The sequence below is a fragment of the Mercenaria mercenaria genome, chromosome 14, assembly GCF_021730395.1.
Source record: "Mercenaria mercenaria strain notata chromosome 14, MADL_Memer_1, whole genome shotgun sequence".
Taxonomy (NCBI): Eukaryota; Metazoa; Mollusca; class Bivalvia; order Venerida; family Veneridae; genus Mercenaria; species Mercenaria mercenaria.
Genome location: NC_069374.1, coordinates 52,204,394 through 52,257,853, shown reverse-complemented (window position 1 = coordinate 52,257,853; position 53,460 = coordinate 52,204,394). Strand labels below are relative to the sequence as shown.

General features: G+C 35.0%; 1 protein-coding gene across 2 annotated transcripts; it reads right to left on the bottom strand.

The window, feature by feature from the left end:
• Positions 1–2,749: 2,749 nt before the first annotated feature.
• On the bottom strand, positions 2,750–50,930 carry LOC123527596 (neprilysin-1-like). 2 transcript variants are annotated; one of them, XM_053523489.1, is made up of 22 exons: positions 50,197–50,930; positions 45,624–45,760; positions 39,397–39,429; positions 38,401–38,562; positions 23,412–23,492; positions 22,330–22,556; positions 20,488–20,658; positions 17,818–17,904; positions 15,939–16,072; positions 15,168–15,261; positions 13,892–14,020; positions 13,281–13,379; positions 12,399–12,476; positions 11,718–11,818; positions 11,337–11,395; positions 10,510–10,561; positions 8,665–8,732; positions 7,702–7,832; positions 7,041–7,106; positions 4,903–5,004; positions 4,320–4,396; positions 2,750–4,073 (listed from the first exon to the last, which is right to left on the bottom strand). In XM_053523489.1, exons 1-22 carry the CDS (start codon positions 50,217–50,219, stop codon positions 3,971–3,973), a joined length of 2,214 nt encoding a protein of 737 aa, XP_053379464.1. In that variant the 5' UTR covers positions 50,220–50,930; the 3' UTR covers positions 2,750–3,970. The 2 variants fall into 2 exon arrangements, with proteins under 2 accessions (XP_053379464.1, XP_053379463.1); XM_053523488.1 differs by having other exon boundaries at positions 39,397–39,432; positions 50,197–50,929.
• Positions 50,931–53,460: the final 2,530 nt, after the last annotated feature.

The following is a 53,460-nucleotide window of genomic DNA, read 5'->3' as shown; positions in this document are numbered from 1 at the left end:
TTTTTTCCAAGTATGTCCAGCTTCAAATCTATTTTAGCTAGCATATGGCAGTGATTTGTGCCCTTTAAAAATGGCTGGAACATCAAAATAGATTTTTCAAATGACAACATTATAGGGAAAATATTTACAGCCGTTGCTAAAAAAAAGAGTCCAATGATTATGAAAAACTGAGCAAAATCTACTGGACAAGGGGACAAGGGTTGGGGGTCACCGTATTGAATATTTGGATTAATACCATACGGTTTGCCAATCGACAGTTTAAATCAGATAGAAGGGAGACAACGCAATTTCACTGGTACAGATAATCCTGCAAACTAACACATGAAAGGTATGGCGACTAGCCACGTAGGTGCCTTACATAAATTGTGACAAAATAAAGAACAGTTCAACAAGTTGTTTTTTTATACAAAATATGTGTTTCAACTGTTTTATAGGAATCTGATCGGCCAGGTTAGAAAATGATGAAATAGTTTAGAAGTCACACGCCTAACACTTTCTTTCTCATAGCTCTAAAACTGGTTGTCAGACATGTCTCTTAAACTCTTATACAATTCTGAATGTATTTTCTATCTTCCACACATGGAGTTTTCCTTTGTCGGCTAGCCAGACACTACTGGAAGTTTCATGAAAACAAACAGCATTAGGGCACGTGTATTTGCCACCGATAATTCTAACAGGAGTACAATCAGAGTCAAGCATTAGCAATAGTTTCTGTAAATATTCTGTCACGAAAATGTTTCCATTCGTATCGCAGCAAACACCAGTCGGCCAGAATTCGACGTTTTTCGCCAGTTTGAGACTATTTGAAGCAAACAGTCTGAAATCCGCCTTGTCAAAGAAATTTCTGATTTCACCATTAGTGTTGTCAACAGACAAAACTTTGCCCTCTTTGGGAAATGTTAAAACATAATTGTTGTTAACGTTTTGTGCGAGTCTATAGACCTTTCCAGAAAAATTCGAAACTGCAAGACGTTTTATTTCCTTACCATCGGACGTATATTCAATGAGAACTACCTCATTCGGCGGTTGTGAGGAATAATTCGGCCTGTCAGTTCCGCACACAGTAAACGTTTTATTGTTTCTACATAACGTTACACCTTGTAAATGAAGCTGATCTTTTACCGTAAACATCTGAACGAAACCACCACTTTTTGTCAGTTTTAAGCATCTCACATGGTGACTATCCGGTGATGTAGCATATATCCGACAGTCCTGAGATACAACAAAATCGTTAACTTCAAAATCGGTGGTAATTGACTTTTCGCGCACACCGTAATCGCTATAATTCATTATTTCATTGCTCACCCCAGAACATATCCAAGGTTTCGTCTTCCCATTAGGAGAATTCAATGCAATGGCATTTACTTCCGAGTTTGTGATTGGCATAGTTTTTAAAAGAGTAACGGGATTTTTAATTTCTCCTAAGGTCTCTTTGCGGTGCGAAAATTTTCCTATCAATTTTTCAATATTCAATTTTACGTCGTTGTTTATGCCGTCTTTATCTAGACTCATTCTATTTAGCCCCATTACCGGTGGAGTAAATTTATTCTTCTCGACTGATCCAATAACCATGTCCAGAACCTTTGTTTTGTTCACCTTCAACTCACTGGGTAACGAATCTGTTAAAATATCATCACACTTTGCCAAATCTTGTTTACAGATCTTCAATTTATCCATTAGAATGGACTCATTCTCGCGAAGAATTTCTAAATTCTTATGATGTTTTTCTTCCATCTTTTTATGTATGTTTTCAGCAATTTCATTTACCGTATCTCTTATCTCTTGAATACTTTTGTCAATACTATCTAGTATTTCGTTTCGTTCTCGCTCTAATCCCCTTCCTGCTTCCTCTATGTCTTTAAGCGTCTTCTCTATCACTACACCTCTGTGTTTCAGTGTTTTTGCAATATCGCGAACAATTTTATTTGTTCTTGCTCCATATAATACACCACCTTGCTTATCTGGTTGTCTTTTCGACATATTTAAAAGTAAATGTATCTTCACAGAGACATAAAACGTTCACTTTCCTTTGCACAAAAGTCTTTCAACGCCTGTCCTTTCAAACATCTAAAATTTCTTTCTGCTATTCAACACAAAATTCTACCTACAGAGTGCTGAATGAAGAATTTTCTGTTATGAACATTTATTCATTCACTTCAGTTATAACAGAAAGCTGCCAGTAAAATATTAATATCAATTAATAGTTGCTTACATTCAAAAGCGAATAATTATTCCAACAGATCGGATAGATATTCATACAAAACAGCCCAGTTAAATGAATTGTAAATCATGTAGTACACGAGGTAAATATTTTTTATATAAGATTTGAGCAGATAATCTTGTCAAATACAATGCAGGTACAAGGGGTTATCGTCAGACAGCTGATCCCGTGCCAAAACATGCCGAATGATCCGCTCAGTTGTAAAGCGACTCTCCTAAAATCGATTGATAAATGAATCTTTATGGATTAAAAGGGTGTTTATCTGAAAAGGATAAACGTGTTTTTAATTCCAGACTGAACTTTTGGCCTGTCTCGGGCAATAACCCTTTAAACAGTCCACATGACACTAACGTAGACATCGGAGCAATTAATCATGAATTTATTGAATGAGGCATTACTAGCGTCTAATCCGTTACCCTAATCCATGTCTATTCAGCGTAAGTACTTTTAAAACAGACTCTCACTATAATAAATGTTTGACTTATTTCGTCATTCTGAGGTACTATAGTGGTAAAGATAAGCACTAAATTAGAAAAATAAATTTTATTACATACAGGAATAAAAGAACTATATACATCACGTATGGTGTACGGGGGTAAAAGATATTTACAGCCTTTATGTACATAACAAAACATACGAAAACAATGAAACAGAACCTACATTACAGCTTTAACCTTCAGCCTGCCGGTGGCAAGTGATTCTGCCTTTGCGACCAGTGCAGACCAAGATCAGACTGCATATCCATGCACGCTGATCATGGTCTCTACTGTTCGCTGTTCAGTCAGTATATTTTCAGTAAACACCCCTTTGGGTAATAAGTGGTTCTGCCCAAATTGAATGATGGACCGGTCCATTTTAGAATCTTAGCAGGGTAAAGGTTAATGTATACAGAAACCCCTTAATTACACATATATAACAGACATACATGAGGTACTAGTAATAAAACCATGATATTAACAGGGGTTTCATTAAGTATTGAAGTAGAAGACGGAAGTTGCAAAGTAGTGAGAGGTCTGGAGGGTCTCCTATTTAGAACTTTACCAGCTACACAGGACATGTGGTTCGGGCTTCAGTCCACTATATTGGGAGGGTGGGGACAGGGGAAAATGCCCTCCCCGCAATCCTTAATGAAACCCCTGTATTAACAACAAAATATACAAAGAAAAAAACCCATCCTCTCTCGTATCATTTCTTTTAAAAATATGTTTGTAAAATGACCGCCTCTTCAATACTTATGTGTACTTAACAAAGACTTAAAGCAAACATAAAATGATCCTTCCTGATCCCTTTTTAGAGCGACCATTTCATATAGTCTGAAAGGCTTCGGAATATTTCCAAGATTAAACAACGCGACTTGACCAGAACTTGGCAGTTGAAGCTCTACCTTTGTCCTTTTAACACACGTAAAATATAACACAAAATTCTTAACAAGTCTCGAACTAGAATTAAAAAACATTCCTGGACGCATACAATAATCGACATATTGCAATTCATATCAATGCTCATCTTTAGAATAAATGCGCAGTACTCGTATCTTGATATTTTTTTGCATCATTGTTACGTGTCAAAAGAGATTATGGAACGACTGTTAAGAAATTATAAAATGACACAGGTGGTCATAGTTTTGAATATTTTACTGCACTTTTCGCCCATTTTAAATGTCACTTTTCGCCCATTTCAAATGTAACTTTTCGCCCATTTCAAATGTCGCTGTATACAGCCATATAACTGGCAGCACAAGAAAGCCAGTTACCAGAGCGAACACTTTGGTTGATCAGGATTCATATAACTTCCAACTGGGCAGTTAAATGCCTCCGAGAAGCCTTGCGAGTTTCTCAGCTCTCCAAGAACCCTGAAAGCACAAAAGAAAACAAATAACAATAAAAAGAAAGAGAGCGCTCTAAAAACTGAGAACTAGAAAAAATGTAATATTTATGGCTAAAGATAAACTTTTTTGAAATAGAAACTTTGGCAACCTTTTTAGATAAAAAATAGCAGGAATTCTGAAAAAAATACCGGAAGTGAACGTGCTAGTCTACGAGACAGCATTGTCTCCCGAATTCATTTAAGACGTTACAGTCTGAAATGATAACTCTACCTGTACATAGGTAAGCTATGGACACTGGTTAGAACACTTCGTCTGGCAGCTTCATCTGTAAACTTCGAACACCATAGCTATGAATAAAAGAAATGTGTTTAGATTGGATGCACCTTTACATCAGGGCAGTTTTAAAGGTAAGTAACTCGTGTCTGACAAAATGAATTATTATAGAATACGTTGTTCTACTGTCATTGATTAAATATACTGCCATAAGTACATACATGCACACTATATACAATTTGTGATGCTGCCTTTCAAGACGTTTAAAGGGGCACCCTTTGATAAGAAAATGAACTGTAACCTACAAAGATCTAATTGCCTCTGATCTAAATCATTAAGTGGCTTTTTACCTAAAATATTAGTGGTATATCACCTAAGAAATATTTACAGGAACATTTTGTGGTCTATAACCTAAGAAACCCTTATCAAAAAGCTACTAAATGTTATAAGGGAAAATTAAACGTTACTAAACTGGACACATATTCGGATTTGGATATAATATCTGCCCAATTTACTTCTACACACATATTAAACGCTTTTTCACAGTTCATGTTCCTGCGTTTTAACTTTTCATACAAACCTGTGCAGTGTTGATGAAGAACAGTTGCTCATCGGAATACTTTGAAAGACCCGGTAGTTGTTTATCCTTATTGTTATTCTCTTTTAGCCACAATTTGTATGCCTGCAAGATAGAAATACACTGTCAAATCATTCATATTCATTGCGGACTAATTTTCGTGGATTTCGTGTTTGAGCTAATCAAAGCATTTCAAATCCAACGAATAAATTTAGTATCAATTCTGAATTCATTTTATGTCTAAGCGCTGACTGAATTCACGAATTCATATCCCTACGAAACAGACTGCTTAGATGAAAACAACGAAATTTCGTGCCCGAAAAAATTAACGAGTTTATGTGAAGCATTACTTCGTTTAGATATTTAATTAGTTACATGGTCTTACAAAGTTGAGAAAGATAACTTCTCGAATCAGCTCTTACTTCCAGTAATAAATAGACATATATTTATATATAATCTGACTATCCCTTATTTGAATTTATATATTTCATGACCACTTATAAACAAGAGTGCCAAGATGGCCCTAGGTCGCTCACCTGAGAAACACACCATAACAGTGTTAACATGTTTGACCTAGTGATTTCATGGAAACAAATATTCTGGCTAATTTTCATTAAGATTGGACCGAAAATGTGGTCTCTTGAGTTTAAACAAGTATTTTCTTAGATATGACCTAGTGACCTAGTTTCTAATCCAAGATGACCCATATTCAAACTTTACCTAGATTTTATCAAGGCAATCATTCTGACCAAATTTCATGAATATCAACTGAAAAACAAGTCTCTATTGCATACACAAGATTTTTCTTTGATTTGACCTCAGATGACCCATATTCAAACTCGACCTAGATTTCACCAAAGCAATTATTCCGACCAAATTTCATGAAGACCAATGGAAAAATACAGTCTCTATCGCATACACAAGATTTTTCTTTGATTTGACCTAGTGACCTTGTTTTTAACCTCAGATAATCCATATTCAAACATGACCTAGATTTCAACGAGGCAATCATTTTGACCTATTTTAATGAAGATCAGTTGAAAAAAAAAACAGCGTCTTTCGCATACACAAGGTTTGTCTTTGATTTGACCTAGTGACCTAGTTTTTTACCCCAGATGGCCTATATTCGAAGTTGACCTAGATTTTATCAAGGTAATTATTCTGACCAAATTTCATGAAGATCAATTGAAAAATACAGCTTCCATTGCATAGACAAGGTTTTTCTTTGATTTGACCTAGTGACCTAGTTTTTATCCTTAGATAACCCATATTCAACTCGACCTAGATTTCATCAAAGCAGTTATTCCGACCAAATTTCATGAAGATCAATTGAAAAATACAGCATCTACCGCATAAACAAGGTTTTTATTTGATTTGACCTAGTGACCTTGTTTTTGACCCCAGACAACCCATTTTCAAAATTGGCCTGGTTTTTGTCAAGGTTATTATTCTGACAAAATTTCATGAAGATCAGTTGAAAAATACAGCCTCTATCGCATACACAAGGTTTTTCTTTGATTTGACCTAGTGACCTAGTTTTTGACTCCAGATAAGCCATTTTCAACTTGGCCTTGTTTTTGTCAAGGTTATCATTCTGACAAAATTTCACGAAGATCAGTTGAAAAATACAGCCTCTATCTCATACACAAGGTTTTACTTTGATTTGACCTAGTGACCTAGATTTTGACCCTAGCCCAGATGACCCATTTTCAAACTTGGCCTAGATTGCATCAAGGTAATTATTCTGACAAAATGTCATGAAGATCAGTTGAAAAATACAGCCTCTATCGCAAACACAAGGTTTTTCTTTGATTTAACCTAGTGACTTAGTTTTTGACCCCAGATGACCCATTTTCAAATTTGGCTTAGATTTTATCAAGGTCATTTTTCTGACAAAATTTCATGAAGATCAGTTGAAAAATACAGCCTTTATCGCATACACAAGCAAAATGTTGACAGACAGACGACAGACAGACGACGGACATAGAGCGATCACAAAAACTCACCTTGCTCAGGTGAGCAAAATGCAATAAAGTTTGGATAGGAGAAACTCTTTCTTTACGTTTAGTCAGAATAAAAAACAAAGAATAGCAATAATTGTTTTAAAAACACAAGAGCAATGTTCTTGAAACAAACTATACCAGGTGACTCTGTTTGATTCCCCCTATATCAGCGATGTTTTCACTTAATGTCGTATTACCATTTATCTACAACAGAAAAAATGCATATTGTATTGTTACTAACCTAAAATAATTTTAGATAATAGATGACACTTCAACAGTACTACTTGCTGATAACGATGATACCTTTTAGAAAAATGAATGAAACATCCGACTGACTTAGTGTTGAATGCAACAAACTTTCATTTCAAATATTGTTAAAAGTACATCATATAATATTTGCATGTGCAATTTATATAAAAGATATGATGTTTGTTAATGTTCAGGATTTTGGAAGTGAACTAACATGAAACTTCATATGTGCCGCGCTATGAGAAAACCAACATAGTGGCTTTGCGACCAGCATGGATCCAGACCAGCCTGCGCATACGCGCAGTCTGCTCAGGATCCATGCTGTTCGCTAACAGTTTCTCTAATTGCAATAGGCTTTGAAAGCGAACAAGGCTGGTCTGGATCCTTGCTGGTCGCAAACGCACTATGTTGGTTTTCTCATGGCGAGGCTCATATGTGTGCACCTTGTAGTAATTCGAGAGAACTGGAATCAGTTTTTCAACTCATTTTAAATGACAAAAATAGTCAAATATGTTGTTAAAGTCGTTCTTAAAGCTGTGTGAATACTTACATTCATATTAATTTTTGGAACTTTAAATTCACTGTAGTGGTTTATAACACAGGCCGCTTTCTCGTTATAATTTTGTAGAGAATAGTTGCTCCACCAGTTGTGCAGCAAACCCTTAGCATCAAATGCACGACCTGTAAAAAGACGGCAATAAGAGGGATACAAAACAACAGAAGAAACGTGTCGTAACCGAAGACAAAGAGCGATGAGAAATGTGAAAGTATGGATACAAAAAGACAAAGTACTCCTCATAAAAAACAGATGTGTCTGTAAACATGGACGGTTCCAAACTGAAGGGGGTCTATGTTAAAAAAAATGACAAAATACAATACATACAGCATGTCCGTAGCCCTGACAAACCTATAAACCGGACCAGTCTATTTTATAAGTACAACAAAACTGTTGACCCATTTAAAGGAGGAGTAGAGCAAGATTTCCTTATTTGCATGCGTGTAATAACATATGTAGCTTCATAATTAGTGTCGCAGTTCCACCGAAAACAATAACATTTTACTTAACAGCAGAACTCTGTGATAAAAGATACATGAAATGACAACTGATACTGCAACACTGAACGATTGCTTGATATTATAGGATGATATTTTTGGGTTCGTTTTTTTTTCTATCTACAGCTAAACGGAAGGAGGTCTCTAATGCTGTCAGACCTTGTTGCCCGATTATTTTATATGTTGAAATTGTTATTGAAATAAATTCATATCAAAGAGTAATAAAATATGATTAAATCAAATCAATCCAGCGGAGACACTTCTCCAGACTTTTCTTATGATTTGGAAAAGGGATAAACTTTACATCACCCTCCACGGCTGTCGGACTTGCACCTTTTAAACCATTTCTGATAAGCAATTGTACGGTACAATCAGGCCTAAGCATGACCAATGGCTAAAAATAGAATGCATGATACAGTATGAAATTTAAACAGAATGCACGAGTTTTACATGTTCTTACCTGAGGCATCGTACCCGTGCGTTATTTCATGGCCTATCACCAAGCCAATACCTCCAAAGTTGATAGAACTGAAATGTTAAAATATCCTTATGAAGATTAATTCTATGTCTGATTAAAAACTATTTTAAGAAATGCTCCCCTGGAAACCTCTTAAAACAAGAATGATATACCTCTCTTCATAAATGAATATTTATTTAAATCAGTACATAAAAAGGAGAATACTGAGTGAATGTTTTCAAATACTAATAACAACTTGAAATCAGTATAAAAATACACCTAATGTCATTTGATTTACTCCCAAGAACTGCACAGAAAGTTAAATGGACATGTAAATATAATCTAAACAGAACAATATGTGATCGTTACACTAAACAGCAAGACTGTGTCTGGATCAGAGAACAAATTTAACATTTTGGATTTTTAGCAAAGATGTTATCATCGTCTAGCTTTATACTATGTAACTAAATAAAAAGTGTAAGTAATACTTATTATCTACAACTATGTGCTCACATAGGATAAACTGCATGGTTTGTTTTGAACTAGCAGACGACTGACGTACTTACGATAGATAGTTAATAACGACACATGTACTTCCGATGGATAGTGGGTAGTAAATGACGACATATGTACATACGATGGATAGTTCTTGTACTTGTAATGGATAGTTGATGACGATACAGTCATGTATGTATGATGAATAGCTAATGACGGCAGAGTAATATATCTACGATGGATAGAGCATGACGACACAATCATGTATTTAATATGGATAATTAATAACGATACATGTACTTTTTATAGACAGTGGAAAGTAAATGACGACACATGTGATTACGACGGATAGATCATGTATTTACGATGGATAGTTGATGACGACACATGCACCTACGATAGAAAGTTAATGACGATCTATGTACTTACGATGGATAGTAGATAACGACATATACTTACGATGGATAGTTAATGACGATGCATGTACTTACAATGTATAGTTAATGACGATGCATGTACTTACGATGGATAGTCAATGACGATGCATGTATTTACGGTGGATAGTCAATGACGATGCATGTGCTTGCGATGGATAGTGAATGAAGATGCATGTACTTACGATGGATGGTCAATGACGATGCATGTGCTTACGGTGGTAAGTGAATGAAGGTGCATGTACTTACGATGGATAGTCAATGACGATGCATGTACTTACGGTAGATAGTCAATGACGATGCATGTACTTACGATGGATAGTGAATGACGATGCATGTACTTACGATGGATAGTCAATGACGATGCATGTACTTACGATGGATAGTGAATGAAGATGCATGTACTTACGATGGATAGTCAATGACGATGCATGTGCTAACGGTGGATATTTAATGACGATGCATGTACTTACAATAGATAGTCAATGACGATGCATGTACTTACGATGGATGGTTAATGACGATGCATGACTTACGACGGATAGTTAATGAAGATGCATGTACTTACGATGGTTGGTTAATGACGATTCGTGTACTTACGATGAATAGTTATTGACGATGGATGTACTTTCGATGGATGGTTAATGACGATGCATGTACTTACGATGGATGGTTAATGAAGATGCATGTACTTACGATGGATGGTTAATGACGATTCATGTACTTTCGATGAATAGTTATTGACGATGCTGTACTTACGATGGATAGTTAATGACGCTGCATGTACTTACGATGGATGGTTAATGCCGATGCATGTACTTACGATGGATAGTTAATGACGATTCATGTACTTACGATGAATAGTTATTAACGATGCATGTACTTACGATGGATATTTAATGACAATGCATGTACTTACGATGGATAGTTGATGTCATAGTACGGGCTCTGTAAAATACCGGCAGGGAAAACTAGAAAAAAAAATAACATGGTAAATATAGTATATTGAACTGTCTGAACAATGAAAGAATGCAGCAAGTACACGCTTTATATCTTGATTACAGTTAAGGTACCATAAACGTTTAACACTTTATTACAGACACACACTATAAGGCTGATCACTACCAAATAGAATGTAAGCCTCCGCAGGTCTAGTCACAAGTAGTCCAAATATAAATAGTACTAATCTTTTTTCCTTTCCTCGTGCATTTTCTCGGCAGCAACGTGCTTACTTTTACCCTACCGCGTTTCAGTATATATCACTTTGCATTCTATTGAAATCGGCATGTTCCTATCGCATGCTAGGTAAAAATGGCGGCGTAAGAATTTAATGTCTCGAAAAGAGAAATTGAAAGAAGCGAAAAGTAGTAAATTCAGCGGGTTGTATTTAACGAACTGTAGTTTTCTTATATAAAAGTTAACACCCCATTTTCTTTTTGTTTTTCTACAGTTGCGATCTAGTTCTTTATGGGACTATAAGTCTCTGAAAATCTGATATGCTAGAAAATGTCGAAAAACCGTTATGAAATGAGTGGATTTTATATGAAATAAAGAACAGCTGGATTTAGTGGTGTTCAGCCTATAAGTATGGAAATTGTATCAAGAAAGACAACTCTGAAGATGCCAAATTCTATGCATTTGTCAGCAGCATTATTAATCGAACACTGGCAGCATTGAAATGTGTTCTTTTCTTTTTATTTAAGTGGTTAAAAATTAGCGTGGTAATATTAAAACCCAATAATTTACCTATAGCATTAAGGCCACTGTGATAAAACGCATTAACAATAGCTGGTCTTTCTGGCCACCTAATAAAAATTGAAAATGCAAATAATTTAATTACAATTATTATCAAATCAGTCCCAAGTACTGAGGAAAAATGTCCACATAAATTATTATAAAACATTTTTTAAAGAATCTTTACAAGCGTTTTATTGGAATTTGTAGAAATCAGCATATATTCTTTTTAAGCTTCAAATTCTCTTAGCATTACATGAACTATGTGTGCTGTGTACACATTGAATATGACATAAAACGTAATGATCTGCAGTCTAAAGAATCTATTATCAAGATAATCCAGTTAAAATCATTAATAAATACATCTGTAACATTTAAGCATTATATAACTACCTCTCATAACTTGGCTGGCGCAACTCTGCAAGCTGCTTCAAGCCAACATACCGCCGTATACTCCTCAAGTTCTCAAAGAAATTTGTTGGGGAAACCGTCACCTAGTAAGGAAATCTATATCAATAACGTCTAAAGGAAGATCTAATGAAATGCAACACCTATAGTGAGCGGTACTCTATTGTGCAGCGACCGTGATCGCAAAGAACCAGAAATAGAAAAATGGCAAGTATAGAACTTTAGTTTCTATGTAGTTAATCTATACAGGAGTCTTGATGTATTTACACAAAAAAAAAAATGTAATGTAATAATAATTATAAAATTAAACAGTAAAACAGTAAATGATTTAAAATGATGTTTATAATCGTTGTCTATATATTCAAACAAAAGCAACAACAATTGTCTGGCAAGCCATACAATAAGTGTTTTATTACACTGCATTCGAAATAAATTATTTTGCCAGTTTCAGATAATTTTCATCAACTTTCGAGCTCATCCAAATATAATGGTGAATATAGACCGGTCATAAAGCACAAACTATCGACCGGCGATTTTTTTTTTAAACTTTAGCCTGTTGGCGGCGAATGATTCTACCTTTGCGGCCAGTGCAGTCCAGGAACAGTCCATTTCAGAAATTTTGGAGAGTAAAGGTTAAGTAAGAAAACCTATATGCTTTATACTCACGTTAGAATACGTCTCTGTCAGTACTGTATCATTAAAGATAAAACTTGGAAACCCTATGAGAGATTTCATTGCCTCTAACTGAAAGAAAAGAAGTGACACGCCTTAATTAACATGGAGAAAACATTTAAGTGGACAAAACTAATCAAAAGTGGATTAAACATGATTAAACATTTAGTTTCCCAGAATTAAAGGATCATGGTTTATCACTGTAGATTTAGACAAATAATGCTGCACACTATTTTAGCTGAAAAGGTGGAAACATTCTATGATTTTTAATCATGGATAACTGTTTAGGGAACAGGTTCAAAATAACACGTTCAAAAAGTTGGAGTCACAGATGACCGTCATTCATCACTTAACAGACTGACAAACTTGTAAACCAAGCGTTCACCGCAAGGTCAGAGACCACCAATTCAAAAAAGTACAGGGAACTTACTGGGAATGAGGTAAGTGTATACCTGGGAATAAGGTAACGTCTGTGCGTTCTGATTGGTCAGTCATGTAAACAAACCCAGGAAGTGATTATATTTTCAAAATTGATATTGTTTCACTGCATTTACAGTATTTTATTATACATTTTGACAAAATTTGCTACATTTTATGTGTATTGAAAAAAGTTTTATCAAACGAATTTCTCCCGTCATGTCAATGATGTAAATATCTCATTCACACGAAAATTAGTTAAATAAAGTATCACTATTCATATGTTTTTCGTCCGATATTTTGGTAGAACTAAGATAGTTCTTGAAAAACTTGTAATTAGATATACATGTTTCGATGTATGGAAGGCCGTACACGCCATAATGTTACAATGTAAGTCTATGGGAAAACAATTGGTGGTCTCTAACCCGCAGTACATAAAAGAGAATCGTCACTGTCTACCTTTTTCAAAGCTTCTTGTTTTGTAACGTCATCCATCCAATCAGCTGTGTTTACAATGCCTTTGAATATTCTTCTGAGATAACTTATCAGCTCTAACATCTGCAAAGAGAGCAACAAAAATTGTTTTAGCTGAGACCCGTCGTGCCTTTGATACCCTTTCCTTTCTTGAGTTTATCATATTTTGATAGTTACAGTGTCTTTTTTGCATCTCTAATTGTGAAATCAAATTCTAAATATTGTTTAGCCATCAGATTACTGTCTCTTTTTGACATAAGTTCCCAGTGAAAGGATCTTGCTTTGTAGTCTAGTGGAATCATTCGATTGCTTTTAAGTATTATGAAATTAAAATTAAATATTAAATGTACCTTAGTAAAATAGAAGAGATTGTTTCTAAATTAAAGTAGATGGAAGAATCAACTCCATCTGAACGAAAATGCTTCGTGTAAAATCAAATTGTATCAAAACAAATCAATTTACACGGCCAAATAAAATCTCGAAGAACCAAAGCAGACAGATTTCAACACCCTATATAGACCATTAACCTAAACTCAGTGTGGTCCAAGAAATCAGCTCTTATTTCTAAAAATTCAAATGACCAGAATATAACTCACATGGTCTCTCTCTTTAGGTCCAAATATTTTCTCAGCATACATGCGTCCGGTGGCATGATCCAGATAGTGGTTGGTGGATTCAGAGCAGCGTAAGCCTCTGGGCTTCAACTGCTTGACTCCTTCTGTATTCTAAAATAGATATTTGAGCCACACCATGAGAAAACCAACATAGTGCATTTGCGACCAGCATGGATCCAGACCAGCCTGCGCATCCGCACAGTCTGGTCAGAATCCATGCTGTTCGCTAACAATTTCTCTGATTGCAATAGGTTTTGAAAGCGAACAGCATGGATCCTGACCAGACTGCGCGGATGCGCGGGCTCGTCTTGATCCATGCTGGTCGCAAATGCACTTTGTTGGTTTTCTCATGGAGCGGCTCAATTGTCTTACAATGTTACCATTATTGGAATGCTACCAAGGAAATTATGCTTTAATATTCGAATTATTCTGTAGAAAATAAAATACATAAACATGGGATTTTAAACTTTTCGTGGTACGTCTCTCAACATAACTTCACAGAAACCGTATTTATCATCCCTTTTTCCAATTTTTGAGAGTTTCTATAATGCTTGGCAGAGAGTTTACTGATTTTCGTTTTAAGAGCAACCTGATTCTTGGAAATGTTTAATCGTGTGGTGTATTGAAAGAATCAAGTATTTTCAAACCACTCAGTTATTCCTTTGTAATCAAGGCTCTCGGGTTAACATTTAGCATGCTGTCGGCAAGTGGTTCTACCTATGCGGCTAGTGCAGACCAAGCTCAGCCTGCACAGGCCGATCACGGTATGCACTATTCGCTATTCAGTCAGTAGGTTTTCATTGAACTCACTGTTACTGCCCAAAGTGAGGACGGACCAGTCAGTTTTAAAAATTTAGCAGGGTAAAAGGTTCAACAGGTAGTCGTCAAACAATACTGTAGCACCAGAATATAGATAGTGTTTATCACACAAACAAAATGGAATACGAACAAAACCCCCGGGCTCAATTTGGCTGTCCAAAATTTCATTTCACTCCGTTTAAAATCTTATATTTTTCACGTTGAAAATTTTAATTCATTAATTGATATCTTTTGTTTTTAAGTTTCGAGTTTTTGTTCAACAACATCAAAGAGGATGCTTTCCGCCTTGGTCAACTTGAGCGGGGTTGTGGGGCGGGATGGGGATTTTGTCCAAGTGAGATTTTGTTCTACATTCACATAAAACATAAAGAAAATCGAATTTGCCTTCCAATGAACTTTTAGATTCTAAATTACCATCCTTGCCAGTTATTTCGGTTACCTTTCTAAACTGCAGCTTCATGAGACTAAACTGTTCCTCCAGGGTGATAAATTGTTTCGTTATCAGTCTCCAGACGATATAATTTGCGATCGTTCTGAAATGATTTATATATAAATTACAGATGCAGGATGATAATTTGACAGAATACAGAGGTCATTGGGAAAGAATCTAGGTAACTATACTAACTGAAACTTTTACCTTTTATTCCACCCGGTTGCATCATTCGCAATTTTACTACCTTTTTACGGAAGTAATGTCATTGTTTAGGTATTCTGTAAGTACGTTACTTAGGAGAGACGTTCATTGTAATTAGACAAGTTATCACCTTACATCTATAGAAAAAATCACAGACGTAAATATACCTGAAAATGATGAAGAAGTAGATTAATTCAAACAAGCAGTTTTTAAATGTATAAAACATGAAAGAAAGATTGATATATATCGTCTAATGTACGACTGCTGATCCTTATCATTCGTCTATACAGTAAAACAGAGAACTGATAGATTTCCGAGGAAGAAAATATGTTTGAGTGTTACTACATATAATATATAGGTCTAACAGTAGAATAGAACTGTGCCAAGGACGCCTCCGCTGCCGGACGGCCGACGTAACTGACGTCCCATGCCCACCACCATCATGCATTAGAGCCTTTCTCGGGTATTTATTATCGACGGCAAAAGCCATCCAGTCGGCTTGAAGAAAGTCTATGTTAAAAAAAAGGGCAATAACACTGTAAAAAATCGCTAATGTGGTTTAGTTAAATGTCTCACCTGTTTGGTGTCTTTTCCAGTAATGGAAACAACTGATCATAATAAGGTTTCATCCAGAGAACGACGGGCTCGTTGTCGTCAATAGTAACAGGTGTATCACGGAATGTAGCTTTAAGGTACCGCAACCAATCAAACTGGCAAAAATAATACATATATTAGAAGTTTATGTAGAATGGAAGGTTGGGCGGAAAACTGTCTTAATTTGTATTAAAAAGGAATTATGATAGTTTCCCGTTCAATCGCTAAATGAGATTCTCTCATTTTCCATGTAGAAGATTAATCAAAATAAATATAATGTTTATAATGTTAACTGAAAGTAATTTTCCAGACATTTAATATATAAATCGGAGCTTTAAAAAACTGTAGAGATACTTCGTGAAAACCTGAAAATATTGAGAATTGTCTTGTTTGTGACATGGGACTACTACCTTAAAGGAGGTGATTTCATTTATCTGAAGCTAATTACAAAGGGATTTCTGAAACCTTTTTAAAGGGGTGATAAAGTTTCGGTAGTTATTATGTCTATGAAAGTAAGGCTGCAAAAAGACAATCAGCAACTGCAAATTTTTGAGTATCATACTGATGAATCTATTGACAAGTTGTCTATATTATATGCTTTTTGCTTACGCCTTCGAGTTCTGCCATTGCCTCTAAGTTAAGAGTCATGCCATGTGGACATTCCGGTCTATTTACATAAAATGAATCAAATTTTCGTTGCTTTTCAGTCGATCGGCATGTAACTGTAATGACGTTACAGTTTGGAAGTAGTTATACATAAGCGAAAGTCAGTCACCATCACCATCAGAATTGCGTTACCTTTTTCTTTTTTAACTTTTTCTTGCAATTGGAATGCATTGTTTAACCCATTTTACCATTTACTTGCAAGGCCTTGTGTAATTTTTATCCTTCAATGGATGTATGTAACCCATTTTTACCCTTTTTTCTTGCAATCGAAATATCTAAGGTTATCATTCCAACTGTAGCGGGCCTTTGACGGGCAATTAATCTTGATTATGTTATAGTTTAGTTTTGATCAGTAGATTAATCAACCTTTATCTTCAAAACATACATGATCCAATTTAAAATGATAAGGTAGTCGTAAATTCATGATATGTTATCAAATTTCAATTTTAAATGAAAAATGAGGCATCTATGCGTATCTTTCTTTTGAATGTTTAATTTTGATCAGTAGATTAATTAACCTTCAAAACATATATGATCCAATTTAAAATGATAAGGTAGTCGTAAGTTCATGATATTTTATAAAATTTCAATTTAAATGAAAAATGACGCGTCTATGCGTATCTTTTTTTTGAAAGTTTAATTTTGATAAACAAAAACATTCATTAATCTAAATCAACTCCGTAATTCCAGACAATTTATTAAACCATTTTACTGAAATAGTCCCATACGATTTTTACTTTATCGCACGTACTAGTTTTTTTTTTAAGTGAACGTGCGAAATTTTTATTTCCACAACAACTAGTGTTAATAAAGTGATGTTCTGTTCTGTTCTGTTCAAATAATTTCGAAAGTTCGAAAGGTGTTAACAAACAAAAAATGGACGATAAATAAATAAATTAATTAAAATAATAAATTTATTCGATATATAAGAAGATACAGACTCGATTTTGGGTCATAAAAAGTGTAACACATTTCACGCCAATAGCACCGGCTTAATCATGCGGAACTAGAACAATACTGAGCCCAAGTACCGAGCTAATTTAGCTGCAGCCGGCGTGAGGGGTGATGTACATGTCGTTACCTCGCCTGAAGTTTGCTAGATTTGCTTAGATTTGGTCTTGACTCCCAAAGAGCTTTTTATTGATTTTTATTGTCGCCACACGCCATATTTTTTTCGTAAATGAAATTTGCATACCTTTGGGTATAAATCTGACAGGCTGGATACATTCATTCTCCTGTAGTTACCATCCATGTCCCGTCTGTCGGATATAGCTACCGTGATCTGTAAGATAATGCCGACATTTTCTTAAAGCGATCGTCTCGAATATAATAAATTATAACAGTGTTTCAATTATAAACGTTGCAGAATGGGAGCGTTCATGCTTTGGTTGTTCATTTTCCAAGTCTTTTCTGTCATAAAAAGCTTCCAAGATCTGTTAAATGGGAAACTGCTTAACTTTAAAACAACCATCTTGTATAAATATTTCGTATATGAATTCTTAAAACATTTTTTTTTTTAATTTCTATTTTAAGCAGATCAGCACAGTAAATGTTTCATATCAAATAACTGTGATATGTTTTGAATATAGATTAGCCTGAAATGCAACTAAAATAGTTCATAATGTTATATCATATTCTCTTCAACAGAAATGAATCACAAATAAATACCGGTGAATAAATAAATAAATTTAAAGTTTTAAAGTGAGTTTTTTCAAATAAAAATAGTGATGGAATATAAACACTTCCAAACGTTTTGATTGCAGTAACGAGTTTGAGACAGAAGTTAATTACGTATTTATGAACAAGAAAAATGACTAATCTATCACCTTGTCCGTTCTATTATATATTACATTTTTGACGATTCAAATCTCATCAAAATTATTTGAGAAACCCGCTTTAACAGACATGCATTACTGTTTCTGCAGGATATTAATGCACCACTATAAACAATATCACTTAATGGAACTCCTAATCTATCAGAAGACTCTAAATGATTTAATGCAGTTGTGATAAAGATTTAAAACTTTGTTTAAAAATAAGGCCTTTTAATATAAAAAGGTATTATTAATGGAACGGAAAATCTTTTAAGATTGATCGAAACTCAAAGCAAATACTGCAAATAGCTTTTAAACGATAAAAGCAATTCAAACAAACGTAGTAAGTTAATTCCCAGAAATAAACATCTGAACAGCGTAATTGTGCATGATATTTTGAATTCATGTGCCATGATCTAATTGCAAAATTCTAGGCAAATGTATAAGTCTAGCAATTGCCAGAATCTATAATCGACATTCTGCACGGAAATTCCTATGTAGTTAATTTGGGTTAAAAGAATTGAAGTTCTTGGTGGCAAATTCATATAACATGTACCAGTTTTAACATGTTGCGCATTTTAGCAAAGCAATATTCTAGTCCATAAATTAGGGTAATTAATTAGTTAATCTAATTACTAATGTAACCAAGGCAATCGTTGAATATGTTTTAATATCATATAAAATACACTGAAGAAAAGTGAAAAGCATCTCGCACACACCGTGTACCTTCCAATTTAAAATGATAATATTTCTGATAACATTTCTGTAACCTTTGTAAGTATAAATGCAAACTGCCATGGCAAACTTGGTTTGCCGTATCATCGACTTAGCAAAAAATTGCCATAGCAAAATGCTACGAAAGTTTATCAGAGTAAACTGTTTACGCAAGTATACCCAAATATATACAAAACCCCTTTTAACCCCGACAGTACATCAATACCTCAATTACATGTTGTTGTTGGTGGTTTTTTTGTAGATGTGTACATTTTATTACACCATATCTTGTTCGGATGTGTAACTTTATTTACGACAAAGTATTTATCCTGAATCTTGGACTAAGGGAACATTGTACCTATGTTCAAGAAGGAGGCTAATCAAATTCATGTAATTCCGGGTATAACTTTAAAAAAACAACATTGCGAAAATATACTCTCTTGTTCTCTGAAATAGATTAGATAAATGTTGTGAGTTAGAACATATATTTGGCAATAACCAGTTTGGTTTTCGAGACTGACTGTCTATTTCTGTTTCACTGTGTCATTCAAAAGGTGTTATATGATGAAAGAAAATTATTTTGTGCTTTTATAGACTTTGAAAAAACCTTTGATACAGTTGTTTTTGTTTTTGTTGGGTTTAACGTCGCATCCACACATTTGATTTCGTTTGATTGTGGAGGAAGACTTCAGGTGCCCCTCCGTGCATTATTTCATCACGAGCGGGCACCTGATCTTGGACTAAGCGATCTACTGTAAGCCAGCTGGATGGCTTCCTCACATGAAGAATTCAACGCCCCGAGTGAGGCTCGAACCCACATCGATGAGGGGCAAGTGATTTGAAGTCAGAGACCTTAAACACTCGGCCACGGAGGCCCCTTCTAATCTTACTCCTATTTCTTAATTAGTACTCTTTTTTGCTTAAGGTAAAACTAACAGGCTTGAAAAGGGTTTGCCATTTATTAGCTCTCTTATTCATTTTTTTGTGTTTTTTCTTTTGGCTTTAGGTAAATAAGCAAATGTGTCTTACTTACACTTGTATTAATGTAAAGATCATAACTGTAAGATTAAATTCATATTGATGCTTTCCTGTCACTCCAACAATGATTGAAATTTTAATGTTAAGTGTTGAAGCTGAAATAAACAGAGGCAACTGTACAGTTCTGTTACTATCTATAGTTGTTTTACCCTATATTATGAAGTCCTAACGTTAAGTGTAGGCGATCTTTGAATGTAAGTAATGTTTAACCTTGTTTTGGTGTTTTAGAAAGCGGAAATGTTCTCATGAACTAAAAATTAAGTCAATAGAGAAAACGCTATGAGAATGTATTACAATACCTGTGCGATTTCTTTTTCAAAATCAACAAGTTCTTTCATCTGTGTTGTAGCGACATCCGATTCAGCACCTAGGGCTATTGCAACATCTGTGGTATATTTAACGTAGGCGTTGATGAGTTGATCATTCTGATACATGTCTCTTCCTTCCATTAACAGTGACGGCTGATCTAACTGAAAATAGCATAAGGTTTTTCAAACATTGTTCTGTACAATACAGAGATACATCATCCTAGTAAATTTCTTGTCCCTCCAATAACAATGACGTCTGATCTAGCTATAAAAATTATCATTAGGTTATTGCACATTGTTCTGTACAAAACTGAGATATATCATCGTGATACATGTCTCTTCCTTCCACTAAGAATGACAACTGACCTAACTAAAATTATCTTTAGGTTATTGCACATTGTTCTGTACAAAACTGAGATATACCATCGTAATACATGTCTCTTCCTTCCACTAACAAAGACGGCTGATCTAGCTATAAACATTATCATTAGGTTATTGTACATTGTTCTGTACAAAACTGAGATATATCATCGTGATACATGTCTCTTCCTTCCACTAAGAATGACGGCTGATCTAACTAAAATTTTCTTTAGGTTATTGCATATTGTTCTGTACAAAACTGAGCTATATCATCGTGATACATGTCTCTTCCTTCCACTAAGAATGACAACTGACCTAACTAAAATTATCTTTAGGTAATTGCACACTATTCTGTACAAAACTGAGATATATCATCGTGATACATGTCTCTTCCTTCCACAAACAAAGACGGCTGATCTAACTATAAACATTATCATTAGGTTACTGCACATTGTTCTGTACAAAACTGAGATATATCATCGTGATACATGTCTCTTCCTTCCACTAAGAATGACAGCTGATCTAACTAAAATTATCTTTAGGTTATTGCACATTGTTCTGTACAAAACTGAGCTATATCATCGTAATACATGTCTCTTCCTTCCACTAACAAAGACGGCTGATCTAACTATAAACATTATCATTAGGTTATTGTACATTGTTCTGTACAAAACTGAGATATACCATCGTGATACATGTCTCTTCCTTCCACTAACAAAGACGGCTGATCTAACTATAAACATTATCTTTAGGTTATTGCACATTGTTCTGTACAAAACTGAAATATACCTTCGTAATACATGTCTCTTCCTTCCACTAACAAAGACGGCTGATCTAACTATAAACATTATCATTAGGTTATTGCACATTGTTCTGTACAATACTGAGATATATCAACGTGATACATGTCTCTTCCTTCCACTATCAAAGACGGCTGATCTAACTATAACATTATCATTAGGTTATTGTACATTGTTCTGTACAAAACTGAGATATACCATCGTGATACATGTCTCTTCCTTCCACTAACAAAGACGGCTGATCTAACTATAAACATTATCATTAGGTTATTGTACACTGTTCTGTACAAAACTGAAATATACCTTCGTAATACATGTCTCTTCCTTCCACTAACAAAGACGGCTGATCTAACTATAAACATTATCATTAGGTTATTGCACATTGTTCTGTACAATGCTGATATATACCATCCTGATACATGTTTCTTCCTTCCACTAACAAAGACGGCTGATCTAGCTATAAACATTATCATTAGGTACACTGACGGAGTACCATTTGAAAATAAAAGTGGGAGGCATTTAAAGGTATTCACTATTTCGAAATAAACTATATCTTATGGTATATTGAAACAAGATTTAAAAGAAAATACATTCTACAAGTGACCTGTTAATAAGACAATTTAAAACATTCTTTAACCCTGACATTTTAGCTTCGATTAGTCATTATACTTACATAGAGAACATGTTTTCCGTAAACTTTGTAGTCATTCAAGATATTTAAGCCCATCATAATACCATGAGGAATGGGCCAGACAAAGTTTGTCGTATACTGTCGTGCATTGGCTATGCTTTCTTCTAAATCGAATGTTGATCCCTGCCAAGCTTTGTCCAGGACAGGCCAGCCACCAAGGTTAGAGATAAATTTTAACATATCCTGATGTCCCTGAGCATTTATAGATTCTGAAATGTAATAACACGTAAGATATTTCAATATACAGAGACCCCCCACCCCGCTCCCCCTTGGTTAGATTAGTTAAAACCCTTCGAAATTGGTTGAGATGCCAATACTGAACATTTCACCAGGATTTTTGCTTTGTTTAATCGTTGCATGTATGTATGTACTTAGCTTTTTTGACACAAAAAAGAAGGAGAAATATCTTCAACACAAAGGCATATAACTGTTAAAATGATCGCTCATCATTGTACTTTTCTCTTGTTTATTGCTTATGAGTAGGGTTGTTTTTCTACAAAATATACGTGTACGTATGTCCATCTGATAACAATCATGCATCAATGCTTGACATATAGTACAGTTTTTACATACACTATTTACATACTATCAATATCATTATAGTGTCCATGAAAAGTGTGAGATGCGTAAGAATAATAAAATGTTTGGTATGACATGTTGACAAAAACATGTCAGTGAAAACTAGACTAGTGTTGTTTTTTTTTTCAACAGCAAACGCATAACATTGCTAGGTAATATGTATTTGAAAATAGGTTTACTGTCTGAAAACGCATTACATTGTTGTTCTGGGCCTTTTGCTTATTTGATAATTTATGTGCAGTTAAGTGTACAAACTATAAATCCTATTCAAAAACGTTTGTTTTCAGTGCAGTTTGGCTTTCCAAAATACAACTTCTGAAATATGTCATCATAAAATATAATAAATAAGTATGTCTTGTTTTAAATGATAAACAACCAATTTGAAGTTTCTACAATAGTTTTTGTGAAACAGGACGTTTGGTTCCTATTCAATCTATCTGTCTTAATTAGAGTGAAATTCTCAAAATAGAACTCCAGTCAAATACCTGTGTCCATACATGCTTTGTAGAATGTCTTGGCTTTCCTGATTGGTTCTATATCATTATCGGCTGGTGATTCTAGGAGATCTGAAAATGAAAACAAATACCAATATACTATCATCTAGTTTATTGTCCTGGGAGATCTGTAGTATGATACCTAATCGAATTTATAGGTGATATCCAAGAGGAAACGAAAAAATATCGCATAAATATTATTATTCTGATTTCTGTTATTATCTGAAATATAACGTCAAAATAGCAATCTAGCCAGGAGACCGGAAAATGCTATCAAATATTAAAGCATCTGTACAGATTTAACTGAATGTGATATTTGCCTTTTTGATCTTATGCTGACATTCTTATTAATATTATAAAATTTGAGACCTGCAATATAGATACAAAATTCTAGGTACAAGATACAATAGAAATACGAGGTTTATTTAAGGCCGGTTATTTTAACCACATACAACATTAGCTCAAGAGCTAGAGACTTACCCGAAACCCCCTTTATGTGAGTAAAAATAATCTGTTCATGGAGTGCAATTGTTCAGTGTACACTGTTTATAAATGTAATATCAGATCAACAGAAATGTAATTTATCTATGTTAGCTACTATACTGGATAACACAGTCCTGCATCTAACAGTCCCGAAATTGTTTGCTTTGATTTTCTTATATTTCTAGATATTTTCCCATACTTTGATGCATATATATAGGTAGCAGAGATCGTTCTCTTTCTAGTAGTCGCTTTTCAACAAATTTACCTTGCAACATTCTGTGGATTTTAACATTTTTAGTGTCTGTTTATTGACAAATATCTCTACAAAAATATCACAGTTTCCAAAGGGTTCTTCTTGTTTTGATCTTAACATATTTTTTATAGTACTGACTACTGTTGTAATTATGCATGTTTTTTTTTCTTTCAACCCTACAGATAAATAGTGCATGGTTTGCAGGAGATAATAGCTACACAATCATCTAAGCTAACAATAAAGTTTTAATAGTGTTATCTCCATGTTTTCCAAATATTCTACCCAGGATGTTTTTTCAGCTGAAATACCTCTTTTCAGAAAATGATACTTTAATTATTTTTGTTGACTACACATATATCTTAATTCTGCAGTGCCTATTTGAAGTTTGTACATTTAGTTCCACTGCCTACAAGAGGTAAATGTTCGGACAAGGAGATGTTCAAACCATTTCTCTATTTTTTTTTTAATAAAAAACAAGGACAAATACCAAACAGGGAAAGCCATGTTCCAAAAAACGCAACCTGCACAAAACGAAACCCACAGCACGCAGACGCGCATACTACCAACACACACACATACTCGCATAGGACAAAACGAACAAATGAAGGAACACAGTGGGGCACCGCCTTGGAACGGTCAGTGGCAAAACACCACTGGGGAGCTTAAACTGGTTTATGGTGCGCACCCAACCTCACTCTTACCCCCCTCATGTTCCAAAAACACGGGACAGTGTAAATAAAAGTAATCCCCGCCAGGTGAATCTCTAACACAAGCAATGTAAACAAAAAGGCATGACATGTAAAACATAAAAATGCTCCTGTATAAAAAGCAAACCTTAAGAACCAAAAACGTATGTACTCAATGCCTTTGCAGACGACAGGGCACCAAGAGAAACACCCTTAAGGGCCCGACAAAACAGCCCAGAAGATAGAAATCAAAACAGTTCAGTCCTGGTTAGATTTGTAAACTGTTTATCGTAGAGTCCTCTCCCTCTTCCATCACATACAATCAAAGAGGGAAGCGTAGTGTCCAACTGTAAACATGCGGTATGTCTAAAAGCAGTTGGATCGTAATCTCCTTTAATAAAACGTTTTATAATTTTACCAAATTATTTGAAATACAGTTGGAAAACTATCATGGAATACAGTGACCAATTTGTTAATTCCTTTTAACGTTTTGTTGCATACAACCGGGTATTGTGTCACTAATGTAAAGTCTAGCTCAGTGAGAAATTTAAACAAGCGTTCTTTTTTCATCAGTTTGTATATAGGATAAATATGAGGTTTGCATACCATAATCTTGTTTATCACACACACTGTTTGTACGATGCAGCAGTGAATCAAAGTATACAGAAGTTGTTTTCTTATCCTAGTGACTGGCATTTCTTATGTCGCGCATTAGTTTGATCACCTAACTCACAAGAACATTTTCCTTGATTTCTGTTCTTAATTGATTAAAACATTGAAATTAAAATTAAATATCTTTCTAAAAAGCACAAGAAGTGGTAACTAAAATTCAAAGTATATTAACTTGTTCTGACTTTATCCTCAGTAATGCATGCCCTATTTCCCATTGTAAATTACAGCTACAGATGTATTTTGGACATAACGTTTTCTGTTATTGCATGACTATAATTATAATAAAAAAGATAGAGATGTATTCTCATACGCTTTTCTCTGTTAAAACACTTTTAAGCTAGAATGACGTCACGTTAACATGCGGTGACGTCAAAGTTTTTGTTGCGACCAAGAAAGGGCGCTACTATATTTTATCTACTGTTTTAGATTAAGGGCATATTAAAATCGAAATAATTTATAGCAAAACCGTGTTTTAACACTATTTATACACTCGGGCAGTAATACGTCGTACAAATAATTTCACTCGGGCTGCGCCCTCGTGAAATTATTACGCCCGACGTATAACCGCCCATTATGGTTAAATAGTGTTAAATCACTCTATTGCTATAAATTATTTCTGAATAAAGTCAAAATATTTTCGTATAAAGCCTATTTGTATATGTACATTTTCTAACAATCACGTTACAGAATGGGTGAAGGAAAGACAGATTCATGTTGGTTCTATGTTGTTTGTTGTGTTTTTGGTATGTTTTTTATTTCCTCTTTTATATTGCGTTTGATAAGGTATTATCTTTTGAATATACTTTGTTGTTTTTCTTAACTTCTATGTCTTCCGGAAGTACAAGCTGTTGGGATTTTAGATTTGCGGGTTTGTGACGTGGATGTTTGTCTGAGCATACTATGACCTCAAAGCGCCCTACCTCCTATAAATTATCTTTAATTACTGATGTTTCTTTTTTCTTTCGAGTGTTTCTTTCTATTTCAACGTACGTCTGATCTTTCTTTGTGCTATTTCAGTAAGCTTTTAAAATATCTGAGATGATAGATAAAAGACAAAACATTGTGCAATTAAAGTTCACATATGAATCCGTTTGCTTTGTGTCAATAATGAGAAAGTGTATTATCTGGTTTATGTGCTTGTTTTTTCTTCTTCAGAAATATGGGTTACGTAACAGCAAGTAATTGATCAATTATTATTGCTGGGTGTATTGACAACGTTAAAACATTCACCACAAATAGACCAGCTGATAAAAACTGAGGAAAGAATCGGAGTAACTTAAAGACAATGACTTATGGTAAAATCGGCTTCCATTACTTGTGTTAGAGATTCACGTTTTGTTTCCATTACGTGTGTTAGAAATTCACCTGGCGGAGATTACTTTTATTTACACTGCCCCGTGTTTTTGAAACATGGTGGGGGTAAGAGTGAGGTTGGCGCGCACCATAAACCGATGTAAGCTCCCCAGTGGTATTTTTGCCACTGACCGTTCCAAGGCGGTGCCCCACTGTGTTCCTTTGTTTGTTCGTTTTGTCCTCGTGTGTGTGTGTCTGCGTTTTGGGGAGGCTGCGTTTTTGGAACATGGCATTCCCTGTTTGATATATGTCATTGATTTTTTTTTTCAGAATAACCTCAAGGCAACGATAGCAAAGAATGGTTTAACAGTACTTCAGTATAGAGCTTCTGTTTTTCAAATTAAAAGGAGAAATTGACGACTTCGATTTTAAAAGATGTTTTGGTCCGCTTAAAAATGGAATAACATGCCAATCTCTTGCTGTTGAATGAAAGACAACTTACATCTCTTGATCCATATTACATAATAATTTTCCTGTCAGCGGGAAATATCGTTCCGGTATGTAAAGCATGCACCAAATAACTTTTGACAAGATAATTCATTATCATTTCAGTCTGCTAGACACCATTTCTGTGCTAATTTCTCAGCTGATTGTATCTGGTATCTAGAAAAAAGGTAAGAATTTGTTTCCTACTGCGAATGTCTAAAAGTTGTCAAGCGCCATAAGTTTTATTCATCAACGTCAGAAAAGAAATACGAGACATTAGATTATTTTCCAAACAGATTTTCCGTTCTTTTTTGTTACAAGTACATCCTTACTCTGAGGACCTCTTGGAATTAAAACATTTTTATTTCTATCATTGTTGTCAAATAGCCTACTACAGCAACAAGATATGTCTGACCAAAAAAACAAAGGGGAATAATTTTTTAAAACATATCGCAATAGTCCTAGTTTTGTGGATCCACTTATTAAGGGACACAAGTGGAAAATATGCAAGGCAGAGTTATGATTCTTGCTCATCAAACCTTTCTTTAATTACCTGTATTTTTGCAGTCTGAATTTCCGTTGGGTAGCTAAATTTCATAAAGGAAGATAATTCAAATGGTAAGCAAGGAAGAGTTATGGTTCTTATACAACACCCTATCACTCAATGCCTTTTGTTAGTGTGTGAACGTTTAAATAAATACCCACAATAGATATTTTCAAGTTCAAAATTAAAATGGAGCGTAATTTTTAAAAAGCAAAAATGGCCTAGATTTAATGTTAATATACAATCTATATCGTCATGAAGTCTTACATGACTGTATGAAGTTGAATTAATTCACTTTGGCACGTTTACAATTGTAACCCGGACAACTTAACTGAATAAAGAGAGATAACCCAAATGCAAACATTGAGCCATTCTTGCGTGTGTGTGTGTGTGTCTGTGTGTGTGTGTTAAGTTTCCACTTTTTCTTTTTATTATTACAGTAGCGTTGTTTGTGCCGTGTTGCGACCGTAAAATATCTCTCCTTACATTCAATCAGGACTGTTGTATTTCGATCTTCTCAGATCGTTCAGCACAACTTTTATGTCGGGTAACTGGTACTCATGAACATTTCGGCCTGGTGGTTCCAATACTCCCGCTTTCATAGCTTTTGGTATAGTAAAATCACCCCTTGGATATGGTGCCTGCTTTTTAATTTTGCCTTTTTGTAGTTCCTGAGATATGCAGGCTCCGTAAGCTTAGATTCCATTTTTAAATTCCAGTTTGTTTAGTTCTGCCCATTGTTTTCTCGTTTAGGGCAATCTATCATTTTAGCTGAGGACCATACGCCGCTGTTCATGGAATTACACGCTAGTGTAGCATTAAAGGTTCCATGTGCACCGCCGTATAAACACATCTGCGGATGCCTCTAAATTTTATTGGTACTTTTAGCATGAGTAAATGTTGAGTTCTGTTCAACCCGGAGTTAGAGGGCGTGGACGGTAATATGCATTTTTACTACCGTCCATGAACAGGTCCAATCAAACTGAGCCTGCAACATTTTGGTTTTTGTTGTGTTGAGCGACCTGTTGAGTTTCCAATTTTTCTATTTCAATATTCCAGGTCATTGTTGGAGAACTTAACAAAATCCGTTCAATAGTAATGTAGTTTCTTTGGACAAAAGAACTAGAAGCATATCCAACGAAGGGAGATAATTTAGAATATAAGCAAGATAGAGTTATGGTTATTTTACACTATACGTTTCATGAATGTTTTCTATCATTTTTGTATACGTTTTGAATAATATGGTCCGGATAACTGAATCTGATAAATGGAGATAATTCAAAAGGTTAAGCAATGTAGAGTTGTTGTTTTTTGTTGGATTTAACGTCACACCAACACATGATAGGTCATATGGCGACTTCCCTCCGTGCATTATTTCATCACGAGCGTGTGTGTGTGTGTGTTCGGGTTTAACGTCTTTTTCAACAATTTTTCAGTCATATAAACGACGGTGTCTACTTGTAGCAGTGAGCACAATGCCCAACTTTATAGTGCTGCCTCACTGGAATATCACGCCGTAGACACGTGGCATGATACCCCACCCAGTCACATTATACTGACACCGGGCTGACCAGTCCTAGCACTATCCTCTTATTGCTGAGCGCCAAGCGAGGAAGTTACTAGTGCCTCATCACGAGCGGGCACCTGGGTAGAACCACCGACCTTCCGTAAGCCAGCTGGATGGCTTTCTCACATGAAGAATCAACGCCCCGAGTGAGGCTCGAACCCACAGTGATGAGGGGCAAGTGAAGTCAACGCCCTTAACCACTCGGCCACGGAGGCCCCTGAATGTAGAGTTATGTTCGCTGAAATTACTTTTACAAATTTCTTGACTTACGGACCGGAAAAGAAGGTATCTGAATATAGTGTCGTCTGGATCAGTTTGGAACACTGTCCATACTTAGGAATAAATGTCAAGATTTTAAATTAAATTTGAGTATTATAACATTATATTCAGATTTTCAAAAGCTACATTTTTAGATTGTAATCGAAAAACGAAGTAAAAGTTAAAATGGTTTATAAAAGATATTCAAGTTATTGGAGTAATTTTCAGAGTTCTATTAACGCAGGACACACATCTTGCGCACCTACAAAATGTAAAATTTCGTTCACATTTTTTCGAAACTTATTAGTTATTCTACCTGTCTCATTATAAAACATTAATAAATGATATAAGTATAAAAGATCTGTAAGAATCGTCTTTTAATTCTATTTATTTTTTGTTTTGTTTTTAATCTTGGCCATGTCAAGAGATACGCTCACGTTGGTAAAAAAGAATTGCGCTTTTTCAATATGATGAAAAAGCGATATGGTGAATTGTGGTAAGTGTGTGGCAATTCAGTCTTTTATGTAAGTCTCCTTTATGTTCTATATCCGGTATAAAATGACTGCGTGTGATCGAATGAAATAAAAATACTTTAGTTATAAAAAGAATAGAGAGGACGATGTGGCTTTCTGAAGGTAATCACACCTTCACGCATGTTTAAGCTTTATTGCATATTGTATCATACTGCAGATATTGAAACCTGGTGACCGACTCCCATGAATTTACTGATGTTGAAATAAATTTATGACACATTTTTAAAACCTAGATTTGCAGTATCAGTCTGTAATTGTTAAACAATGCAAAAGTTAGCATGGTTTATGGCAGTTATTCATATTATCAGAGTAATTTCCAGATTTTCTATTAGCGCAGGACACATCTTGCGCAGCAACAAAATTTCGTTCACGTTCTGGCGAAAATTACTCTTTTGTACTACAAAACATTAAAAAATATCAATACGATCTGTAAGAAATGATCAATATATATTTGAAATATCGGTGTCATTTCAGGATTTGATATTAGCGCGGGATCGACATCCCGCACAGGCTACGGCGTTTAAAAGTAAAAAAAAAATAAATAAAAAAAATAAATGAAAAAACTTGTGTTATTAAATATACTTTGGATATTTTGTATCATTTTAAAGTTTTTTAACACCTATGACAAATGACTCTTTATACCGTCGTCAACACAAATTTTTAGTCCATAAACTACCAGGGACGTGAGCATCTCATTGAAATTACCGCATAAATACGCTCATTTACTTTAAAAAAAATGTTTTTCTTGTTCTTTACAAATTAAGCACAGTCAATTCACACATTTACGCGTGCCTGATCACCGTCAGTTTTAAAAGTAGGCCTACAGGTCTAACCCTCTAATGATATTCAATTTTACCGGGAGATATCATCCATATGCTAAAAGCGCAGACTCATTTACCAAACGCGCAAGACAGTTACCCTGCGCATATAAGAAATATATAAGGTTGCCCGATTTACAAATCGTTGCGCAGATAACAAATTGGTTATTTGCGCTGCGCGATTTACCAAATGCGCAGATTGGCTATATGCGAGTAACATTACTATTATTATTATTATTATTATTATTAGCAGTAGTAGAATTAAAAACGGGAAAATAAAAATCCACTAGATTGTAATATGTAATTGTAAATTAATTAACGAAAAGGAGTATGCTGGTCCAAATAAATATGAAACGGAATATGCGTCTCTAGAGTAAAACAGGATATCATATAACAAACTAAATCATTTACAGTGGTCTATTATTTCCCTGGCTATTGGGAGAAAGTTTTTATATCTACAGCATGCCCCAAGCCAAGTGACGGCATTATATTGCAACGGGATGTTTTAAATATCTTTCCACTTTCCTAAGGACAATTTCTGTTTCTGTTACTTATTTCTCAATTGATATACCAGGCAATGCACTTTAACTTCTGACAGAACTTAATGTATGTGGGTGTTTTAAAATGATTAGATACAGTAGCAATATCCATCATGGCTAATAGTAAGTCTGGAATAAAGTAAAAATGAGCCGTGCCATGAGAAAATCAACATAGTGGCTTTGCGACCAGCATGGATCCAGACCAGACTGCGCATCCATGCTGTTCGCTTTCAAAGACTATTATTATTAGAGAAACCACTAGCGAACAGCATGGATCCTGGATCCATGCTGGTCGCAAACCCACTATGTTGGTTTTCTCATGGCGCGGCTCAAATGGTTCATTTATATTTCAGTCTGATACAATTCTCTTCGCTACTTTCTTCATTGTTTGTACAATCTAAATTATAATTGGAATTCTGCAGGTACGCAGAATTAAGTAACTGCTTATAAACATCAATTTGTCTCAAACTTTCAGACGCAGATGAATCATCTACATTAAATTAAGCAAGATATTTGTTCATTTTTTAATTACATTTTAATAATATACAGTTTATTCTGATAGAACTAAGTATGTTCAACAAGACTTTTATACGTATTTGTCATATTCACTAACACTTTACGCGGCGTGAGAATTTGGGAGATGAATGCCCGGGGGGGGGGGGGGGGAAGGGGGAGGCATCATACCTAAGTGTAACCGAATATTAGTTTTGACTTTTCAAATTACATCAGTATGGCTTCTACTGAAACTTAATATGAACGTTCAACATGACCAAGATCCAAGAATATAAAACTAGGATCTAAAGTCCAGCCACTGATTGGTTCATCATGAGCTCAGTTATTTTGAAAGGCTGCATACCGAGATTAGTCTTTCAATTTCAGTTTTCTAACTTCGAGTCAAGTATTAGGCAGATCTAGATTCGCGGATCATATAAAATATTGATACAACGTTGGTTTAGAGATTGCAGACCAAGATATTTAGATTCTAAGAAAGTGTGTTCGTATTTTCATAAATATAACTGCAACAATGTTATAGATGATATATGAACACGGGCCCATATTAAAACACACCGATTATATTGTGTGTGGGTGGTATCTAAAACATGCCCCAGGTCATTGACTGCATCATATTTTAGCTGCATGTTGTAAATATCAGACCAGCCCGCTAGAGATAAATCTTGTACTCATTTCACAAATGAAGAAAAATAATTTGTTCTCGGTGCGGGTTGTCTCACTGTCAGACGCAAGAGATGCATTCACAATCCTTTTTATTTCATACTGAAAATTGTTCAGAATGTCAACATTTTGTACAATTCTGTAATTACTTTATAGCTAATTGAATCTAGCATTTAACTGAAGTATTTGTTTCAACCCGTCAGGTATATATACATTTTCCCCAAATTCTCAATATAGGAATTGTAAATTTGTACTTTAAACGGTAAATCTGGAATTAAAATACATTATTCTGAATTAATTTACTTATTTCTTCTATAATTACATATCATAAAGGGTGGGTGTCATCCAGTGGGGTGTTGTGGTTATAACTCGGGTCTAACAGATGGTAAATGTTGATTTTGGTGACTTGGGGTAATTCCGGGTTTGAGTTCCTGTGAGGTTCTACCGAGTGTTATAAAGGAACCTCCTTTTGAAAGACTTAAAAGCCTTTGTCTTCAGGCTTGGCCAAACAATATTTTTTCACACCATAGATAAGACACAGTGTAACTGTATTTTTTATTTTAATTTAAGTTTTTCCGTTCAGGTAATAACAATCAACAAATTTTAACACAGTTCCTGTTAATGAATAATCTGCAATGTTAAAATGAAATGAAATGAAATGACAAAGTGAAGTTAAAATGTTCTTTCAGACTCAATTTAAGTCTAGGATATGCCTTTATTTCTTGCAAGAGATGCCAAGAAGGTTTAGAACATCTTTACTCCTTTGCGTCTAAAACTTACCTTCCTGAGTAGCAGAGCATTCTGCCTGATTAAGATTTCCAGTAAAAGAAATTAACTAATGAAAAGAGATATTCCATTACCAATAAATAGCCAATCAAATTTAAGCTTGAAAGGGCCCGTGTGACACACTTACATCTAAAGCCATAACTTGACTGATTCCATTATTTAATATTCAAATTCATCTACATGACAACAAGCTTATTAAAGATACCTGGTGATAGCAGACACACCAATTTATGATAAATGAAATCAGAAGTTCTGGACAGATAATGTCAGATGTCACATACCTGCACATAAAAGTGCCAATATCTTATCGTATAGCTAGCCTTCACATTTGTTTTTCATATTACCTGCATAATAAATAATTATATAGAAAACTTTCTTAGTTTAATAAACATTAGTAAATAATCTTTAAAAAATACCTTTATAAAACAAAATTCTTAGGTTTTATTTCTTTAATATTTCACCATACAGAATTACCTTTCTAAAACAAATTTCTGTAGTTTAATTTCTTTAATATTTCACTATAAAAATGTTAATTTCTTCAATATTTCATTGTAAAGAATATGGCCTGAATTTTATTGTTGTTACACAATCTCTATCATTGTAAACATAATAATATTATGTATCACAACTAATTTACATTGTCAATGAGTTCAAACGTATTCCTTTTAGTATGGGTAAAGAGCTCCTGCGGTCGTATCTATTCGTTTGGGTAACGTGCTCTTGTGTTTGTTTATTTTGTTCGAAAAAAGAGCTCTTGTATTTGATCCTTTTGGTTTGGGTAAAAAGCTCTTCTATTTGTTTCCTTCGGTTTGAGTCAGAGCTCATGTGTTTGGTTCCTTGGTTTGAATTAAGAGATTTTGTTTTTGTTACTTTTGGTTTGGGTAAAGAGCTCTTGTGTTTGTTTCTTTAAAATTGGTTTCAGAAATTTAAAAGATCATTGTGCTGCTTGTTTCATTTGGTTTGAGTCTTTTTCGCAATAGCTCTTGTGTTTGATTCTATTGGTATTGCTGAAGAGCATTAAAGTTTGCATTTTGTTTTCTCTTGAGTTTCTGTGAATGTTTAGTTTGGATTAGGTACACAGCTCTTGTCTTGTATGTTTTGGTTTGGAAAAGAACTCCTGAAATTGTCTCATCTGCTTTGGATAAAATTTGTCTTTGTTTTTATGGTTTGGTTTGACTAATTAGCTAACTGTATAATTTGGTTTGGTTAAATTTGGTACAGATCTCTTGTATTTGTTTATTTTTTTTCTTTCTTTAGTTCTTTTCTTTTCCTTTTTTTGGTTTCGGAAATGAACCTTTATGTTTGTTTCATATGCTTTTAGAAAAAATGCTTTTGCAAAGAACAACATTCCTCGTACAAAAATGTTGTCCATACTTCAATTCAGCTAAAAGACTGTGAGATAAAGTTTTACAGTGGGTGAGAAAGCACATTATGATGTTAAGGACCCATTTAATGTATTCTTTTCAAACTCAACTTTAAAGAATTGAAACAAAATGGGCTGACATAACGCTTCTCATTGGTGGACCAATTTTGCGAAAGGCGGGTAGTGTTTCCGGAGTACTCAATATCAAGCCTGGAAGAACTTTCTCCCAGAGACGATTTCTGCGCTAGCCGTCTTGTTTGATGTGGTAAAGATCATAAACAATTTATTGTCCATGCGAGAGTATTGGTATACAAGACACAACAGAATTCATCAACATCTTCAATACAAAAAATTCTATCTACAGCAAGAAATTCATAAATTTGTTATAAACATTTTTTTCTGTCCATTATATACAACTGTACAAATGACGTATTTGCTTTCTACTCCAAGTGTATCAAACTATAAGATACAAATGTTACTATCAGCAACATGTTCAAACTCAAAACTGTTCAACTCCTTGTGCTTATTCAGTTCTTCTCGTATCATATCTTTAACCTTTACCCTTCTAAATTTCTATAATGAACTTGACCATCTTTCAGTTTGGACAGTACCATTTACTGTTAAAAAGGGTGCTAACCAAAAAGATATTGACTGAATGATAGGCTGATCTTGGTCTGCACTGGTGACAAAGGCAAAATCACGTGCCACCACCAGGCTAAGGGTTAAGTGAACCTAGAATTCTGGTAGAACGTAATATTTGGGTTATATCTTCAGAAAGAATTTCCAAATATTAAATTGTTTAGTTTCATATGGTGTTCAGCAAATGTAGTTTTCATTTCTTTATCTGTTTACATTTAGTAGTTTACCAACAAGAGCTGTCTGATGACAGCGCGCTCGACTATTCGAAGAATTGATTGAAGAATGGGGTCAAAATATTTCCACGGATATTCAGACAAAAGAAATAAATAGATTAGACAAACAATGTTCCTGTATTACTTTGATTTCGATAAGTCTTGCACTAAATGGCAATATATGAGCCAAAAAGGGCCATAATTCAGTCAAAATAGTTATGTACTCTAGCCAACAGATGGAAATCATAATGATAAACAAGTGTTCAAAGTTTAAAAGCCATATGTCAAATAGTTTTGACAAAACATGGACTTGTATGAAAACAGAACCAATTTCAAAGTCCAAAAAGGGCCATAATTCTGCCAAAATAGATGACAGAGTTATGTTCTCTTTCCTACAGATAGAGACTATTATACTAAACAAGTGATAAAAGTTTCAAAGCCATATGTCAAACACTTTACAAAAAATATGAACTGGTACGAAAAACTTAACCAATATTTCTAAGTCAAAAGGGGCCATAATTCAGCCAAAATCCTTGATGGAGTTATGTGCTCTTGCCTATAACTGGACATGGTGATGGTAAACAGGTGTTGAAAGTTTCAAAGCTTTATCTCAAAAGACTATCAAAATATGAACTTGTACGAAATATTAACCCAGATTTCTAAGTCAAAAGGGGCCATAATTCAGCCAAAATCCTTGATGGAGTTATGTGCTCTTGCCTATAACTGGACATGGTGATGGTAAACAAGTGTTGAAAGTTTCAAAGCTTTATCTCAAAAGACTTTGTCAAAATATGAACTGGTACGAAAAACTTAACCATGATTTCTAAGTCAAAAGGGGCCTTAATTCAGCCAAAATCCTTGATGGAGTTACGTGCTCTTGCCTATAACTGGCCATGATGATGGTAAACAAGTGTTGAAAGTTTCAAAGCTTTATCTCAAAAGACTTTGTCAAAATGTGGACTGGTACGAAAAACTTAACCCAAGGTGTGACGCCGACGCCGACGCCGTGGTGAGTAGGATAGCTCTACTTATTCTTCGAATAGTCGAGCTAAAAATCTGACATTTTCTACTGCAAGCAAGCAACACAGTAGGCCATACCTGATACACTCATCATAATTTTCAGCAAGACATTTCTGATTTAGATTTGAAACAAAATGGTCAATTATCTTTTGCTGTTCTGTAATTCTTTTCTCACCTGTCTATCTGATTAAAATATTGTAGTGTACACCGAATTCAATGACTTTCTCGATATGTCAGTATCGGAAAGTCAGATTATCATTGCTAGATAAAAAAGAACTGTGAATTCTAAAATGAGAAAATTATGTTTTTTATCAATTTATTTGGATTCAGATTACACTGTACAGGAGTGTAGATTAAGGCAATACATTCAAAAACACAGCTAATTAAAACAGTCTATATCGTACGAACAGTAAAAATCGTTTCATGAATACATACTTGAACTTCTTGTTTTCTCCGCCTAGTTATACTATGTTATTTCTATTGGGAAGGGCCGTTTACTGATGTTGTGAGAACTTGTGGCCCGACCCATTTGCTTATTTTCTTGGCTGTACATGTACATTTTTGATGTTTGTTATTATAAATGTAAATATTAATAAGCAATAAAATATGATTAAATTAAATTAAACTTCTCACATACAAATTATATTATTCCGAAGCGTGTCCCCTATTAAACAAAGGGGGTAAGCGCAGGCATTTGTTTTAATTTGTTTCTTGTCAATGTGTCAATTCGTGACACACTGGCACCAGATCAGAAAAAAAAATGCCTCCGTACGTGTTATATCCTACCCCTAGGTATTCTATAAGAACCATGGTCACGACCATGGTTCTTATAGAATACCTAGGGGTAGGGTATAACACATACGGAGGCATTTTCTTTCTGATCTGGTGCCAGTGTCGTGACATATCAATGTAATAACCGTGGTGATTTGTCCGAAACTCACGAGAACAACGTGCAAATATCCGGCCCGTCTTGGCCGGTATTACGATAGGACTTTTGTTTAAAAACAACGAAAAAGACCGAATCTTTCGAATTCGCTTTCTGTGCGAACTATTGCACGCGCGCAAACATGCTGGAAACAAGCTATTGCATTATACATACCCAAAGAGACTAGCTGTTTCAAGCTAGCTCTCACTGCATGAATTTTGTTTTTCTTTCTGGCGTAACTGGTATGTGGCCGTATATAGATTATCATGTTTTAATGCCACATAATCTATTTTATAAATCTCTTTCTCTTAAAGCTGCTCGCCCGCAAAAATGTTTACGGATTCATCTCACTATATGGTTATGTAGGAAAAAGTAAAGCGTTGCAAACGGTTTATTATTTTTCAATATGGCCATATAGTGCTGTGAACCCGTGAACTTGTTTTCATCAGCCATTTTCTCAAAACGCTACGTAGATTTTCGCTTATTTGTTGATTATATCTGTTCATTTTATATTCTTGTTACAAAAATGTTGCTTTTGAGAAATTTAATTTTTTCGACCAAACTGAGGGCGAGCAGCTTTAAGTCCGCCAGTGGATTTTACCATTGCGTCAGTAGAGTAAATGGATCACTTGTCTTTAGCACAGCATTTTGCATATGATAAACTTGTCAACCTATCACAGGTTCCTTTGTAATGTGTGCCCAAAGCAAACTTTGTAAAATCATCCCTTACCTTGCAAATCTCTTTCCAATCTATCAGATACCTCCTCCATGGTATCAATGGACCCCTTGTCTTCTGGTACTCTATGTTTGTCCACCCATTGGCCACACGCAAACTCATAAAAATTGTCACAAGGATCGATCTCTGTGCGCATGGCTCCGAGTAAACGTGATGCTTAAATCAAGTTATTTTTATAATATTAGATAAATTAAAAACATGAATATTAAAATTAGATTTTAAACAATTACATCATATTCATATAAATTCAAGCAAAAGCAAGGGTATAACTATTGCAAGGACATGTTGTATTTTTCTTTTAATTTACATACTGGGCTTAATTAAACTATAAAAAAAACCTATTAAACCGATGTTATAGATTATACTAAACACCAGAACTTACAACATTTAAAGCAGAATGGATACTTAAACTACTTAAATTAACCCTTATAAAATTATTATCTCTATATTAAACACTAGCTAGACTATAAAAGTCAACACTTCTTCAACACTTGTTTATATTTTTTTACTTCAATGGGACGTTTCTAAAACATCAAAAAATATACGTAAATCGAAGAAAATGTTTAAACCATGAAATGTTATAGACTGATAAAGTTGTTAAAATAATTTAATTATACCTTTAAATTTAAAATGTTATCACATCAAACCGACAAGAAACACGTTTTAATACTTTCTAAAGAAAGACTTTTCCGCGATTTGTTCGAAACTTTTCGTTTCCTTCTATATGCGTTTTTCATTACATAACTGGGAGAAAATTATGCGCTTTCTAACAGCATGAACAAGTGCATTTTTAACGATGAGCCATTTAGTACATAAATCTACAACTGCATTTTTGTAGGAGGTCATAAATCTATTTTATGTAGCATTTTTTCTCTCTATAAACCGTTCTTTGATACGATTTGTTCAATAAAAACACAATAAAATACATAATGAAATACTGGAATCAACCGTTTCAATGGCCTATTTAATGATTACAATGTATTAACTTACCTGTTTTAATACAGTGTTCATCTTCACAGACTTCTTCTGAAATTAAAGAAATATTTTTTTTTGTCAGCCGATAACATTAATGGTAAAAAAATGTAAAGTTTATTTTGTTTTCTAATGTATAATTCGCCGCCCGCTTAGCGCAGATCTACGGATCGCGGCAGGGTCGTTAGTTCGATCCCCGTGCAGGGCGTATGTTCTCCGTGACGATCTGATAGAAGACATTGTGCCATGACTATTTGTGTCTGAAATCATTAGTCCTCCACTTCTGATTTATGTTGCGAAGTTGGCAGTTACTTGCGGAGAACAGGTTTATACTGGTACATAATCCAAGAGCAACTGCCCGCCGTTACATAACTGAAATACTGTTGAAAAGCAGTGCTAAAACCGAAACAAGAAACAAACAAAGTTTTTTTACGTATCAAGTTATTAAAGTATTCACCTGCTGAAAGAAGTTCTTTTAAACTTCTAAAAAGGTTTTCTGGCATAGGTTGATAACGAGGTTTTATTTCATTTCAGGCTTTTTTTTTCTCTCTCTCAAATATTTGTCAGATACGTTTATTAGGTTTAAATGCAATTTTTTATGTTGTTGTTTTTTTCTTCTTCTTTTTTTTTGTTTCGACGTACAATTGAAGTTTTTAAAAGTGACTTGACTTTTTTTCTAGACCATTTACTACATAAGTGTATTAATCATTCTGATTATTTTATTTGAGTACACTATTTTACCATTTTCTCGCTAACTATATGTATCATCATAAAATCGAATTAATTTTATGCACTATACTTCATCTCTGAAATTCAATTACGGTTATTCCAATCATAATAAACTCACAGTAAATTGGCAGATCTATTTAATTAAAATGATGAGATAATGAAGTCATGGTTTCCAACAAGTAACATCATTATTTTTTATTTCATGGGAAACCTGTAAGTGCAATTTTTACATAAACCTATTAGTATATAAAATTAATGTCACAGGCATTTGCGTGTGTTGGCAGATATTGTGAGCTACACACAGAAACACAATGCCCAAGACTGGTTGGTTATTTTAGCGATGTTCCTTCAGTACCGCCACGCGAATTTAAGATACATGTATATGAAAATGATGTGATGTTACATAATGTAGTGTGACTTGGCAGACAAAAATTAATGCAATTTCGAACAAAAAATCGTATTTTCATTGTGCCTTAACAAAATTCTTTGCAATGAAACTGGAAATTCCCACGGTCCCATTAATATATCTGTAGCATTTTCAAAGTGACAAAAAATATATATCTGAAAATCTAAAATATTTCATATAATCATTTTCCTAAAGATTAGAAATAAAACATTTTTTTTTCATTTTTAAGAAAGAGTTCCGCAAAATAGTTTTGCCTAACTGAAGAATAACGTAATATCTTGCCAAAATAACACAAAAGTTTTATATCGAAGCCAGAGTGCACGATGTCATGACAATGATCTGCTAAATGTAGCGCTAGAATGCTATCGTGTCGTGGGCGGACAGCTCAGTGCATGTGTTTGTGGTACACGGCCGTCGTGTCAGAATGTCATAAAAATCATACTATTGTCTCTTTGGAGAATACCACACTGACAGAAGTTTGCATATTTCCCCAGGAAAAAAAAATGATAACCAAATATTTGGTTCTAAGTTCATTATTTTGTAAAGGTCTGATCCAGGTAAAAGTTATTCTGTGCTAAATGTTACGCCTAAATATTTTGTAATTTATATTATATAATAATACTCATATGAACTGCAGTGCAAGCAAGTTGACGCGCGGACCGGTAAGAGATAATTATATGGCGTCAATTATGACGTCGAATTGCCGAATGACGTCCGTTTCATTACTAAAAAAATTGTTGGACGCGAATGTCCACCGTTTCATCCTATAAATTCCTGCGCATTAAATCTGTGAAGCGTGATAAATCTGGCGACCAAAAAAGAAAAAAAACTTGAAAGGCCTTAATTATTTGATAAGTACATTACATGCCTTGCAATGATCTGTATTTATGCAACATGGCATGGCGGGTAAGCAACCAGGTTCTGTATTAAGTTCGAACCAAAGGCTAAAAACATTATAGCATAAACTGTGCTATCAGTGTCTGAAACCAGGTATACTTTACCTCTGAACTGGCACGTTATATAAAACAAGACTGGTAACTGGGACATATATTGTGGGTGTAAAACGTGAAATGACAAGGTCAGTTTGTCTGTGTTTGTGTATAATGTTAGCTGTTATGACACCTATACATGTAAAATGTCCACCTACAACTTGTAAGTATCACATAGTTCGCATAATTGGCAATGAAATACAGTTCACCAATTCCTGTTTTCATTTTTTTCTTGACCTTCCTCTGAGACTTTGTCCATTTCGACCAAACTCCTTACTATAACGTAAAGAAATATATACATCATGGTTATGGTCAACTAGGCTTAATATTCATTTCGAATAGTTTCCATGTATTCATATAAGTTACTTGTAAAATCAACCTCAACTAAATGTTGAAGTGTAATAAATTCATAATTATAGCCTTTCTGTTTAATAACAGGCACCAATTTGTTTGTTTTTGTTTTGGGTTTAACGCCGTTTTTCAACAGTATTTCAGTTATGTAACAGCGGGCAGTTAACCTAACCAGTTTTCCGGAATTCTGTACAAGAACAAAGATGTTGAGGACGAATGATTTCAAACACAATGTCTTTTATCAAATCGTCACGACACGGAGGCCCGAAGATCTGAGTCGCGACCCCGCGATCTGTAGATCTGTGCTCTCCCTATTGAGTTAAGCGGGCGTGCTTATGCACCAATTTGTAGTAAAATATGTGCGCAACCAAACCAAACAGTAGGTCATAGCTTCATTTCGGACAATAATTATGGTTAATTATTGTCTCGTATATAACCACGTAAAATAGTTTGTCTCCACAAGCAAAAAGGCTTGTGAAAACGTTTTCGTTCTATAATTTGATTACTGCGGTTCATGTTACAATATGAGTCAGTCTAAGGGGACCGGGTAAGTCGGTCTTACAACCCGGAGGTCGTGGGTTGGAATTCCACAGGGTTCAGGACTACACCTCCTCATATAACAACAGTGATGGCTTATTCTGGAGTGGAATCGAAAGCGATTGAAATAAACGTCAAGCTTTCATCATAGTCGAGCTTAGAATCAACTGATATCATCTAATATGAATAAGTTTTGCCTTACAACATACCTCCTCGCAATGTCGTTAAATATAATGTCTCTAATGAAGGAATTTTTTTAATTAACTTGTGATCAACAGTACGTTAAACGCATGAAAATAAAAGATTTGTTAATACAAAAATATGATAAATTTATTCTAAGCATGCACGACAACAAACAATTATGCACAAGCTGTTGCGTCATGTCATGTTAGATAAATCATACGAACTACTTTTTGCTAAAAAACCACGAGAACATTGTTTTCTGTGTTTGTTAACATACATTGGTTCTTTCCGTACAAAAGACAAAATTGTGTGCGTGTACTGAAATGACTAAAAACCCTGTTTAATTCTGTCTCCTATTTAGAACAACGTAAATGTGTCCTTTAAACGTTTATAAGGTAATAGTGTTTGTGAGTACAGATATACCTGTATATGAAGACCATCATTGTAATTAAGGACAAGAATATTTCCAGCCTCCAAACCTTGTGTCAAAATCACGTAATTAAGCCTAATTCATATTTGACCTGGGCGCCTTGCGATAAATTAGTCTACGACTGTCCTTGCGGTTTTTGGGACACAGGCTACGGCGAATGTGTTCACATTTTATACGAGCATCGTGTCATATTTGTGCAGGCTCTCGGGGGAAGGACGGGAAAAATCCGTAGCTCTGACGCTGCGCGGAGATTATACGGAAATATAGCAATTTCAGTGCAGTTGCCATACAGTCTCCGCAAGCTTCCAACGGAAGTCGTACGATGCTTTAATGGTACAACCATTTCTCTCAAGAGACGAATAATGAAGGCTAATACATGTAACCATCTGAAAATATTTTGCCCATATCAGTGCCGCAGCACGGCAATGGTGCGTCAGCTGTAGGGTTTTCGCGCGATGATTGCTCAATATCCGTACAATTTCACAGTATGCACAGGCAGAGAGCGGCACCATTGCGACAGCTGTGCGAGGCTCGTTCGAAGGTCCCACGAGTCTACAATCTCCGTACGATTTTCTTTTGGGCACCATGTCCACGGAAAATCTTGCGTTGGCTTACGATCAACGATGCCTTGCGGGGATTGTGCAATGCCACCTGCGACATGCCTACGGGCTACGTGCTTACGATTTTTCATACTTGTATAACTTTTCGCTAAACAAAATCGTAGAGGCTGCGGAGCCCATGAATCTGTACGAAAATCGCACTGCCGCCTCCTGCCTCCGCATGGCGGTCGCACGGAAAGGAGTTTACGGGCAGTCTACGGGCTCGGCAGACGCATCGCAGACCAAACGTGAACTAGGCATAAAGCTTCTATTAATAATAGAAGTTCAGTTACTAGTAGCTGCCATGTTATTCAATTTAATTCAATTTGAATTATGAAATGGACCGTGTAGCATTAGTTGTTTGTAATTTTATTAGCTCACCTGTCACGTAGTGACAAGGTGAGCTTTTGTGATCGCCCTTCGTCCGTCGTCCGTCCATCGTCCACAATTTCTTGTGAACACGATAAAACCACATTTTGCAATCAATTTTAATCAAACTTGCTCACAACTTGTATGGGCATAATATCTCAGTTCCTTTCGAAAACTGGACAGATCCCATCTTGGGTTCCAGAGCTATTGGCCCTTAAACAGTCAAAATTTGCTATTTCGGCTTTTGCAGCTATGCAGAGACTTCGTTTATGGTTTGATTTGAGACACACTTGCAAAATATCTTTAACAATAGTAGATCTTGGATTCCATGATGAAACCGTCAGATCCAGTCATAGGTTCCGGAGTTGCGGGCCCTGATTGACCCCTGAATGAGCCAACATTTGTTAACTTTTACCTTGTGAACACGAAAGAAGTGACATTTTACATTCGATTTTAACCACTTCTGCATACAACTTAAATCAAATAAGGTCTTGGTTCTTTTCGAAAACCGGCTAGATTCCATCATGGGTTCTAGGGTTACTGCCCCTTTCAGTCCTGTAGATGTTTCATTTATGCATTGATTTGAAACAAACTTGCATAGAATGTTTATCTTGATGATCTCTAGGTCAAGTTCGAAATTGGGTCATGTGGGGTCAAAAACTAAGTCACCAGGTCAGATCAAATGGAAAGCTTGTCAACACCCCAGATGCCACATTTATGACTCTATCTCCATGAAACTTGGTCCGAATATTTAACTTGATGATTTCTATGCCAAGTTCAAAACTGGGTCATATGGAAGGCCACATTTATGACCCTATCTTCATGAAACTTGGTCTGGTCAGAATGTTTATCTTGATGATTCCTAGGCCAAGTTTAACAGGATAGCGATATAGGGTCATCATGCCCTCTTGTATATCCTTAACAGTACTTGAAAGTGCAGAACAATGTAAGGAAGAAGTCAAGCATTATATATTTATCAAACAAATAAGGGCCGCCTGATTTATTATGGTTCAGATTCATTATTTTAGTGGTTGATAGAAATACATGCCTCGACTTTTCATCATTTAAACAAGCATTGTAAATTGATCAAATACACAAGGACTTTGTTTATCGTCTTATTTACCATGGTTCAAAGTTCAGACGTGCAGACATTGAAACACGCGGATGTTATGGCTAACCCGAGTTGCTAAATGTTCAAATCGTAGTAAATCAGACAAGGATTTAATCAATGGTCCAAATTATTTAAATCCTCGTCATTTACTTCTACCCATTTTCTTGACAAGCAAAGAGTTTATATAGAAACTCAAGATGGCTTATGAAATGGCATCAGACTAGAATATTCAAATTAGTTTAATAGTATATTGGGCATAGTAATGTTTAAATAAAAAAAACAAATAACATTTTCAAATGGATCGGGTCACGAGTTAATAAAACATTAGTGAACGGTATGGTAAACAAGTTGTCATATAAATTGAATACTATACAACGTTGGAGAATATTCTGAGTTGTAGCGCAAAAATATTTTAAAACAACATTTTTCATTAATTTTATTGTTTTGACTTCATAAAAAAATATATCGTTAAGTAAAAGATGGTTACGCTATTGATAAGAAGTGTCTCACTTTGAAAGCAAAAATATGCGCGAGTACTTACTTTCAGTTGTTTGTTTCGTGTCCCCAGATTTCCGAGCCAGAAGAGCAGCAAGTATGATAATGATTATCAATAGAAGTAGAATGACAAATCCAGCGATAATCCACAACGGCCGACGTATGTATGCTTTATATCCATTTCTGGAATGAATAAAATGGATTTTACGGCGAATCAATACAAAAAAAGGTCACATAAATAAAAATTTGGGGAGATAATAAAGTATGGGAAGCTTCAATACGACATTACCAGCGAACAACAAAGGTCGCTTTACGCTTTACATAAATTCCTGTAATTATCCTGAGAAAATAAAATAAAATTTGTTAACATACAAACATCAGTCTAAATTGTATTCTTTATAAATACATTTATACAAAATTTTACCATTTTGTATGGAATGCGTTTTCTTTTTTTTTTCAGTTTGGACAGAAGGGCACGTAAATTATTGGAATAAGCACCCTACATATATGTTCTTTGTATTTAATAAAAAGAAAACGGTGCAACCTTTCTGAAACAGGTTCATTTTGCGAAATTAACGTATTGCTTGTATTGCTTCGCGGAGAACTGCGGACACTGCCGCGCCGCGGAGAAACGCGGCGTTTTTGTTTTTCATTCGGTTTGTTGTTGTTACCATTACTCTGGAACGGCAAACAGTATTTGTTGAAATTAACTGTTCTTTCGTTTTTAATTGTTTGATGAAGTTCTACGTAATAATGAAGCTTGTAAAAATGTATGTACATGTTTATTGTTTCAATCAAGTGTAAATATCATATTAGTATGTTAAGTTCAATGAAGAAATCAATTTCTCAACACGGAGACTGAGGTTCCTTCTGCACTGAAGTGTTTCCACCCATTCATTTCGATCTCAAGTTGGTAAGCCTACATTTATTGTATCCAACTAAAAAAAAAACTTATTGAAAACTTGACTTCGTAATGAAACATGTAATTCATTCATAAGTTGTCTCATCTTTTCCAGCTTTAAATGCTGAATTGATTTTAGAAATAGAAGTAAGATCACAGCTTTTTTTTTATAAACTATGTATGTCTTCATCACGTTTCGTGCATAATATGTCCTATCTACAAAACTTTGATGAAAGATTTATTAATGTGCATATTTCTCTAGTTCCCAGAAATTAATCATGCAGTATTTCAGCTTACGGGAAAAACTGAGCTACTTTCAGACAAGAAATCCTACGTTAATGCGTTTTCAAAGTGTTATCGTGATAACCTAAATAATGGATGATTTATTCAACACATGATTTTTTGTAAGAATTTTTCATGTCATGAAAAAGTGCGAAAATCTGATAATAAATGTCAAGCCGCATCAGGCGGGTTGTTCCTGGCAAATGACTTAGGTGTTCCTTAAGGCCAAATTTTAAGAATGTTTGTTTCTGGTAGAGTTTTCAGACATGTAAGAGTTAAAAGACATTCAAGCCAGTACGTTTATTCGTAATCCATTTCTACTAAAAGCTTCGATATAGATCAGTAAGGCGTAAAAATGTGTTTGTTTCCGGTACCCCGACTTACCGTAAAGATTGTTTGTTTGTTTGTTTGATTTGGGTTTAACGCCGTTTTTCAACAGAATTTCAGTCATGTAACGGCGGGCAGTTAATCTAACCAGTGTTCCTGGATTCTGTACCAGTACAAACCTGTTCTCCGCAAGTAACTGCCAACTTCTCCAAATGAATCAGAGGTGGAGGACTAATGATTTCAGACACAATGTCGTTTATCAAATAATCACGGAGAACATACGCCCCGCCCGATGATCGAACTCACGACCCCGCGATCCGTAGACCAACGCTCTTACCTACTAAGCTAAGCGGGCGGGTTCCTAAATCTTGGCCCGACCCTAAATGCTTTAATGGACTTGGAGAATATTTTTTAACTTTTTTAACAAAAAGTTGCAAAACTGCACTTTTTATGCTTTATTCATGGTCAGTGGTGTTAGCAATCAACTTACTGATGCTCTGAAGACAAAACCCCCTTATCTGTATACATTTTTTACATAAAAATAATTTCGGAAAAGTCTCACTAAAAAAAAAAAAAAAAAAAAAATCTCCCCCACTCCCAAGAAAAAAACAATTGACATACCTATCCTATTTTTTGAGCAATGAGCATGTTACCGGAAACAAAGAAATTTTTTAGGCCTAATCAAATATGTGCGTGTGTGTGTTTAATGTAAATTTCAGAATTATCTAAATTTGCCAGATATCATATGGTCTGCTTTTGCAAGGCGTATTGCCTACCCCATCCCAGAAAGTTGACAAAATAAAATCGTTTCTCTTTGGAATGAAGTTGTGTATGTCAAAAGGTCAAAATTCAAGATAGGTAGCACTACTTTTAACACACCGGCATCAGTCGTAAAATCCTTTAAGAAAATATCTCTGCAAATCGCACTTTCTGGAAGAAAAAAACCCAACAAAATCCCTTATTTCTGACTCTATGTTGAGATGAGCCTAGAGAGAAAAGGGTTTTCTTAGCAATTATCCTTAGAAATTATCAGTGTAAGAAAGAAGTAAACTTTATTCCCATGATTACAGATTACTTTATCTCAACAGACTTTGTAAGTCTACACTTTTTACTAGAAAAGGCTTCTTTTCTAACAAACCCTAAGGAAGAAAAATCGTGACGTCATGTTATATGTACTCAATTTCATATTCCTCATGGTTGCTGCAGTTACTTGCGGCAAAGTTGTAGAATAGGAACTTTGGTCAGGTTAACTGCAAAGTTGTAGAATATGGACTTTGGTCAGGTTTACTGACCACAGTAACTGACCTGAAACTATGTTGAATAATAAGGTAATGGGAGCCGAAATAACAGTCGGCATAATTACGTGTTTTCCCTGAACCATATCGGCATTCTCCGTTTTCGCACGGAAATTCATGTACTTGATGACCTGTATTGATGCCCGAAGAATGCCGAATCGCCTAACGAAAGTGATGTGAGCCGCGACATGGGAAAACCAACATAATTGCTTTGCGACCAGCATGGATCCAGACCAGCCTGCATATCCGCACAATCTTGTCAGGATCCATACTGTTCGATAACGGTTTCTCTAACTGCAATAGGCTTTGAAAGCGAACAGCATGAATCCTGACCTGACTGCGCGGATGCGCAAAGCCACTACGTTGTTTTCCTCATGGCGCGGCTCATTTAATTCTACGGAAAGTGCCGAGTGTCATTACATGTCCACTATTTCTGTTTATATTCAGTTTCGACATCTTAGTCTTCAAGAGCGCGGGCTTTAGTCCTCAATTTTGATATTTTCGTATGATTTATCCTAAATAATTTCTTATTTTACAGAAGTTTATTTACAGAAGTTTATTTTGAATTTTAAAGATTGTTTTAATCATCTAGAAAACATGTAGCTATAAAGACGGTCCTTGCTCTACAAAATGCATATTGGCAGGTGTTTTGTTTTAAAAACAAATTAAGACAGTTTTTCAGCTGTTATGTTCAATATATGCTAAACAACTGAATAACAAAAATTCGGGTAATACATTCATGAAAATGATCCACAAAAAATAATTAATCCTTTTGATCGAACTAATATGTCATTATAGCCTGAAATCCAACTAGGATGCATTTTTTCACCATTATTGTCTGCTGATCGTATCAAAATAATTATACACTTGAAAATATATACAAAATCTGTACTTATGGCAATGAGCAAGACAGCTGCAATCTCACTTAACACCTCTGAATGTCAAGCAGCATGTTTTTTTTAAATTAAAAATGTTACATGACCCTCATATAAATTGGCGGTCAATAGTTTGTGATATTGACCGGTATTTAGTTCAATACTTAAATAAGATGGGCTGAAGACAAAACTTGAAGAAAAAAGTATGGAAATTGATTTAAGTGTATAACAGTGGTATCTTGAAAACGATACATGAACGGACAAAATTGCAAATATGAAAAGAGTTAATTTACAGTAAACAGCCTTCAAAAACGCTCATATTTTCACTGTCATACTCATACAGGTACACTTATACATGAATATAAACAAAGCGTAACATTGGCCACAAGCTTCATTTTGTTTGGTTTTCTGGCATGACACCCGGCCCATCCGACCCAGAGATGAACCTTATTTCAGTCACAGGTCACCTGCTGGCAACTGACTTTCGAAATGCAACTGGAAACCAGCACAACCTCTAACTTTGACTTTTGGGACATAAATAGGTTTCACAACCCGTAATATCACGGTCACAGCTCCTTTTCTATGGTAAGAGATGTCTTGATCCTTTGCTAAAAAGTTTCATTTTGTAACAGCTTGATAAAAAGAATTTAGATGCATCAAAGTAGTGATGAAAAACGAAATAGCCCCGTTGAAATATTGCGACAGAATTCATTCTGACCATATATGATAAAATAGTCCGATGCACCAAAAACATATAATACTTATATATGTCAAACTGATGTATGTCAAGGCGGAAAAAAAATACAATTTTGCAAAGTAAAAATCAAATATCCACATTTCTGTCTGTTAATATAGACAAGCTGTAAATTCTTTGTATAATCCAGCGAGATATATTAAGAATTCGCAGGAGAAAAAATATAAAGGAAAAAACATTCTTACCTAAATTTCACATCATCACCCATGTTTGCAGTAGTAATTAAGCCAACATGCAGTATGCAACAGACTTCCTAATGATACGTATATTTTGGGAACAGCTACTCGTGTTGGCCAATTAACGTTACGATCAAAAGTCTGTGCTAATGCAGTTTTTATTGTTACACACTAATTACCACCTGTTGACAGAACGTAAGACGTTATATAAACTGTATATAACGTTTATTTTTAGAACTGATATCGTGTATTTTTCTCCTTCACAATTAACACGTGGAAATATATAGCTGTTTCAAAATTGGAACCAAACAAATCTCCGAAGAAGTTTCTTCATACGCTATAATAACTATATCTCACTCGCAAAATAATCCTCTTTTCATTTCCCTGTATATATTTGATTTTTTTTTTCAATACACTACATGTAATCCGATCTTAATAACGACTGTTGCGTAAAATATTTAAATATAAAACCTTTTTTTTACATATCTATTTTACATTTCGCTATCATCTTTCTCATTGTGAAACACTCTTCCCTAAAAAGCTAACTCTTCGGAATAATCAAATCCACTAAAAGGTAGGTCCATTAACATCAATTAAGTGTAAGGTTATGTAAGAACAATTAACTCTCACGTGCGAAATGAGCTCTGCAACCACCGACGCAATGTCGATGATACATGAAGCGAGATGAACGATATATTTTTCATTTATATACGCAACGAAACAATTTGCCTCGTCTATATCGAATGCAATATCGTTTAAGGCCACGACTATTTTCTCTGTGGTGTATAGCTACTCGACCGTATTATCACCTGTGAAAATGATAAAAAGTCTCACCCAATCTAGTAAACTAGTAGATATGTGTTTTACGTGTGGGAAAAATAGGCATTGCATATTTTTTGCACATTCAAGTGCGGAAAATAAAATGCACCAAAGGATATCTTGCAAATACACTATTTTCCTTCCAATAACTTGTAATACAATGCATTTGTACACAATACTGTTTTGAAAACGTGTTTTATTTGCCAACACAGCACGCAAAACTAAAATCTGTTTCCATTCTAACACGTTCGAGTTACACCAGAAAGGGCTTTTAGGCGTAAATGGACGGAGTAAAGTAGGCCATTTTGCGAAATGTGTTTAAATTGATAAGACAATACACGGTAATATCCTTCTTTGTTTATACAAAAAAAAATCTTAGAATATCCAGTATTATCTCTTATTCACTTCTAAAGCCTTGAACTAAGGTAAGTAATATGTACACTCTAAAGGTCTTTATTTGTGGAGCATGCAGTACAACCTTATTTTAATCACATTTATTGTATGGCCAAGAACCTGATTTTTCTTTTTAAAATATCAGAAACAAAGCAAAACTCTTTGTAGAATATGACTGATTCAAACTACGAACTTGTGTTTGAAATATTTTACTTTGTTTTTTACATGAACGTATAAATTATTGCTGCATGCTGCGATATACAGGAATTCGTTAAAAATCCCACAAGAAACTGGGTCAGTTTTGCAACTGAAGTGTGTCCATAAAATAACTAGCTGAAATGGACTTCCGATGAACATTTCAAAACAAGCCATATATTTTCAAAAAGAAATGAGCCGCGCAATGGGAAAACCAACATAGTGGCTTTGCGACCAGCATGGATCCAGACCAGCCTGCGCATCCGCGCAGTCTGGTCAGGATCCATGTTGTTCGCTTTCAAAGCCTATAGCAATTATAGAAACTGTTAGCGAACAGCATGGATCCTGACCAGACTGCGCGGATGCGCAGGCTGGTCTTGATCCATGCTGGTCGCAAACCCATTACGTTGGTTTTCTCATGGCACGGCTCAAATATTATTGTAAATTATTACGCGACTCCTTATACAAATCGCCGGTCCATACTTTGTTACATGACTGGTAATTCAACACATGTCTACTGGTCTATAAGACAAAATTAAAAAAAAAAAAAAAAAAACAGAACTGTGAAAACTAGTTCTAGATGTCATGTATTAAAGCACTTATTGAATGGTTTGCCGGTCAATAGTCAAGACTATTGCCTGATGTCCTCGAGCAGTAGTTTTGACTATTGACTGTAAATCCAGTCAAGAAGTGTATAATAAGTAGCAAAAAATAAATAAAATAAGAAAAACCTTTCTGTCAAAAATAATTTAAGAACGAAACAGCAGACGATGGCAATCACAAAAAGACCATATCTCTACATATTAATCACAGATGCACACAAGATGTGCATCTCGGGGTAAATCATTAATCATTCGGAATTTCAGACACACTTTAATTAAATCTAGAGGTTTCTATCAAAAACATGCAAAACTTATTTAGATAATGTAAAATGTCGATGATTTCAGAATTGTTTCTTACTGCATAAATATGGATTTTAATCTAACCAAGAAAGTAGGATTTTGTAAAAGAAATCAATGACCGGGATGAATAAAATAAAACTGTGCGAAAGATGTGACACTGGGCTCAGTGACGCAACGTTTGAGTAAGTTAATAACACGACAGAAAACGGTTATACAACTAAGTTTGGGAAGAAGTCTCAAAATTCCAGCGTTTTTCATTCTTTATTTGTTGATTTTAAGCTCAATTCTGACATTGTCCAATGGAAAGGCTATCCTGCCTCAACGGTTACGTACAAATAACCTATTATGTAGCCTCCGTATATATAGTCATCGTCCGTGTCAAGAGCTTAGACTCCGCGTTACGTAGTGGAACTACTGGAAAAGTTGCTTTGTCAGATTGGTCACCAGACCCAGTTTTATAACCATAGAACATGAACCATTTTCACGGCACGGATAAAAAAATATTTGGTTCATTTTCTTTTAGTGTCGGCCTGGTATCATTTCGCTTTCTTTGCTGTACAGCGGGACAAGCATTTTTGGGCATGAACTGTGAATTTCAGCATATGTTTACACCTATTGACTGGCTTACGGAAGGTCGGTGGATCTACCTAGGTGACCGCTCGTGATGAAATAATGCATTAAGGCGTTAATATACGTGTGCTGTGTGCATTTGGGCCACAATGGGACATCGAGTGCAATCATAAATGACCAAAGGGCTAATAGCCCGAGGGCCATAGTGGAGCCAGGATGGTAATTGCGGCCAAAAGGGACACAACAGCCGTTTATTGACCTTTTCATTATATACATTGCTATGTGACGGCGACATGAGATGTTCCGAGAGGGACCAGAAGTATGCAAAATAACATATTTTTGTACATGTGCCAGTATCACTTGAGCAAGATGATATTTATGTAATTTTGTAACC

Bases quoted from the DNA above. Each gene is read 5' to 3' on its own strand.
- LOC123527596 (XM_053523488.1), bottom strand. From the start codon at position 50,219: ATGGGTGATGATGTGAAATTTAG. The intron at 38,563-39,396 runs GTAAGTTAATAC...ACTTGATTTAAG, and splicing joins TGAACACTGTATTAAAACAG to CATCACGTTTACTCGGAGCC. The intron at 20,659-22,329 runs GTAAGTATAATG...TGCTATTTTCAG, and splicing joins ACGGAAAACATGTTCTCTAT to TTAGATCAGCCGTCACTGTT.